The sequence below is a fragment of the Zea mays genome, chromosome 7 (genome assembly GCF_902167145.1).
Source record: "Zea mays cultivar B73 chromosome 7, Zm-B73-REFERENCE-NAM-5.0, whole genome shotgun sequence".
NCBI classification, from domain to species: domain Eukaryota; kingdom Viridiplantae; phylum Streptophyta; class Magnoliopsida; order Poales; family Poaceae; genus Zea; species Zea mays.
The window spans coordinates 11,948,229-12,020,317 of record NC_050102.1 but is presented as its reverse complement, the minus strand read 5'-3'; the positions used below and the strand labels follow the sequence as shown (position 1 = coordinate 12,020,317).

The 72,089-nt window shown below is 47.7% G+C and overlaps 1 pseudogene; it reads left to right on the top strand.

The window, feature by feature from the left end:
• The first annotated feature begins 41,021 nt into the window (after positions 1 to 41,021).
• Positions 41,022 to 57,804, top strand: LOC103633722 (lipase A-like; annotated as a pseudogene).
• The last annotated feature ends 14,285 nt before the right edge of the window (positions 57,805 to 72,089 follow it).

Here is a 72,089-nt window from a genome sequence, read left to right as displayed (position 1 = left end):
TGGGACCCTCTCGTCCATTCTCCGGAGTGGGCGCTCAACCGGTGTATCCCCTTGGGAGCATCACGCTCTCGGTTACATTCGGGACAGAGGAAAACTTCCGCACCGAGAACGTCCAGTTCAACGTTGCGGAGGTTAACCTTCCTTTCAATGCCATCATTGGCAGGCCGGCCCTCTACCGGTTCATGGCCATTGCCCATTATGGGTATTTGGTCCTCAAGATGCCATCTCCTGCTAGGGTCCTCACCGTGCAGGGCGACCGTGTCGCCGTGCTGGCAGCCGTCGAGAAGCTACACGCTTTGGCGGCAGAGACCGCTCGCCTAGAAGACGGGGGGAGGGACCCCTCGACCTCCTGTACCAAGGTGCCTACCAAGGTACCCAAGGTGCAACTGTCAGGAGCAGACGACGGACTCGTTAAGACCATCCAGGTCGGCGCGGATTCTTCCCAGACCACCCGCATAGCGGGCAATCTGGGGGAGAAATAGGAACTCGTGCTTGTCGCCTTCCTCTGAGCAAATGTCGACATTTTCGCATGAGAACCATCGCAAATGCATGGGATCCCCAAGGAGGTGATTAAGCACCATCTGAAGATCTACCCTGACGCCAAACCGGTGAGTCAGAAGCCTCGGAGACAGTCCGTTGAGCGGCAGGACTTCATCCGTGAGGAGGTCCGAAAGCTGCTACACGCGGGCTTCATCAAAGAGGTTCATCACCCAGTGTGGCTGGCCAACCCAGTCATCGTTCCAAAGGCAAACGGGAAGCTTCGGATGTGCATCGACTACACCAGCCTTAATAAGGCTTGTCCCAAGGACCCGTATCCACTTTCGCGTATAGATCAAATCGTGGATTCTACCTCCGGGTGCGACCTCTTGTCCTTCTTAGATGCTTACTCTGGTTTCCATCAGATCCAGATGTCTAGGGAAGATAGGGAGCATACCGCTTTTGTAACAGTGGATGGGCTTTACTGCTATGTTGTTATGTCTTACGGTCTGAAAAACGCCTTGCCGACATTTGTGCGGGCGATGAGTAAGACTTTCAGGGACCTGATTAGGGATAAGGTGGAGGTGTACATTGATGACATCATAGTCAAGACTAAGAGAGGGTCGACCCTAGTGGAAGACTTAACCCTGGTCTTTGACAAGCTGCGGGCAACACGCACGAAGCTGAACCCGGACAAGTGCGTCTTTGGTGTCTCTGCAGGAAAGTTGCTGGGGTTCCTGGTTTCACATCGGGGCATTGAAGCAAACCCGGAGAAGATCAAAGCGATTGAAGCGATGAGGCCTCCGGCCCGTATTAAGGACGTCTAGAAGCTTACGGGGTCATTAGCCGCCCTTAGCCGCTTCATTTCATGGCTGGCTGAGAGGGCGCTACCCTTCTTCAAGCTGTTGCGAAAGTCCGGCCCATTCTCTTAGACCGAAGAGGCGTTACAAGCCTTTCAAGAGTTGAAGCAGCACCTGGTGTCCCTACCAATACTGGTAGCTCTAGAACCTGGGGAGCCATTGTATTTATACATCACGGCGGCTATAGAAGTGGTGAGCATGGTGCTGGTCGTCGAAAGGACGGCACAAGAAGGCCAAGAGCCTGAGGGCTCAGGACCAGCTACAGGGGTCCGGACCGTTCAGAGGCTGGTCTACTACGTCAGCGAGGTCCTCCATGAGGCAAAGGCCAGGTACCTTGAGACGCACAAGCTTATGTATGTTGTACTTGTTGCGTCCAGGAAGCTGCGCCACTATTTCCAGGCACACGAGGTCGTGGTGGTGACCTCCTTTCCGTTAAGGGCCATCCTCCACAACTCTAACACCACAGGCAACATCGCCAAGTGGGCGGTGGAGCTCGCTGAGTTCCAACTAGACTTCTAGCCTCGTCACACCATCAAGAGCCAGATCCTGGCTGACTTCATCATGGAGTGGACACCCCCCCAAGTGCTGCTGGGGGTCTGGATCCCAATCCGGACCCCACACCTGCGGAGCCCAGGGGTCCGGTCTTCACCGAGCCCCACTAGACGCTCTTCTTCGATGGATCCGCTCGTCAGCAAGTTGGCGGGGCTGGGGTGGTCCTCATCGACCCAAGCGGAGATCAAGTGAAGTACATGGTGCACCTTGAGTTCAAGGCCACCAACAATATGGCAGAGTACGAAGCATTGATCTTCGGCTTATCAGCCGCCCTATCTCTAGGGATGCGCCAGCTCCTCGTGAAGGGGGACTCCTAGCTGATCATCAAGCAAGTCCGCGGGGAATGTAGCTGCAACGAGCCCAGGCTCGCAGCTTACCTCCTCCATGTAAGGAAGCTGGAAAAGGACTTCACTGCTAAAAGTCGCCTAGAGGGGGGTGAATAGGGCGAAACTGAAATTTACAAAATTAATCACAACTACAAGCCGGGTTAGCGTTAGAAATAATAATGAGTCCGAGAGAGGGCGCAAAACAAATCACAAACGAATGAAGAGTGACACGCGGATTTGTTTTACCGAGGTTCGGTTCTTGCAAACCTACTCCCCGTTGAGGAGGCCACAAAGGCCGGGTCTCTTTCAACCCTTACCCTCTCTCAAACGATCCCGCGGACCGAGTGAGCTTCTCTTCTCAAATCAAAACCGGGAACAAAACTTCCCCGCAAGGACCACCACACAATTGGTGTCTCTTGCCTCGGTTACAATGGAGTTTTGATCACAAGAACAAGTGAGAAAGAAAGAAGCAATCCAAGCGCAAGAGCTCAAAAGAACACGACAAATATCTCTCGCTAATCACTAAAGCGTTGTGTGGAATTAGAGAGGATTTGATCACTTGAGTGTGTCTAGAATTGAATGCCTAGCTCTTGTAAATGGTTGAGAAGTGGAAAACTTGGATGACTTGAATGTGGGGTGGTTGGGGGTATTTATAGCCCCAACCACAAAACTAGCCGTTTGGTGGAAGCTGTCTGTCGTATGGCGCACCGGACAGTCCGGTGCACACCGGACATGTCCGGTGCGACAGCCACGTCACCAGGCCGTTAGGGTTCCGACCGTTGGAGCTCTGACGCTGGGGCCACCTGGATGTCCTGTGGCGCACCGGACATGAACTGTAGGGTGTCCGGTGCGCCAGCATGGGCGTGCCTGACCTGTTGGCGCTGCAGGTAGCTGTTGGCGCCTGAAGTAGCCGTTGCCCCGCTGTTACACCGGACAGTCCGGTGTACACCGGACATGTCCGGTGAAATATAGTGGAGTAGCCGTTGCGAATTCCCGAGACTGGCGAGTTCAGAGCCGCGTCCTCTTGGAGCACCGGACACTGTCCGGTGTACACCGGACAGTCCGGTGAATTATAGCGCGCTGGCTCTGAGAATTCCCGAAGGTGAAGAGTTTAAAGTCGATCTTCCCTGGTGCACCGGACACTGTCCGGTGGCACACCGGACAGTCCGGTGCGCCCGACCAGGGTGCCTTCGGTTGTCCCTTTACTCCTTTGTTTGAACCCTTTTTCTTGGTCTTTTTGTTGGCTTATGGTGAACCTTTTGTACCAGTAGAACTTATAAACTTAGGCAAACTTGTTAGTCCAATTATTTGTGTTGGGCAATTCAACCACCAAAATTAGTATAGGAAATAGATGTAAGCCTAATTCCCTTTCAATCTCCCCCTTTTTGGTGATTGATGCCAACACAAACCAAAGCAAACATAGAAGTGCAGAAATTTGAACTAGTTTGCATATGCAAGTACAAAGGTTACTTAGAATTGAGCCAATAAATATCACTTACTAGATATGCATGGATTGTTTCATTATTTTTAACATTTTGGACCACGCTTGCACCACAAGTTTTGTTTTTGCAAATTCTTTTGTAAATTCTTTTCAAAGTCCTTTTACAAGATAGTCAAAGATAAATGAGTAAGATTTTGCGAAGCATTTTCAAGTTTTGAAATTTTCTCCCCTTGTTTGAAATGTTTTTCCTTTGACTAAACAAAACTCCACCTCAATAAATTCACCTCTTAGCGTTCAAGAGGGTTTTAAGATATCAATACTACTTTCTCCCCCTTTAGAACACAAAGAGATACCAAATTGAAATTTACCAATTGAAAATCATTAATTTTAAAATTAGGGTGGTGGTGCGGTCCTTTTGCTTTGGGCTCATATTTTCTCCCCCTTTGGCATGAATCGCCAAAAAGGATATTTGGAATGAAATATAGGCCCTTTGCTAACTACTTTCTCCCCTTTGGCAAATAAGACATATAAGTGAAGATTATACCAAAGATGGAGAGCGATGCGGAGCGACGGCGAAGGATGAGTAATAGAGTGGAGTGGAAGCCTTGTCTTCGCCGAAGACTCCAATTCCCTTTCAATATACCTATGACTTGGTTTGAAATACACTTGAAAACACATTAGTCATAGCATAGATAAAAGAGACATGATCAAAGGTATACTTAAGAGCTATGTGTGCAAGTTAGCAAAAGAAATTTCTAGAATCAAGAATATTGAGCTCATGCCTAAGTTTGGTAAAAGTTTGTTCATCTAGTGGCTTGGTAAAGATATCGGCTAATTGATCTTTAGTATTAATGTATGCAATCTCGATATCCCCCTTTTGTTGGTGATCCCTAAGAAAATGATACCGAATGACCATGTGTTTAGTGCGGCTATGCTCAACGGGATTATCTGTCATGCGGATTGCACTCTCATTATCACATAGAAGAGGAACTTTGGTTAATTTGTAACCATAGTCCCGCAGGGTTTGCCTCATCCAAAGCAATTGCGCGCAACAATGGCCTGCGGCAATATACTCGGCTTTGGCGGTAGAAAGAGCGACTGAATTTTGCTTCTTTGAAGCCCAAGACACCAAGGATCTTCCCAAGAACTGACAAGTCCCCGATGTGCTCTTTCTATTGATTTTGCACCCCGCCCAATCGGCATCCGAATAACCAATCAAATCAAATGTGGATCCCCGAGGGTACCAAAGCCCAAACTTAGGAGTATAAGCCAAATATCTCAAGATTCGTTTTACGGCCGTAAGGTGAGATTCCTTAGGGTCGGCTTGGAATCTTGCACACATGCAAACGGAAAAGCATAATGTCCGGTCGAGATGCACATAAATAAAGTAATGAACCTATCATCGACCGGTATACCTTTTGATCGACGGACTTACCTCCCGTGTCGAGGTCGAGATGCCCATTTGTTCCCATGGGAGTCTTGATGGGCTTGGCATCCTTCATTCCAAACTTGGTTAGAATGTCTTGAGTATACTTCGTTTGGCTAATGAAGGTGCCCTCTTGGAGTTGCTTCACTTGAAATCCTAAGAAATACTTCAACTCCCCCATCATAGACATCTCGAATTTTTGTGTCATGATCCTACTAAATTCTTCACATGTAGATTCGTTAGTAGACCCAAATATAATATCATCAACATAAATTTGGCATACAAACAAATCATTGTCAAGAGTTTTAGTGAATAAAGTAGGATCGGCCTTGCCGACTTTGAAGCCATTAGCAATAAGGAAATCTCTTAGGCATTCATACCATGCTCTTGGAGCTTGCTTGAGCCCACAAAGCGCCTTAGAGAGCCTATAGACATGGTTAGGGTACTCACTATCTTCAAAGCCGGGAGGTTGCTCAACATAGACCTCTTCCTTGATTGGTCCGTTGAGGAAGGCACTCTTCACGTCCATTTGATAAAGCTTGAAGCCATGGTAAGTAGCATAGGCCAATAGTATGCGAATGGACTCAAGCCTAGCTACGGGTGCATAGGTTTCACCAAAATCCAAACCTTCGACTTGTGAATACCCCTTGGCCACGAGTCGAGCTTTGTTCCTTGTCACCACACCATGCTCGTCTTGCTTGTTGCGGAAGACCCACTTGGTTCCTACAACATTTTGATTAGGACGTGGAACTAAATGCCATACCTCATTCCTGGTGAAGTTGTTGAGTTCCTCTTGCATCGCCATCACCCAATCTGAATCTTGAAGTGCTTCCTCTACCCTGTGTGGCTCAATAGAGGAAACAAAAGAGTAATGCTCACAAAAATGTGCAACACGAGATCGAGTGGTTACCCCCTTATGAATGTCACTGAGGATGGTGTCGACGGGGTGATCTCGTTGGATTGCTTGGTGGACTCTTGGGTGTGGCGGCCTTGGTTCTTCATCCTCCTTGTCTTCATCATTTGCATCTGCCCCTTGATCATTGCCGTCATCTTGAGGTGACTCATCATTTTGTTCTTTATCAACTTGAGCCTCGTCCTCAATTTGGGTTGGTGGAGATGCTTGTGTGGAGGAGGATAGTTGATCTTGTGCATGTGGAGGCTCTTCGGATTCCTTAGGACACACATCCCCAATGGACATGTTCCTTAGCGCGATGCACGGAGCCTGTTCTTCACCTATCTCATCAAGATCAACTTGCTCTATTTGAGAGCCGTTAGTCTCATCAAACACAACGTCACAAGAAACTTCAACTAGTCCTGAGGACTTGTTAAAGACTCTATATGCCCTTGTGTTTGAATCATATCCTAGTAAAAAGCCTTCTACAGTCTTAGGAGCAAATTTTGATTTTCTACCTCTTTTAACAAGAATAAAGCATTTGCTACCAAAGACTCTAAAATATGAAATATTGGGCTTTTTACCGGTTAGGAGTTCATAGGATGTCTTCTTGAGGATTCGGTGTAGATATAACCGGTTGATGGCATAGCAGGCGGTGTTGACCGCCTCGGCCCAAAACCGATCCGGTGTCTTGTACTCATCAAGCATGGTTCTTGCCATATCCAATAGAGTTCGATTCTTCCTCTCCACTACACCATTTTGTTGTGGAGTGTAGGGAGAAGAGAACTCATGCTTGATGCCCTCCTCCTCAAGGAAGCCTTCAATTTGTGAGTTCTTGAACTCCGTCCCGTTGTCGCTTCTGATTTTCTTGATCCTTAAGCCGAACTCATTTTGAGCCCGTCTCAAGAATCCCTTTAAGGTTTCTTGGGTATGGGATTTTTCCTGCAAAAAGAACACCCAAGTGAAGCGAGAATAATCATCCACAATAACTAGACAGTACTTACTCCCGCCGATGCTTATGTAAGCGATCGGGCCGAATAAATCCATGTGTAGGAGCTCCAGTGGCCTGTCACTTGTCATGATGTTCTTGTGTGGATGATGAGTGCCAACTTGCTTCCCGGCTTGGCATGCGCTACAAATCCTGTCCTTCTCAAAATGAACATTTGTTAGTCCTAAAATGTGCTCTCCCTTTAGAAGCTTATGAAGATTCTTCATTCCAACATGAGCTAGTCGGCGGTGCCAGAGCCAACCCATGTTAGTCTTAGCAATTAAGCAAGTGTCGAGTTCAGCTCTATCAAAATCTACCAAGTATAGCTGACCCTCTAACACTCCCTTAAATGCTATTGAATCATCACTTCTTCTAAAGACAGTGACACCTATATTAGTAAATAGACAGTTGTAGCCCATTTGACATAATTGAGATACGGAAAGCAAATTGTAATCTAATGAGTCAACAAGAAAAACATTGGAAATGGAATGGTCAGGAGATATAGCTATTTTACCCAAACCTTTGACCAAACCTTGGTTTCCATCCCCAAATGTGATAGCTCGTTGGGGATCTTGGTTTTTCTCGTAGGAGGAGAACATCTTCTTCTCCCCTGTCATGTGGTTTGTGCACCCGCTATCGATGATCCAACTTGAGCCCCCGGATGCATAAACCTACAAAACAAGTTTAGTTCTTGACTTTAGGTACCCAAACGGTTTTGGGTCCTTTGGCATTAGAAACAAGAACCTTGGGTACCCAAACACAAGTCTTGGAGCCCTTGTGTTTGCCCCCAACAAACTTGGCAACTACCTTGCCGGATTTGTTAGTCAAAACATAAGATGCATCAAAAGTTTTAAATGAGATGCTATGATCATTTGATGCACTAGGAGTTTTCTTTCTAGGCAACTTAGCACGGGTTGGTTGCCTAGAGCTAGATGTCTCACCCTTATACATAAAAGCATGGTTAGGGCCAGAGTGAGACTTCCTAGAATGAATTCTCCTAATTTTGCTCTCGGGATAACCGGCAGGGTACAAAATGTAACCCTCGTTATCCTGAGGCATGGGAGCCTTGCCCTTAACAAAGTTAGACAATTTTTTAGGAGGGGCACTAAGTTTGACATTGTCTCCCTTTTGAAAGCCAATGCCATCCTTGATGCCAGGGCGTCTCCCATTATAGAGCATACTTCTAGCAAATTTAAACTTTTCATTCTCTAAGTTATGCTCGGCAATTTTAGCATCTAATATTGCTATATGATCATTTTGTTGTTTAATTAAAGCCATATGATCATGAATAGCATCAATATCAATATCTCTACATCTAGTGCAAATAGAAACATGCTCAACAGTAGATGTAGAGGATTTGCAAGTTTTTAATTCTACAACCTTAGCATGTAATATATCATTTTCACTTCTAAGGTTAGAAATAGTAACATTGCAAACATCAAAATCTTTAGTCTTAGCAATTAGTTTTTCATTTTCAATCCTAAGACTAGCAAGAGAATCATTCAATTCATCAATCCTAGCAAGTAAATCAACATTATCATCTCTAGGATTGGAAGTTGAAACATTGCAAACATGAGAATTAACCTTAGCAATTAATTTGGCATTTTCATTTCTAAGGTTGTCAATAGTCTCATGGCAAGTGCTTAGCTCACTAGACAATTTTTCACATTTTTCAACTTGTAGAGCATAAGCATTTTTAACCTTAACATGCTTTTTGTTTTCCTTAATAAGGAAGTCCTCTTGAGAGTCTAAGAGATCATCCTTCTCATGAATAGCACTAATCAATTCATTTAATTTTTTCCTTTTGTTGCATGTTTAGGTCGGCAAAAAGAGTACGCAAATTATCTTCCTCATCACTAGCATTATCATCACTAGAGGACTCATATTTAGTGGAGGATTTGGATTTAACCTTCTTCCTTTTGCCGTCCTTGGCCATGAGGCACTTGAGGCCGACGTTGGGGAAGAGAAGACCCTTGGTGACGGCGATGTTGGCGGCGTCCTCGTCGGAGGAGGAGTCGGTGGAGCTCTCGTCGGAGTCCCACTCGCGGCACACGTGGGCATCGCCGCCCTTCTTCTTGTAGTGTCTCTTCTTCTCCTTTCTTCTCCCCTTCTTGTCGTCGCCCCTGTCACTATCACTAGATAATGGACATTTAGCAATAAAATGACCGGGCTTACCACACTTGTAGCATACTTTCTTGGAGCGGGGTTTGTAGTCTTTCCCCCTCCTTTGCTTGAGGATTTGGCGAAAGCTCTTGATGATGAGCGCCAACTCCTCGTTGTCGAGCTTGGAGGCGTCGATGGGTGTTCGACTTGGAGTAACCTCCTCCTTTTCTTCCGTCGCCTTGAATGCGACGGGTTATGCCTCGGGCGTGGAGGAGGTGCCTTGCTCGATGATTTTCTTTGATCCTTTAATCATTAGCTCAAAGCTCACAAATTTTCCTATAACCTCCTCGGGAGACATTAGCTTATATCTAGGATCACCTCGAATTAATTGAACTTGTGTAGGGTTAAGAAATACGAGGGATCTAAGAATAACCTTGACCATCTCATGGTCATCCCATTTTTCGCTCCCGAGGTTGTGCACTTGGTTCACCAAGGTCTTCAAGCGGTTGTACATAGCTTGTGGATCCTCCCCTTGGTGAAGCATGAAGCGACCGAGCTCCCCCTCGATCATCTCCCGCTTGGTGATTTTTGTCACCTCATCTCCTTCGTGCGCGGTCTTTAGTACGTCCCAAATTTCCTTCGCACTTTTTAACCCTTGCACCTTGTTATACTCCTCTCGACTTAGAGAAGCGAGGAGTATAGTGGTTGCTTGGGAGTTAAAGTGGTGGATTTGGGCCACCTCGTCCGAGTCGTAGTCTTCATCCCCTACGGATGGTACCTGTACACCAAACTCAACAACATTCCATATGCTTGTGTGGAGTGAGGTTAGATGGTGCCTCATTTTATCACTCCACATGTTATACTCTTCACCGTCAAAAACCGGTGGTTTACCTAATGGAACGAAGAGTAAAGGAGTACGCTTTGAGGGGTAGCGTAGGGGGATCTTACTATACTTCTTGCGCTCTTGGCGCTTAGAAGTGATGGACGGTGCATCAGAGTCGGAGGTCGATGTTGATGAAGTGTCGGTCTCGTAGTAGACCACTTTCCTCATCCTCTTGTGCGTGTCACCTCTCCGATGCGACTTGTGGGAAGAGGATTTCTTCTCCTTCCCTTTCCCTTTGTTGTAGGAGCTCTTCTTCTTCTCCCTCCTTTTGGTGCGGGACTCTTCCGATGAAGTGCTCCCGTGACTCGTAGTGGGCTTGTCGCCGGTCTCCATCTCCCTCTTGGTGTGATCTCCCGACATCACTTCGAGCGGTTAGGCTCTAATGAAGCACCGGGTTCTGATACCAATTGAAAGTCGCCTAGAGGGGGGGGGGGGTGAATAGGGCGAAACTGAAATTTACAAAATTAATCACAACCACAAGCCGGGTTAGCGTTATAAATAATAATGAGTCCGAGAGAGAGGGCGCAAAACAAATCGCAAACGAATGAAGAGTGACACGCGGATTTGTTTTACCGAGGTTCGGTTCTTGCAAACCTACTCCCTGTTGATGAGGCCACAAAGGCTGGGTCTCTTTCAACCCTTAACCTCTCTCAAACGATCCCGTGGACCGAGTGAGCTTCTCTTCTCAAATCAAAACCGGGAACAAAACTTCCCCGCAAGGACCACCACACAATTGGTGTCTCTTGTCTCGGTTACAATGGAGTTTTGATCACAAGAACAAGTGAGAAAGAAAGAAGCAATCCAAGCGCAAGAGCTCAAAAGAACACGGCAAATCTCTCTCGCTAATCACTAAAGCCTTGTGTGGAATTGGAGAGGATTTGATCACTTGAGTGTGTCTAGAATTGAATGCCTAGCTCTTGTAAGTGGTTGAGAAGTGGAAAACTTGGATGACTTAAATGTGGGGTGGTTGGGGGTATTTATAGCCCCAACCACCAAACTAGCCGTTTGGTGGAAGCTGTCTGTCGTATGGCGCACCGGACAGTCCGGTGCACACGGGACATGTCCGGTGCGACAGCCACGTCACCAGGCCGTTAGGGTTCCGACCGTTGGAGCTCTGACGCTAGGCCCACCTGGATGTCCTGTGGCGCACCGGACATGAACTGTAGGGTGTCCGGTGCGCCAGCATGGGCGTGCCTGACCTCTGCGCGCACTGGCGCGCATTTAATGCGCTGCAGGTAGCTGTTGGCGCCTGAAGTAGCCGTTGCCCCGCTGTTACACCAGACAGTCCGGTGTACACCGGACATGTCCGGTGAAATATAGCGGAGCAGCCGTTGCGAATTCCCGAGACTGGCGAGTTCAGAGCCGCGTCCTCTTGGAGCACCGGACACTGTCCGGTGTACACCGGACAGTCCGGTGAATTATAGCGCGCTGGCTCTGAGAATTCCCGAAGGTGAAGAGTTTAAAGTCGATCTTCCTTGGTGCACCGGACACTGTCCGGTGGCACACCAGACAGTCCGATGCGCCCGACCAGGGTGCCTTCGGTTGTCCCTTTGCTCCTTTGTTTGAACCCTTTTTCTTGGTCTTTTTGTTGGCTTATGGTGAACCTTTTGTACCTGTAGAACTTATAAACTTGGGCAAACTAGTTAGTCCAATTATTTGTGTTGGGCAATTCAACCACCAAAATTAGTATAGGAAATAGGTGTAAGCCTAATTCCCTTTCAACTGCCCTAGAACTGCAACATGTTCCTCGGGCTGACAACTCGACGGCAGATGAACTCTCCACGAGGGCATGAACTGGGGCACCCGTGCTCGAGGGCATCTTCGAAAGACGGCTGCTGAGACCCACCACCCAGTCTGCTGAACTGGGCGAAGGGGACGAGACTAGCACCTCGAAGCTAGCAGTCTCGGTGGCGTCCCATCTACAGAACCTACCGAAGACTGTATGTGTTATAGGGGGTTCTGCCAACCTCTTAGCGCCACAGCCAATAGCTTAGAGTGGTCCCGATGCATGGATCTTTGAGATCCGGGACTATCTGAAGGAAAATATCCTTCCTGAAGATCATGTGTCCATAGAGCGCATAGTGCGGTTGGCTAAGCGATACGCAGTGGTGGAAGGGGATTGTAACACCCCTGGTGTTACTATCACTAAAACTTGAGCAAAACATCATGTGCATTAGTATATCATGTGCTTGTTACACTTAGAATGCATTCACTAGGCCAAAAATTTCAAACAAGTTGTGTTGATGTGACATTTCATGGGTGGAACCCTAGGGAACAGTACTTAACCCTAAACTGGGGCTTAAAAGGGTAAACAAAGGCTAATAAGAGAAAATTTCAAAACTTATTAGTAATGATCATATGATGTCACTATTAATGGACTTAAGTAGCATCCAAACCCGAGAAGTACCAAAAACCCTAAATAGACCCCTAGAAAACCCTGGACTGAAACCCTAGGGGGTTATCTGTAAAAATGTGCACATTTTGGACCTAAGTGCAAAAATCATGGAAATAGGGTACCTCATGTCAAATGGTTCACATGTTTGAAGATTTACATGCCAAAAGGTGTGAATTGGGCTTATTTGCAAAAAGCCATTCAATTCCTTTTATAAGGCTAAGTCTGAATTTCAGTGAATGGGATCAACTTTGAAGCCCTGTAATTTCAAAACTATAAGGATTTTGCCCTAGGTCAGCACATCAAATTTGTAGAGCTATATAAGGAGAATAACTTTGCTATAGGGATTAAGCCTTGGTCACATGAAAAATTTGGAGTAAAATGAGCCCAAAGTTGGGCTGTCAAACTGCCCTAAGTCTGAATTCAGACTGACAGTGAGATTGGATGAACTTAGGGCTCAATTTTAAGTAAGATTCTATGACTTTTTGTGGGTGCGCCATGTAGCAAAGTTAGAGCTGGTCTGTTAGGCTACAACTTTGCTGCAGAGCATTGATCTAGTTACCAAACAAAATCGGGAGGAAATTCGCCCCAAACATGATCTGTCAGACTGACTGAAGAAGATCCTTATGGTACAGTGACCCGAAAAATCTGTTGGTTCAGTGAACCGGTCGCCAGCAACCCCGCGCGTGGATTCCCGCCGGTGAGGTGATTCGTGCTCACTGGTGCCCGGATAACCTCTCGCGGTGAAAAGATCTCCCCCGCGGATGAGCTTAAGGCACTATTCCGTCCGGCCACCGTGTCCGCTCTACCTCGATCGCCTTGAATCAACCCTCACCGGAGTTAGACACCTCGCAGTCTTGTGCCACGTGCCTCAGCACTTTAACCACGCCGTTGTGACCCGTACTAACTTATCCAGTGATCACCAGTGAGGTTGCCACGGGTATGGCCACCAATCGTGTGCGCCAGTACCCCTCTTCATCTTCGACCGCCAGTGTGCCAATCCAAAATTGGAGGCCACCGCTCAAGCACACTATAAATTGAGCACACCGACGGGTCCATAGGGTAGTCAAGCACCAAGCCACCAAGTCGTGCCTCCAATTGCTCACCAGAGCTCACCAATTCTAGATTTCCCCAAATCTACTTTCCGCCACCGTGAAAGCAGCCTTGCCGTGGCTAGCTCGTCTCAGGTCTGCTCATGCCCTCTGCCCTTTCGTTTTAGTGTTCTTGTGTGTCCCTGATGCTCCGCAACCCTGCCAATTAGGCTAGGACCCCTTAGATCATCAGGAACACGTCGTGCTGTCCGTGGTGCCCGCTGTCACCGTGGACAGAGCGAGTTAGAGCTCAGTTAATGAAATTAATTGAGGGGAAACACCTGTTAGGACTTGAATTAGGTCTCAGCCGAAGTAGAGCACCAGTCATCGAGTAATCCGACCGGTATGAGCTCGCCGGAGCTCGGTTCTCTGCCGTTCGCCATCATGGACTGCGGGATGTGAAGAGATGAAATCGTGGGGCTGTTTTTGCAAGTGTCAGCGAGACAGAGGAACAGTGGGAAGGATTCTTTATAGAAATTTCAAACCGCCAGGGTTCCCTGCGCAAAAATGACTGCGCGGGCGCGCGCGTGTGGGCACATCCCCGTATTCTATTTGAGTTGGGCCGGTTGGGTTAGTTTTGGCCCACCACTGTTAGAAGTTTTTCTTTTTCTTTTTCCAAGAAGCTTTAGAAATCCATAAGAAATTATAGAAAAATGCTAAAAATACCAGACCAATTTTACCAGAATCCTAATTTTCTATAGTATTTAATAAAAATAGATTCATGATTTTTAGTTCCAATAGGGAATTTTGGGATATTTAAAATAGCCCAAACCCATACTTCTGGAATTTTAGAGAGTAATTAATAGTCCCAAAATTCACCAAACTTTTTAGATAAGCTTTAAATATTATTTAGAAGCCTTGGGTAAAATTTGGTATGATTTGAACCATGTTTGGTACCTAGAGCCCAAAACCCTAACCCCCTGCCCTATGAACTTCACTATAGACTCCAAAAACCCTAGTTTTCCGGAGATCCGTGAAGGAAAGTTATATTCAAGACATTAGATAATATACTTTCATTATCTTTGCATTTTCATGAGCACTACATGAGCATTCATGGTTATATATGGCTATATATAGAAAACGAGGAAGAAATAGAAGTTGAAGAAGCAAGGACTACACCACCACCACCACCTGAAGAACCTCAGGCAGGAAACTGCTTTTACTTTGATATCTGTGGAGCAGAGCCTGATTCACCTATCACACAAGGCAAGCCCCGATGCATTTGCCACCTCCTTGCTATTTTAAAAAATTTTCACTTACTTGATGAATTAGGTGATAGGAGTTGTGTGCTAAACCAGTTGCTGCATTTCCTTCCTTGGATTTGATTACTTCTCCTTAATCCTCTGTTTTACAAAAAGGTTTTTCTTATGCTTAGCTTTGCTCTAGAAAAACAAAATGTTTTGTTTTGACAAAAGATGATGCTTCAAAGTGGGTGGGATGTTTTCAAAAATAAAACTTGATGGTGGATCCATCATGGCCATGATGGGTTCAACATCGGAAAAGATGTACCTCTGCCAGGTACCAAACTTTGGGTTTGAAATGATAAAGCTAAGACCGGGTGGGTGACTTGCACGAGAAGAGAGTCTCGGTGTAGTGTCTCCGTCTGGGTCGATTAAGGACCTTGTCAATGTAGGCTTGATGATCGAGGACCCTTTAACTGGTCACAAGCCTCGTCATGGGTAAGCTTTGCCTCGGGCAGACTAATACCAGAATAAGATAACACGCAATGGGAGTGGAGAGATGGCGAGAGTAGCGTGTACCCTCCGTGGCAAGAGGGTGGACGGTGGTGTATCTGTGCTCTCGGTTGGCGTGAACCTGATCTGGTCTTAAGAACCTCGGTGGCGAGTTGACATATGCAAGGGTTAATTACATATGTCATGTGATTGGAGATCCTTAGCTGAGTATTAATCGATTTGGATCACCGTAACTTCGCGGACATGAAGACTTGGTCACTGACCTACATGTAGCATTCCAGTGAACAAGAAGGGTTGATAAGAAATTGGCTAGTATAGGTCAAGTGCTTGAACTAGGGTAGAAAGAACTCTAGAACTCAGGTAATGACTTAACTTGCTAATAAAACTGGACTTTTAAGGATCCACTATTAGTAAGCATTTATGCAAACAGAGTCCTTGATTATTGATAAGCTATACCTTAATTCCCAAAGGCCAGCATATCCTTGAGAGTCTTTTATTTTGACGGGTAAGACTTGCAAAAGTATATTTCGTACTCAAGGCTTTGTCCCATGTTGTTTTAGGTGAAGAAGCAGCAAATTTTTGTTGCTTCTGTTCCAGGGTGGTGCCTAAAGAAGAAAATCAAGACTGAAGCTGCGGGAGGAAGTGTCCTCCGTTAAGAAAACTTTTTACTGCTTTATCAGGAGGGGGTTTTGCCTCCCAGGTTATGTAATAATATTACTTCAGCACTCCTATATTCGCTCTGGTCTGTAATAATACTACTCTTTCTTGCTTTAAAATAAAGTAAGTTATTGTAACTGCTTCCACATTCTCGTACCTCCGATGTGTTGTAATGTCTGCGTGATGGGTGAAACGCTCTTTGGCAAGGTAAAGAATACAGATACCGAACTTGTCAAGTGATCAGGGACACCTACAGGGTTGTCTAAAGTCTATTGGACAAGGCCAACTGTAGGTGGGCCTAATGACTTGGGAGGTTCCGTCACAGCTGGTATCAGAGCGAAGCCATCTCTGCAGATGCTATGAGGCATTTTCAAAAAGAATTTTCAAAGACTTATCTAGAAAATTTCTTTCCTTCTTATCTAACTACCTTCTGAAGTACTTATTTTAAAGACCAGATAGTAGAGTGTAATGTATAGAAGGTTGTGAATCAACTAAGGTTGATTCTGTAATTATGCATGCATCATACTAAAAACTATACTAATAAGATTTTCCCCCTTATGGAGATATGCCGCCGCGCATAAGGAAAACCGCGTGCAAGTCTACCGGACCAATTAGTGTGCCTCGCCATCAACTAGCTCCAAGGCATGAGGATAGTAGTAGTGATAGCAATGATCCCATCGGAGATCTAGAAGCTCAGGTAGAGAAGCTTCAAACAGAGCTCTGTCACAGGAATAATGTGTGGGTCGAGGGTGGTCAGTGAATAAACGAGTTAAGAACTGACATCCGACATCTGCAAGACCAACTTGCTGAACGAGATTTAGCGCTCGATTGGGTTGTTAACTCACGTTCACTTGCTTGGGCCAAGGAAGCCAAAGCTCGAGCCCGTGTGGAAGAGCTTAGCACAACCGTGGACAACTTGCAGGTGTACTGTAATACACTACATGAGGAAGTTCATGTATTGTATTCACGACTGCACCCTGACGTACCTACAGATCCTGTCGGAATAGGAGCCGAACCTTCTGGAGCAACGGGTGAAGCCCTTGGTGGGGAACTGGACCTTTTCAGGCCCCCTCCTTCAATGAATCTGGTTGATGAATGGACTCCTACACCCGACAGTGAAGCTACCAAAAGTGATAAGAAACTAGAATAGTGTAGTTTAGATATGATGATGTATAATAGGTAATGTGGTCCTGTTGTAAATTTGAGTCTTTATCATTACCTTTTAAGTAATGTAAATGGATGGTGTGCTTTAGCATTTTATATTTTTTTTCCAAATGTTCTTTGCCTCAGATGCCGTCCAGGACTCGTGGACAAGATGGTGCGGGAACCTCCCGTGGGAGGGAAACTACTCCTAATCCACCACCAGTACCCCCAACTTTGGCTGAGGCTATCGCTGCCTTAGTCAATGCAACATCCGATAACACCCGCTTCCTTCGAGAAATGGCGGGGCAGCAATATCAGCAGCAAGGCGGGTGAGCTTATCCGCAAGGACCCTGCGAAACTTCATATTTGGATTTCTCGGAAATCCCTCGCTATTTGTTAAGGCTGAAGATCCCCTTGAAGCAGATGAATGGATTCGGGTTATTGAGTAAAAGTTTGGGCTCCTCTGATGCACGGAGACTCAGAAGCCCTTATTTGTGGCACAGCAGTTGCGAGGCCTTGCCAGCATCTAGTGGGGAAATTATGTGGCTATCCAGCCTGCTAGTCATCAAGTTACCTGGGATGAATTTAAACTGGCATTTTGGGAGCACTACATTCCAGAAGGGGTGCTCCATATGAAACAAGAAGAATTTATGAAGCTCAAACAAGGTGGAGATACTGTCACACAGTATCTCAACAAGTTCAACCATTTGTCCCAGTATGCTATTGACCAGGTCAACACTGACCTGAAGAAGAAAATTTTTTTTATGAGGGGCCTTAATGACCGGCTACAGCGGAAAATGGCCACCTGCCTCGACCTCTCTTACAGCAGGGCTGTCAGTACGACACTAGCAGTCGAAGCCAAATATGCAGGCCCAGGAAAGTCAAAGGGCTATGGAGGTGACAGGTCCAACCAGGGGCCTGAGAAGAGACAAAGGTTGGTGATCCAACCTTTTAATCCAAATCGTTCTTCACCACATCCACCCTCCTACCCCTTTAAACAACCTGTATTTATCCGTCCTGCCACTGCCCCCTCCCCAACAAATTAGCCGAGTGCCCCTGGTACTCGTTTCCCTACACTCTCGAGTTCATCTTCTGGTTGCTTTAATTGTGGGAAGTCCGGACATTTTATCAAGGACTGCCCATATCCAAAGCAGAACAGATCAAATAATCAACAGAGTTCAGGGAGTTCCACCCAAGGCAAGGGAAACTCGGTGAATAATACAACGGGCAAAAATATGAAGAAAACTAGGCGAATTTATTATACGCAAGTGGCCATGACACCAGAAGGAGAACCGGTCATGATGGATACGTTTCTCGTGGCCAATCACCCTGCAGTCATTCTTTTTGATTCTGGTGCTTCACATACATTCATAAGCAAGAAGTTTGTGGAGCGACATTGCATTCCATACAATGAATCAAGGGAAGGGTTTATAATTCATTCGCTTGGGGGACAAATATTCACTAAAAAAGTGGCTTTCCATGTGCCCGTAACATTGGCTGGACGGGGCTTTCCCTCAAATATGATTGTTCTAAAAGGCCAAGATATAGATGTAATCCTGGGCATGAATTGGTTAGCCCAACATAAAGCTATCCTCAACATTGATATGAGAACCATCAGGTTGAGCTATGGCCAAGAAGAGGTTCTCTTGTCCATTCCCGTAGCTACTACAGCTCAACCATTTGGCAGAGTATATGAAGCCATCATACCGGAGATCCAAGATATTCCGGTAGTATGTGAATTCCCAGACGTCTTTCCGGAAGATCTGCCTAGATTGCCTCCAGAGAGAGATGTAGAATTTGTGATTGAGTTGAAGCCCAGTACGGCTCCTATTTCTAGAAGGTCGTACCGAATGCCTCCGAATGAGTTGGCAGAACTCAAGACCCAATTACAAGATTTGCTAGAAAAGGGATTCATCCGACCAAGCTCATCACCTTGGGGTTGTCCAGCCGTCTTTGTCAAGAAGAAGGACCAAACACTTCGGATGTGCGTGGATTATAGACCCCTTAATGAGGTCACAAACAAGAATAAGTACCCTCTTCCCCAGATTGATATCTTATTTGATCAGCTTACCAGAGCTCGGGTATTTTCCAAAACTGACCTCAGGTCGAGTTACCATCAGATCCGTATCCGACCCGAAGATATACCCAAGACCACATTCACTATGTGGTATGGATTGTTTGAATATCTGGTTATGTCTTTCGGATTAACAAATGCTCCTGCCCACTTCACATATCTTATGAACTCGATATTCATGCCTGAGTTGGATAAATTCGTGGTGGTGTTCATTGATGATATCTTGATATATTCCAAGAATGAAGAGGAGCATGCTCTGCATTTGCGGATCGTGTTAACGCACCTAAGGGAGCATCAACTATATGCTAAATTCAGTAAATGTGCGTTCTAGCTGGAGGAGATTCAATTTTTGGGACACGTATTGTCTGCCAACGGGATTGCGGTGGATCCCAGCAAAGTAAAGGATATTTTGGAGTGGAAACCGCCAACCACTGTACATCAAGTCCGAAGTTTCCTTGGACTGGCTAGTTATTACCGCCGATTTATTCCAGATTTTTCCAAGCTTGTGAAGCCAATCACAAGTTTATTGAAGAATGATACCAAATTTAATTAGTCTTCAAAATTTAATGAAGCCTTTGAGCAGCTGAAAGTATTATTGACCATTGCTCCGGTATTAGCTCAACCAGACATTGAAAAGCCCTTTGATGTGTATTGTGACGGATCAGGCAGTGGTCTAGGCTGTGTTCTAATGCAAGAAGGCCGAGTGATAACTTATGCTTCAAGGCAGTTGCGTCGGCATGAGGAGCATTATCCAACTCATGACCTGGAATTAGTCGCTGTGGTTCATGCCCTGAAAATATGGTGTCATTATCTGCTGGGAAATATCTGTCATATTTATACAGATCATAAAAGCTTGAAGTACATCTTTACCCTGTCAGAGCTGAAGGTAGAAGAGATGGCTTGAGTTGATTAAAGATTATGAATTGGAAATTCATTATCACCCAGGCAAGGCTAATGTAGTGGCAGATGCGTTAAGTCGCAAGGCTTTCTGTCATTGTCTTGCAATGAAGACTTCTGACATTATGTTATGCTAAGAAATGGAGAAGTTGAACCTGGGGATGATTCAACATGGAACTTCAAATCACTTAAAGCTTGAGTCAGTCCTTCTGCAAAGGATAATTGATTCACAAAGAAATGATGTGGGTATGAAACACATTCATGAGAAAATGGAGGCCGGTAAAGCCAACTGCTTTAGAAAAGATGATCAAGGCGTTGTATGGTTTAACAACCGCATAGTTGTGCCTAAGAATGATGAAATCCGCCAGCAAATTCTAGATGAAGCACATCTTAGTCGCTATTCTATTCATCCTGGAAGCACTAAGATGTATCATGATCTAAAACAGCATTATTGGTGGACAAAGATGAAGATTGAAATTGCACTCTATGTGGTGAAATGCGACACTTGTAGACATGTCAAGGCCATACATATGAAAACTGCTGGTCCATTGCAATCATTACCTATCCCAACTTGAAAATGGGAGGATATAAGCATGGACTTTATTGTGGGATTGCCTAGGACAGCAAAAGGGTATGATTCTATATGGGTTATAATTGATCGGCTTACAAAAATCGCTCATTTTCTGCCAGTCAAGACGTATTACCCGGTCATCGATTACGCCCAAATGTATATTGCTCGCATTCTCAGTCTGCATGGTGTTCCGAAGACTATAGTGTCGAATCATGGACCTCAATTCGTATCCAAGTTCTAGGAAGAACTTCACAAATTCTTGGGTACTAAATTGCTCCACAGTTCGGCCTATCATCCCCAAACTAGTGGGCATACTGAGAGAGTAAATCAAATACTTGAAGATATGTTGCGAGCATGTGTTCTGGAATTCCCACAGAAATGGGATGATTGCTTACCATTAGCGGAGTTTTCGTACAATAATAGCTATCAAGAGAGCATCAAAATGGCACCCTTTGAAGCTTTGTATGGACGGCGATGCCGTACTCCGTTAAACTAGTCTGAACCAGGTGAAAGATGTTTCTTCAGGCCTAATATGGTAAAGGAAACCGAAGAGAAAGTTCGACGAATAATACGTAATTTGAAAGAAGCCCAAGCTCGGCAGAAGAGTTATGCAGACAAACGACGTAAGTCCTTGTACTTTCAAGTTGAAGATTATGTCTACCTGAAAGTCTCTTGTTGGAACTTGCTCACTGACGCAAGTTGATCCAACGGGGGGGGGGGTGTAATAACGCAAACAGGGTTTCAGCACGTGATGGCAAAAGCTCTGTTCATCTAGCCTCTCAAGGGCACTATGCGGGGGTATTTATAGGTATCTGAGTGCCCAGCGTCCTGTGTTAAGGACGCATGTGCTCTTAGACACCTAGGTTATCCCCGGAATATTCCCATAAAGCGGGGTTACAGACCGTAATTACAGGGATGCCTTTACAAATTAGGCCCGTAATGCGTAGCGGCCACGCAGGGCCTGTTACAATGGGCCGTGTGGCCGTGGGCCTGCGTGCTGGACGAGGTCGCAAGACAGGACGACCTCGTCACAGGTCTTCGTCCGGTGACGAATGGGACAAAGGGTGAGCTTGCCCGTTGTCTTGTCTCCGTTTGTCCAACGATTACGGCGAAGGCATCGAGCGAAGGGTGGCGTCTTCGCCTTCGCCCCAACATTTGCCCTCCGAGGGACCAGTTCGACTAAGTCATCTGGTGCCGAAGACGTCGCTAGATGGCGGAGACGCTGCTCTCGCTCGAAGTGGTTCCGCGGGGGTTTTTGACATGACCGTTGATTGACACCGTACTATTGGACTGCGGGTTTCCCGAAGCGCCGCGCCCTGTGTATAAAAGGGGGCGGGGGGCGGTGCGTTTTGAATTTTATCCTTCCGCGCTCCGTGAAAACCCTAGCCGCTTTTTCCACCTTCTTGCTGCTCGTCCGCCTTCCTTGCTCTTGTTCGCCGGAGATCTGGCCCGAGTGAAGCAGACTGCCCGCCGCCGCCGATAGTACGTAGCGATGCCGACCTCTTCTTCTTCTGCTGCCGCTACGCCGCCGGCCGACGCGTCGTCTGAGGAGACGTTGAGCACTGTGGCGGCGGAGGAGTTGCACGCCGGTGATACGGTGGATTTCGGTGTGTCGCGGATGTCCTCGGTCCGCGTGCAAGATATGCAGCGGCTTGGTTACTTTGGCGGTGGAGTCGCTCGTGTCCCGGGGACGGAGGAGGTCCCCGAGCCGGAAGGCGAGTTGGTTGTGTTCGAGGCATTCTTTGCCGCTGCTCTTCGCCTGCCTGCGCATAGATTTGTGGGAGAAGTCCTGCGCAAGTTTAACGTCCAGATTCATCAGCTGACTCCGAATGCCGTGGTGGCTCTGTCGAAGTATGTCTGGGCGACGACTTCGTACGGCGGACATCCATCGGTCGAAGTCTTCGCGAAGTACTATTGCCTGCATTGGCAGAAAAGGATGATCGGGAATGAGGTTGCCCAGTTTGGGTCCTGTACATTTACGCTGAAGACCGGCAAGACCACGATGGAGGTAGTTGAGTTGGTTCCTTGCGCCCACAACAAGTGGGGCAACTGGCATGAGTTTTGGTTCTATGTTGCTGAGGGCACAGTCAAAGACCATCTGGGGCTCCCCGTGGTCGAGATGTGCTCGCATTATTACTCAGCATACCCGCCGTTTGAAGTGGCGGAGGGGGATGCGGACGAAGGGGCCCTTCGGTGCACCACCGGCCTGAGCAGCGGGCGCGATTTGGTTGAGGAGTTTGTGGCGTACGGAGTGTGGCCTTTGGCGCATGGCTGGGCGCTGGGCGAAGTGTGCCCTCGCTAGATGCCTTCCCATGGTGGGAAGCTAGTGCGAAGTCCCGCCTTCGCGCTGGATCTGCGTAGCCGCGATCCAGCCGCCTTTGTGCGTGAGGCGGAGGATGGGGCGGTGCGGATCGTCGGTCGGTACGTGCCGAGGACAGAGGGCCAGCATAGCTGGGATATTCATGGGTCCAATGACCGCTTGAACAGGGTTTTCGAGTTGAACCATCTGCCGTATGGCGGTTATCCCGGCCAAGACGATGTGGATCATCGCGGGAAGAAACCGGTGGTAGAGACTGGAGACGACCCCGCGCCGGCGGCCGCCCCATCCTCTAAGAAGAGGAAACTAGGTATTGCTGTGGGAGGACTGGGTGTGTCTGATGGTTTTGCTAGGGAATTGATGAGGACATGCACGGCCCCAGGGGGAAGGATGTCTTCGCCCGAGCTCCGGGAGTCTTCGGCGCGGATGCTGAGGGTTACCGGGGGTTGGTGGCCTAAGAATGTTCATGTCCCCCGCGCGGCCGGCGAAGACTTTTTTACATCCCGCATGGTTCGTGACTGGAAAGTGTTTCCTTACGGGCGGAATATTGATGCTGTTATGTCGGCAGTGATGGACAAGGATCGTCAGGGAGCTGCACAGAAGCGCCAGGCGGTCGTCAGGCTTCATGAGGCCAGGCCGAAGAAGCCGCGGGGGACGGCGAAGGCTGCTGCCCCTAGCGGAAGCCAGCCGCCGCTGGCGGCGAAGTCGGCCATCCCTGCATCCAGCAGGGCGCCTGCCGCCGGTGGTTCCAAGTCTGCGAAGGCCGCCCCTGCGCCCAGCGGGGTGCCGGAGGCTGCGAAGGCGGCCCGAGAGTTGTCGCCGCCAGGCAAGCGCGTCGCCGACTTTGCCACCGACATTAGTGTGGAGGATTATCTTGTTGGTGAGTCGCTGGCTCGAGTTTTTTTATATTGATATGTCACAGGGTCAGACGAAGGCCAACTTGTTGTTGTTCCGCCTGCCGTGGCGACCGCGGCGGCTGCCGTGGTGCCCAGGAAGGGCAGTGCTCTTAGTGCCGGTGGAGAGATTCTGGCACTCGCTGCCGTCAGGGACGAGGCGGGTGCTGTGTCCCGCCGGCTGAAGGAGCTGAAGGAGGCGCTGAGTCAGGTACGTTGAGCTAGACTTCGGTTTTTTACCGGCTTTGCTGGGGCTGTGGTCTTATGTGTGTCTTGTAGGCGGCTGACTTCGCTGACCGCACGGCGTCGGGGCCCTGACGGCAGTTGTGTCTACCGAAGTCGAGAGACTTCGGACGCAACATGCTGACGCCGTCCGTGAAAAGTCGGCCGCCGACAGCAAATGCCGCAAGCTGGCGGATAAGGTGGCCGCGCTGGAGGGTGAGAGGACTGACCTCCGGCGCCAATTGGCGGAGGAAAGGAAGGAAGCTAATGAGGCCCTCGCCAAGGTGCAGGCTGCGCAGGCGGAAGCCAATTTAGCGCGGGCGGAGGGCAGTCTTGCTAGGCAGCGCGCCGAGGAGTTGGAGGGGCGGCTCAACGCTCTATAGGCCCATGTGGAGAGGGCCGAGGCTTCGACGCGCTCGAAGGCTGAGCGGACACGCAAACGGCTTGTGGATTCATACCATGAGCTGGGCGCGCGGACCGCTGACTTCGAGGTGCTGGACCGAGAGCCCGGACTTCGCTGCTTCGAGTGGATACAGGAGGAGTTGCTGGCGTTCCCCACCATCGTGGAGGGGTTTATGTCTTATGCCTCCCTGGTCACCTGCGAGGGGGCGATGAACGCGCTATCTCGCGAGGGGTGCCGGCACTATGAGGTCTTCGACCAAGCTGATGAGGATTTCGAGCACGATATTTACAAGGTTGAGGACCCTGTGGTGAAGGAATCCGCGGGAGCCCTCTACGACCGGATGTGGGGCCCCCACGGTCGGGAGGTGGTCAGGGAGCGGGCTGAGACGGCGAGGGGTCAGGTAATGTTTGGCTTTTGTTTGGTGTTTGTTGAACGTGGGTTAAATGTGGGTTTGCTGAATCTGTATGCTGTGTCTTAGGCGGCGCGTGGCGAGAGGGTGGATGACTTCGGGGCTTTGAACAGCGCGCAGCCTGACTCGGAGGCGAACCCGATGGTGGCTGCGTCCGAGACCGCCCCGGAGCTGCCCCCGGAAACCGTCGAAGGCGTTCCTGATGTTCCCGCAACCACTGCGGCCGGCGGAGGCCTGTCGCCAACTGCCACGCCGAGGGCTGAGGATCCTGTGGAGATGGCGGCAGAGCCGGCAGTGGAGGATCCCGCGACGGCTGGGTCTTCGCAGGTGGCTTAGTGGGTGTGGGTAGTTAGGGAATTTTGGATATGTTGCTGAACCTTGGTTGCTGCTCAGGTTCAAGATTTTGGGCCTGCGCACGCAACCGCTACTACTAATTTTTTGGCGGCTTCGACCGTGGATGATGGGAATAAATCGGATGAGTCTGCATCTAAGTTTTCTGATTTTGGTGACTCTGGGGGCTCGGTTGAGTGGACCGAAGAGTCGTCGAATGAGGACTTGGACTATTTTGCGGCCTTGGATGTGGCAGCGGCGGAGGCTTCGCCGCATGCTGTGGATGCTGAAGTTGTGCCTGGTTCGAGTGCTGGGCGTAGGCGGCGAAGGGCGGTCGCGAAGCGTAGAGTGAGTGAGGTGGACGGTGGTCGGCTTCGTGTGAGTAGGGCTGGCAGGCAGGAACTGTTGTCCTTGCCGGCCGCTGTGAGTGCAGGTGAGGGGGAGCTGTGAAGTCTTTTTGTGGGTGAGGAGCTGAGGATAATGTTGTTTAACTATAGGGAGATGGGAATTATTCCGAAGGTTGAGCCGATGTAAAGTGTGATGCCCTCGCTTGTACGTATGTAATAGCTTGTATGATGAAGTTATGTGCCTTCGGCTATGCTCACGAAGGCATTACGTACTTGGTCTGGTGTGTTTGTTATGTTGCGCTGGTGCGCATGTAGTCGGTCTTTGCGTGGACGGTTTGGTGTAGTTGTTTTCGCGCTTGTTAGGCTTCGTCTGGCTGCACCCTTAGGCGACCATTGCACGGATAGTCTTCGCGGAAGACTTCGATTTTTCGCACTTGCTGTGCTAGCCCGGCTGCACCCTTAGGCGACTTCTGCACGGATAGTCTTCGTGGAAGAATTCGATTTTTCACACTTGTTGTGCTAGCCCGGCTGCACCCTTAGGCGACTTCTGCACGGATAGTCTTCGCGGAAGACTTCGATTTTTCGCACTTGTTGTGCTAGTCCGGCTGCACCCTTAGGCGACTTCTGCACAGATAGTCTTCGCGGAAGACTTCGATTTTTCGCACTTGTTGTGCTAGTCCGGCTGCACCCTTAGGCGACTTCTGCACGGAGTTGTCGCACGCGAGGGTGGCTGATGCTGGGCCTCGCGGTGACTATGTGTTGGTCGAATGTCGAAGACCGTCGGCGCGGTCTTTTTCGACGTAGATTTTGCAGGGGATTTTGCACTTGTGTATTACATGACTCCGCCTCGTTAAAAACCTCACCCCGGGAGGAAAAGAGTGCGGGCCAGAATAAAAATTGTCTTTGCGAATTACAAGGGCGAGCTGGCCCTGATGAGTCAAACAAAGAATTTGCGGAGATTATCGATGTTCCAGGAATGCTCCAGGTCTTCACCGTTTGGCGTTGCGAGCCTGTATGCGCTGGGGGAGGCCTTCGTCTTGACAATGAAAGGGCCCTCCCACCTGGGCTCTAGCTTGCCCCTGGACTCTGTTCGAGCTGTACGGACGAGTACGAGGTCCCCTTCGCTGAATTCCCTTGGGATGACTGCCTGATCGCGCCATGCCTTTGTCTGGGCTTGGTATTTGTCCAGGGCTTGTAGGGCGAAGACGCGGTCTCCGTCGATGAGGTCCTTAGAAGTCGGCTCGTCTACGGCTGGGACGGCCGATGCGGCTGTCCGAGGCGACCCATGCTTTATTTCTTGCGGAGTCATGACCTCCAATCCGTATAATAGGCGGAAGGGGGTGAACCCAGTCGCCCTGCACTCGGTTGTATTCAGTGCCCAGACCACTTCGGGTAACAGGTCGGGCCACTTGCCTTTTTTGTCGTCGAGGAGCATTTTCTTGACGGCTGTGAAAATTTTGCCGTTGGCGCGCTCCACGACTCTGTTGGACTGGGGGTGGTACACGGAGGCAAAGGCAAGCTTGGTGCCGATGGAGAAACAGAAGTCTTTGAAATCTTGGTTGTCGAATTGCTTGTCGTTGTCGACCGTGAGTTCGGACGGTACTCCGAAGCGGCAAACAATATTTTGCCAGAAGAATTTCTGGGCTGTCTTCGATGTGATGGTGGATACTGCCCTCGCTTCAATCCATTTGGTGAAGTATTCAACGACGACGAAGGTGAACTTGAGGTTCCCCTGAGCCGTGGGCAGGGGCCCGACAATGTCTAGGCCCCAGCGCTGAAGGGGCCACGTGTGGGCGATCAGCTTCGTGAACTGCGAGGGGCGCCCCGAGCGTGGGGAAAATTTCTGACAGGCTTCGCAGGATCTGACAACCCGATTTGCGACGCAGATAATGGCGGGCCAGTAGAAACCTTGGCGAATCACCTTTGCCGCTAGGGCCCTAGGCCCCGCGTGGGAGCCGCAGGTCCCCTTGTGGACTTCGCGCAGGATTTGGACGCCTTCGGTCTCGGTGACGCACTTGAGCATCGGTTGACTGACCCCCTTCTTGTAAAGTTGGCCCTCAATCAGTGCGAAGTCCCGGCTTCGGTGGTGGAGGCGCTTGGCCTCATTGCTATCGATTGGGTGATAGTACCCCTGCAGGTACAGGGTTATTGGCGCCCGCCAGTCTTCGGTCATGATGAGGTTGATTATGCGGTGGCCCTCGCTGTCGTTTGTTATTTGGAGCCCTTCGGGGCTGCGGACGGCTGGCGTGCCGATGACGTGGTAGAACACGTCGGAGGGTAGGGCTTCACCCCTGGCGGCTGCCTTGGCCAATGCGTCGGCTTCTTCATTCTTGGCCCGGTCCACATGCTGCAATGTGAATCCCTTGAATTGTCTCTCGAGACTTCGGATGGCCGCGAGGTATTGCATAAGAGCGGGGTCTTTTGCTGCATAATCTTTCTCGACCTGGCCGACGACCACTTTGGAGTTTGTTCGGACTATGCAGGTGGTGACACCGAGGGCTCTTAGTTTGCGGAGGCCGAGGATGACAGCCTCATATTCTGCTATGTTGTTTGTGCATCTGTCAGATTCCAGAGCGAAGCTTAAGCGTGCCGCATATTTGTGCTTGACACCGGCGGGTGAGGTGATGACTGCAGCAGCGCCTGCCCCCGCATGGCACCAAGCGCCGTTGCAGTGGATTGTCCAAACTTTCTCTGCGGACGGGTCCGGCTGTGTTATTGGCCCGGTCCAGTCGACGATGAAGTCTGCTAGCACTTGTGACTTGATCGCCGTCCTGGGCTCAAAAGTGATGTGGTAGCCGGAGAGTTCGGCCGCCCATTTGGCGATCCGTACCGATGCCTCCGGGTTTCTGAATAATTCGCCGAGTCCCCTATCTGAGGTGACGCGGACCTTGAATGCTTCAAAGTAGTGGCGCAATTTGAGCGAAGACATAACAACTGCATATGCAATCTTTTCGAGTTCCATCATGTTACACTTTGACGGTGTGAGCACTTCGGAGACGTAATAAACTGGGCACTGTCTGATCACGCCCTCTACTGTCTGCTCCTGAACTAGCGCCGCGCTGACCGCGTGCGGCGAGGCCGCCACATAAAGCAACAGGGGTAGCGAAGAGTCAGGGCTTGTAAGAACCGCCAACTCCAACAGGTACTGTTTTAGTGATGCGAAGGCCGCCGCCTGCTCTGGTCCCCAAGCGAAGTCTTTTGCGCCGCGGAGTGTTTTGAGGAAGGGAAGACTTCGCTCAGCGGATTTGGAGATGAATCTGTTGAGGGCGGCCAATCTGCCCGTCAGACGCTGGACCTCTCTTGCCGACTGCGGGGGCATCATGTTGACGATGGCTTGAATTTTAGTTGGGTTGGCCTCGATGCCGCTGTGTGATACTAGGTAGCCCAATATTTTCCCTTGGCGAACGCCGAAGATGCACTTCTCCGGGTTGAGGCGAAGTCGTGCGTCTCGCATGTTCACGAATGTCTCGGCGAGGTCAGCGAGATGGTCCTCCTTGCTCCTGCTGGCGACGACTATGTCGTCCACATATGTGAATATGTTTCTGCCAACTTGCCCCTCGAGCACAGTTTTGGTAAGCCGGGAGAAGGTGGACCCGGCGTTCTTGAGTCCCTCCGGCATTCTGATGAAGCAATATGTGCCGAAGGGTGTTATAAAACTGGTGCTAGCCTTGTCTTCCTCCTTCATGTATATTTGGTGGTAACCGGAGAAGCAGTCGAGGAGTGACATGACTTCGCATCCGGCCGCGCTATCGACTATTTTGTCGATCCGCGGTAAAGGGAAGTTGTCCTTTGGGCAGGCCTTGTTGAGACTGGTGAAGTCGATGCACATTCGCCACTTGCCGCTCTTTTTCTGCACCATCACAACGTTGGAGAGCCACGTGGGGTAAGCCACTGGCTTGATAAATTTGGCTTCCAGGAGGCGGTGTACCTCTGCCTTGGCGGCCTCTGTCTTCTCGTCGGACATTTTGCGAAGCCGCTGTTTTTTCGGTCTCACCGAGGGGTCGATTCCCAAGCTGTGCTCAATTATGGATCGGCTGACCCCGACCAGGTCGAGGGCTGACCAAGCGAAGACATCTTTGTTCTTAGACAAGCAGCAGAGGAGTTTCTCCTCTTCCTGCGAAGTGAGGTCTTCGCTGATGGTGACTGTCTGCTTGGGCGTGGCCTGGTCGAGGGGAACAGTCTTGGTCCCGTCGTTGCTCTGCAGTTGTGCCTTGTGCTCTTTGTCGGTTGGGCTGACGGACGCAGGGACTTCGCGCTAGGCCGTGAGGCAGTGCACATTTCTTTGTCTGGGGACAAAGTCCCGCTCTATGTTGCGCGCAGTCTGCTGATTGCCGTAGACCGCGATGGCGCCTAACGGACCTGGTATCTTCATGCACAGGTACAGCCCGTGAATGGCTGCCTCAAACTTGTTGATAGAGCCCCGGCCCATGATGGCATTGTACGGATACACCATATCGACGATATCGAAGGTTATTTGCTCACTTCGGGCATTGGGTGCTACACCAAAGGAGAGAGGCAGTTCTATTTTGCCGACAGGAAAAGTGCCCTTGCCGCCGAAACCATACAATGGGTTGTCCGAAGGCCTGAGCAGGCTGTGGCTTATGCCCATGCGGTCGAAGGCATGGAGGAAAATGATGTCTGCTTGACTGCCATTATCGACTAGGACTTTGTGCAGGTCCCAGCCTGCCACGCTGCAGTTGATAACCATGGCGTCGATGTGGGGGGGCGCTGCGCAGGTCGACGTCTCGTGCGTCGAAGGTTAGCGGTACGTGGGACCACTTTGTCTGCACGACTGGGCCGGTGATGGCGACGTGGTTGATGCTGCAGTAGTGGTCCCGCTTCTGCCGCTTTGTGTCGAAGTCGGTGCTGGACCCCCAGTGATCATATGAATGACTCCGCGATACGGTTGATCGGCGAAGTCTTCTTGTTTTGGGGCGTGGGGGTGGGGGATGTTCTGATGTTGCTGGTGTGGAGGTGGGGTGGGGGAGGTACGATTTGTACTTCCTGGTGGTGTTGGTATGCGTGGTGCGGTGGATGTGGGGCGGGGGCGTGGATGTATGGTGGAGGGGGTTGCTGATAAGTGTGCGCGACAACTCTGGGGTTGTCGGCTGCCTGCGCCCGTGCCATCCTGTCTTTGGTGGCCTTCGTCTCTGGGCAGTCTTTGGTTTGGTGGGCGCAGTCTTCGCCATGAAAGAGACAGTAGAATCGGCGCGGCGGCTGCGCACGCCCCCGACCCCTACCGCGAGTTCCGTTTCCGCGGCCCTGGGGGGGATACTCCTGGCGGCGAGGGGCGTCAGCTGCGGGGTGCTGGTTGGCGATGTTGTGCACTTGCTGCTGATTGCCGTTGTCTCGACCGGAGTCTGGCTGCGGAGTCCTCGTCCACGTGCGGCTGGACTGTGGAGCATCTTTGGGTTTCCTCTGAGACTCGACCTTGCGCTGGTGGAGCTCTTCGGATTTGGCGTATTTTTCAAATAACTGATATAATTCCTGGAGGTTCTTGGGCGGGTCCCTGATGCAGTGGCTGTAAAGGACGCCGGCGCGAAGGCCACTGATGGCGTAGTGGATGGCGATCTGGTCATCAACTGAGGGCAGCTGTGACTTGAGTGTTAGAAACTTGCGGTAATACTCCCGCAGAGTCTCTTTTTCCAGCTGCTTGCAGAGTGAGAGTTCGGCCAAGGCGTCAGTGTCTGGGCGGTACCCTTGGAAGTTGAGCAGGAATTTGTCCCGGAGGCTTCTCCAGGAGTCAATGGACAGCGGGGGCAACCTGGTGAACCAGGTGAGAGCTGGGCCTTCGAGGGCGATGATGAAAGACTTGGCCATTGTGGCGTCATCTCCTCCGGAAGATGCAACGGCGACCTGATAACTCATGATGTACTGTGCTGGGTCCGTGCTGCCATTGTACTTGGGATAGGTCCCTGCCCGGAAGTTGGCAGGCCAGGGTGTCACTTGCAGATGTGGCGCCAGGGGACTTCGCTCGTCGAGGTAGTTGACCCCTTGAAATGGCGCGACGTGCGGGAAGGCGAAGCGCGGGTCTTCCATTTGCGCACGCTGTTGCAGGGGTGGCCCGTGCTGCAGGCCGAGGTGGCCTTCGCGTATGTCTTCCAGTTGTGCGCGCTGTTGCAGGGGTGGCCCGTGCTGCAGGCCGAGGTGGCCTTCGCGCTGCATCAGCGCGATCTCCCGCTCGAGGTCCTGGGCCTTCTGCTCTTCGTCGCGTATCATTTGCCGCACCTTGGCTAGTGCGGACAAGCGCTGGCGCTTGGCCTCCAATATCTCTTATTGCCTCTGGAGGTTGCGGTTCTTGAGGCGCAGGGCGCGCAGCTGTAGCTGTTCTTCCGCTGAAACACCGAGGACTTCACCGTCCTCGGTGAGGTCCGCGCCCTCCGGTGGGGCGAAGCCTGGGGGAGGTTGCGGTTGTCCTTCAAGGCCGCAGGTGCGGAGAGCGTCGTCTTCGCAGGTGCGGGGAACGTCGTCTTCGGCAGCCTCTCGGTGGGTGGAGTGGGTGAGTGCGAGGGCCTTGCCCTTTTTTGCGGCCAGCAGTGCTGCCTTCGCAGCCTCGTCAGCCTTGGAGCTAGCTTTCTTGGGTGCCATCGCGGGTGGTTTTTCGTAGCACGAACGGTGGGCGCCAAATGTTGGAACTTGCTCACTGGCGCAAGTTGATCCAACGGGGGGGGGGGGGGTGTAATAACGCAAACAGGGTTTCAACACGTGATGGCAAAAGCTCTGTTCATCTAGCCTCTCAAGGGCACTGTGAGGGGGTATTTATAGGTATCTGAGTGCCTAGCGTCCTGTGTTAAGGACGCATGTGCCCTCAGACACCTAGGTTATCCCCAGAATATTCCCATAAAGCGGGGTTACAGACCGTAATTACAGGGATGCCTTTACAAATTAGACCCGTAATGCGCAGCGGTCACGCAGGGCCTGTTACAATGGGCCATGTGGTCGTGGGCCTGCGTGCTGGACGAGGTCGCAAGACAGGACGACCTCATCATAGGTCTTCATCCGGTGACGAATGGGATGAAGGGTGAGCTTGCCCGTTGTCTTGTCTCCGTTGGTCCAACGATTACGGCGAAGGCATCGAGCGAAGGGTGGCGTCTTCGCCTTCGCCCCAACATCTCTCCAATGAAGGGTGTATCATGTTTCGGGGTAAAAGGGAAGCTTGCACCCCGGTATATTGGTCCTTTTCCTGTTCTTGAACAATGTGGACCAGTGGCCTATCGACTCCAACTACCTGAAACATTGTCTGCAGTACACAATGTGTTCCATGTGTCTCAATTGAAGAAGTGTCTTCGGGTTCTAGATCGAACTGTTGAAGTGACAGATGCTGCCTTAGAACCCGACTTGACATATTCCGAACATCCTATTCGAGTCTTGGAGCAAAAAGGACAGGATTACCCGAAGGAGAACTCTCAAGTTTTACAAGATACAATGGAACCAACACACAGAAGACGAAGCTACTTGGGAAACTCAAGACTTTTTAGAAAAGAATTTCCCAGGCTTTTTAGCTTCATGTAAATTGTGAGATGTGTACACTTGTTGTATTAGAGGGATGAGCCCCATACCACCCCTGCCTTGTACCAAAAATAAGGAAATAAAAATATGACACATTTCCTTTTCCATTACTTACCCTAGACTTTTAATCTCGGGACGAGATTCTTTTATGGGGGGAAGGATGTAATACCCCTGGTGTTACTATCACTAAAACTTGAGCATAACATCATGTGCATTAGCATATCATGTGCTTGTTACACTTAGAATGCATTCACTAGGCCAAAAATTTCAAACAAGTTGTGTTGATGTGACATTTCATGGGTGAAACCCTAGGGTACAGTACTTAACCCTAAACTGGGGCTTAAAAGAGTAAACAAAGGCTAATAAGAGAAAACTTCAAAACTTATTAGTAATGATCATATGATGTCACTATTAATGGACTTAAGTAGCATCCAAACCCTAGAAGTACCAAAAACCCTAAACAGAACCCTAGAAAACCCTAGACTGAAACCCTAGGGGGTTATCTGTAAAAATATGCACATTTTGGACCTAAGTGCAAAAATCATGGAAATAGGGTACCTCAAGTCAAATGGTTCACATGTTTGAAGATTTACAAGCCAACAGGTGTAAATTGGGCTTATTTGCAAAAAGCCATTCAATTCCTTTTATAAGGCTAAGTCTGAATTTCAGTGAATGTGATCAACTTTGAAGCCCTGTAATTTCAAAACTATAAGGATTTTGCCCTAGGTCAGCACATCAAATTTGTAGAGCTGTGCAAGGAGAATAACTTTGCTATAGGGATTAAGCCTTGGTCACATGAAAAATTTGGAGTAAAATGAGCCCAAAGTTGGGCTGTCAAACTGCCCTAAGTCTGAATTTAGACTAACAGTGAGATTGGATGAACTTAGGGCTCAATTTTAAGTAAGATTCTGTGACTTTTTGTGGGTGCGCAATGTAGCAAAGTTAGAGCTAGTCTGTTAGGCTACAACTTTGCTACAGAGCATTGATCTAGTTACCATACAAAATTGGGAGGAAATTCGCCCCAAACATGATCTGTCAGACTGACTGAAGAAGATCCTGATGGTACAGTGACCCGAAAAATCTGTTGGTTCAGTGAACCAAACTTTGGGTTTGAAATGATAAAGCTGAGACCGGGCGGGTGACTTGCACGAGAAGAGAGTCTCGGTGTAGTGTCTCCGTCTGGGTCGATTAAGGACCTTATCGATGTAGGCTTGATGATCGAGGACCCTTTAACTAGTCACATGCCTCGTCATGGGTAAGCTTTGCCTCGGGTAGACTAATACCAGAATAAGATAACACGCAATGGGAGTGGAGAGATGGTGAGAGTAGCGTGTACCCTCCGTGGCAAGAGGCTGGACAGTGGTGTATCTGTGCTCTCGGTTGGCGTGAACCTGATCTTGTCTTAAGAACCCCGGTGGCGAGTTTACATATGCAATTGTTAAGTGCTACATATGTCATGTGATTGGAGATCCTCAGCTGAGTATTAATCGATTCGGATCGCCGTAACTTCGCGGACATGAAGACTTGGTCACTGACCTACACGTAGCATTCCAGTGAACAAGAAGGGTTGATAAGAAATTGGCTAGTATAGGTCAAGTGCTTGAACTAGGGTAGAAAGAACTCTAGAACTCAGGTAATGACTTAACTTGCTAATAAAACTGGACTTTTAAGGATCCACTATTAGTAAGCATTTCTGCAAACAGAGTCCTTAATTATTGATAAGCTATAACTTGATTCCTAAAGGCCAGCATATCCTTGAGAGTCTTTTATTTTGACGGGTAAGACTTGCGAAAGTACATTTCGTACTCAGGGCTTTGTCCCATGTTGTTTTAGGTGAAGAAGCAGCAAATTTTTGTTGCTTCTATTCCAGGGTGGTGCCTAAAGAAGAAAATCAAGACTGAAGCTGAGTGAGGAAGTGTCCTCCGTTAAGAAAAACTTTTTACTGCTTATCAGGAGGGGTTTTTGCCTCCCAGGTTATGTAATAATATTACTTCAGCACTCCTATATTCGCTCTGGTCTGTAATAATACTACTCTTTCATGCTTTAAAATAAAGTAAGTTATTGTAACTGCTTCCGCATTCTCGTACCTCCGATGTGTTGTAATGTCTGTGTGACGGGTGAAACGCTCTTTGGCAAGGTAAAGAATACAGATACCGAACTTGTCAAGTGATCAGGGACACCTACAGGGTTGTCTGAAGTCTGTTGGACAAGGACAACTGTAGGTGGGCCTAATGACTTGGGAGGTTTCGTCACATGAATCTCTACCACCGTGGCGCCAATGTCATTCTCATGCGGTGCATTACCCAGGAGGAGGGCCGTGAGTTGCTCGCAGAGATCCATGGAGGAGAGTGCAGAAGTCATTCCTCATCTTGCACACTGGTCGGAAAGGCCTTCTGGCATGGCTTCTACTGGCCAACTGCCCTCTTGGATGCAGCTGAGATGGTAAAGTCCTGCAAGGCGTGTCAATTCCACGCAAAGCAGATACACACACCTGCTCAGGCTCTGTAGATGATTTTGCCCTCCTGGCCATTCGTCGTATGGGGGTGGATATCCTAGGACCGTTCCCCAGGGCGTCAGCGGGTACCGCTTCCTCTTCGTCGCCATCGACAAGTTCACAAAGTGGTCAGAGGCTACCCCTGTGAGCAGTATCACCCAAGGTGTTGCTGTTGCTTTCCTCAAGTCGATTGTCTGCAGATTTGGGGTCCCAAGCCGTATCATTACGGACAACGGGACCCAGTTTACAAGTCGGCTCTTCCAAGAGTATTGCGAGGGCATCGGCACCCAGCTCTGCTTTGCGTCTATGGCTCACCCCAAGAGCAACGCCCAGGCGGAGTGGGCAAACACAAAGATCCTTAGGGACTCAAGACACGCACCTACGACTACTTGAAAAAGCATGATGCAAATTGGGTCAACGAGCTTCCATCCGTACTTTGGGGAACCGGACCACACCCAGCCGAGCTACCGAGGAGACCTCGTTCTTCTTGGTCTATGGGGCCAAAGCCTGCCTTCCCCCAGAAATTATTATGGGCTCCCCATGGGTCCAATCTTTCGATGAGTCTATGCAGGAACAGCTACGGCGAGAGGACGTGGACTTCGTCGACGAGCGCAGATGGCAAGCGACGATCCGAAATGCATGGTACAACCTGGCGCTCAGGCGCTACCACCAACGGTTCGTGCATAGTAGGGAGCTCAGGGTCGGGGACCTAGTCCTAAGGCGAGTACTGAACCAAGAAGGGCTCCACAAGCTCTCCCCCAGCTGGGAGGGACCCTTCAAGGTGACGGAAACATGCCAACCCGGGTGCATCCGCCTTGCCACAACTGAAGGAGAGCCTCTTCCCAATCCCTGGAACATTGAGCATCTCCATAAGTTTTATCCATAAAAACAAACCTGGGGATTCAATTTTCTTCCTTTGTAACTAGGTTGCGCATATATGTACGTCAACCCGGTGAGGTCCACCCTCATAAACTCGGTCTGTTGGCCTACACTCATGTATATCAAGTTATAAAGAAAAGATTCACCCCAGATTTTTTTTGTTATGGTTTTATTCTGCTTCAATTTTCGAGCATTATTTTTTATCTAACCCACTCATGCAGTTCCCACCCATGCTGGTATAATGTCGTCCGAATTGAGTAAGCCAGGCTTGCAGTTTAGGACCCCTCTACAAAGGCAGGGGGGTCCGGCAGCCTGGGGGCCAGTTCTAGAGAATGGGTGCTCGTTCCCTGGGGTGGTCCGGAGCTGTGTAGCCACTTAGCTTGGTTCCATACCCTAGGCCTGCACGCTCCACCACTCTGTGACGGGTATCCTAGTATTTGGAACTATAGTCCCGTGGGTCCGGTAACCTGGGGTCCGGTTCTAGAGAATGGGCACTCGTCTCCTGGGGTGGTCCGGAGCTGTGTAGCCGCTTAGCCTAATTCCGTACCCTAAGCCTGCACGCTCCACCACTCTATGATGGGTGTCCTAGTATTTGGAGTTGTGATCCAGGGGGGTTCGGGCATACGGATTGGCTTCCCAGGCTAAATCCTGCAGGTCCTATTGCATGAATCAAAGGATAGAAGATACCAGTTGGTGGGCCCTATGGGTGCGCTACTAAAACCTCCTAGACAAGCTGTGTACAGGTCCAGGTCCCAGTCGAGACTATCTCCTAGGGGTCGGGCCACCAATTCTTTCTTAGGTATACTGGTATCCAGCCTCGACACGTCGAGCCTACATCCCAGGGGGCCAAGTACCAGGGAGAAGTTGGTAGCGATGCACACAACAAGGACAAATAACATACAAATAAGTGTTGTTTGATTGATAGTGCTCAAAAGTATCTTACAAAACCAAAAATTATTACAAGCCGCTCTCCAACAGAACCCTTGCTTTGTCTCTGCAGATTAGATTACTCGTCATCAGCAGGATCCCGCTGGAAGCGCTCGACCACCAGCTCCACGGTGTCTTGAACGCCCTCCCGGGCGGCGTCTTCAGTGTCGGCCACCGGACTAGCGATCACTGGCTCCAAGGATATGGCCAGGTCGTGGCTCCGGAAGCACGTCAAGATATACTCAATCACCGCTCGGCAGAGCCTGCCGCCCTTGGCCTCCAGGCGGGCGCCAAGAATCTGGTCCAGGCGTCGAAGGCGATCAGCGGCGGAGTCTAGCACCGAGAGCGCGTCGGAGATGGACGTCGACAGCTCTGACACCGGGATGGGACTCATCCCTAGCGGCACCAGTGCTGTGCTCGCCTCGCCGGCCCATGCGGCGATGCGCTGAACCCCGGCGTGATGCTCTACCTGAAGGTCTTCAAGAGCCTTCCTGGTGGCCTCCACAGTCTGGGGGCCCGGTGCTGCCTGTGCCACCTAGAACTGCTGGATCCGCTCCTCCAGCTTCCGCTCCTTCTCCTCCACCTCGAGCTCGTGCTCGGCCAGCAACATGCCCCGCCTTTCAAGCATTTCCTCCTAGAAGGCGAGGTCTGTCTCTCGCCTGGTGAGATCCGCCGCCCGCCTGTCTAGGGACATATCCTTCTCCTTGAGGTTCTCCTCGATGAGCACAATGTCGCTGACCTTGTCCTCCAGCTCTTGTTGCCATTTTTTCATTCTTTCTATGGCCTCCACTTGCTAGACTCGCTAGGCCTCCAAGGTCTGGTCCGGGGCCTTCAGCTTGGCCCGGAGCTCTGTTGTGAGGGCCTCCCTCTCGCTCAGGGCTTCGTCCCTCTTGGCCAGCCTCTTCTCCCGTCGCGACGCCTCCAGCTCCCGGGCGTACACCTTCTAGTCCCTTTTGTAATCCTTGTGGTCCCGCTCGAGCTCGGATCACTCGGAGGCAAACTGGCGGGACGCCACCTTGGTGCGCTCCTCCAGCTGGGTGCGCCAGTCGCTGAGGCGCTGGTGCTCGGTCTCAAGTGCCTCCCACTCCCGTAGGATCGCCGCCTCCATCTCATGAAGAGCCTGATCGGCACGAGACAGCACCCGGGGGAGGGGAACTGGCGCTGCTTCTGGCTCGGCGCCGGACCGAAGCCGCTACCCAAAAACCACCTCTGTCTCCTCCGGAGTGGGCGGCGGGATGGAGCTAGACGCGCCCCCCGCGTCACCATCGATGGTGGGGGTGGGCGCAGTTGGGACCTCCTCCACCGCTGCCGATGGTGTACTCAACGGCATCGCCGTCGTTGAGGCTGCGGTAGCCGTCGGCGCAGTTGGGACCTCCTCCGCCGCTGTGACGTCGCTTGATGTTGGCGTCGCTGCTGCCGAACCCCCAACCAGAGCATGGGAGCCCGGTGGCGCTGTCTCGGCGGTAGCAGCTAGGGGTGGATCGCCGACACCACTCCTAGCAGATGCCTGCTGCTGAGAGCCAGACCCGCTGGCGGGCATGGTATCTGGCGGAGGAGGCGCGACCTTGGGAGCAGAGGGGGAGGAAGCCCTGGCAAAAAAAGGATGGATTAAGACCCGTCGGCATGATAACTACACTCATGGAAAAAAGGGGTTACACTTACTTGGGGCCCTGGACCTTCCAACGACCCTAGAAGCAAGACGTCCACTGCTGTTGCTGCTGCTGTTGTTGCTGTGGTGGTGGCGGTGGCGGTGGCACCGGGGGACTGGCGCGCCTCTGCGCGTCGTGGGCCTGGGAGCTGGCCTCCTCGGCCCCGCAAGCAGTTCTCTGACGCTTCTGGAGGGTCCGAGACAAGCGACCCGTCGGCACGACACAACCAGCGTCGCCTCTCCTCCTCTGACCCCTAGAACCAACTGGGGCAGAGGTGCTGCTTGCAGCCCCTTTACCCTTGTCCAAGGGGTTGGGGGCCGTGGCGGGGGCGCTGGGGGCCACACCAGCGAGCTAGGGACCCCCACCCGGTACACCAGGGATCTAGATCTCGCGGAGGGGGTCCCGACCGCCAGTCTGGCAAACTGCCATGCCGCTCTCGTCGAGGGTCGGTAGCGTGTCCAAAACCGCCGTTCGCAGCCCTGGATCATCACAAAGCGCCGGGATGTCTTGGGGGAGAATTAAGGATTCAGGGACAAAGGACTCACTAGTAATCCCCTTCACCAGGACTTCTAGCTCCTCCCAGGACAGATTGGTACCCGGCCCGCGCTGGATCCTGCCAATGTCATTCGGGCCGGTGAACCAGTAGCATAGGCGCGACCTCCTCTGCAGCGGTATGACCCGGCGCTTCAGGAAGTCCCCGGCCACATGCATGGAGGTCACACCACCGGTTGCCAAGGTCTTGATCCTGTCCAGTATGGGCAAGAGCTCTGGCGACAGCGATGGCTTGGTCCTCCAATGCTTGCGATCGAGGGATGGCCCGTCGCTCGGCAGGGCGAGGTGGTCGTTGGCCTCGGTGCTGACGATCACCCAGTCGCCCCGCCAGTTTTCCCACCTCGCGCCGCCGAAGGTGGAGATGTAGGCTACGGCCGAATCCGGCCTCGTCTGGAAGTAGTAAGCACCAAGATGGTCTTTGGCCTTCCCAGATTTGACCAGCACGAAGAAGTGGCGAAAGAGGGAGGTACAGGGGGGCACCCCCACGAACATCTCGCAGAGGTGGACGAAGATGGCCACCTGGAGGATGGAGTGGAGCATAAGGTGCTGAAGATGGAGCCCGAACTCCTCCAACAACAGCAAGAAGAAAGGTAAGATCGACAGAGCCAACCCACAGGAGATGTAGGAAACGAACAGAACAAACTCCCCGGCGGCGAGATCGCCGAGGGGAGCGACGCCGGCGCGGATCCTTGCGGCGTACGCTAGCGAGCTCCACCCAAGCAGGCTGCGCACCAGGTTGAGCGCCGCCTCAGACTGGAAGCGGTTGGGATGAGCTAGCGAAGCCATGGCAGCTACGGCAGCGCGAGCGTAAAACTGAGGAGCGCGAAGGCCAAGGGGCATAGCCGGCGGCGCAAGCGAAGAAGCACGAAGGCAAAGGGGGCACAAGCGATTAGGAGAGAATGCGAAAGGGTAACTACTGCACGCGGAGGTGAACCCTTTTTCAAGGAAACCAGAGTCCTCTCTCAAGGAAACCCTTCCACGCGCCCCTCAATCGCCGTAGGAGATCTTGCCCGACGGGCACCAAGGACCAAGACAACCCAGTCTATGACACGGGGGCCCGGGCCCACAAGTCATGCAGCTGGTGTGCCGGTCTTCGAGTGCGGAAAGAGCGAACCGCCGCACACGATCGCACGCCGCCTCGGGGCTGCTACGGAAAGATATTTTTAACCAAGGCGGTGGCAACGAGGCGCCCCGCGCATGGCCCGACGAAATCACCAGACATGGGGGCCGTGGGTCAGTCGGTCGTGGGGACTGATATGGCAGTTAACGTGACCGAACGCAGATTTACAGCGCGTGCGTCGATAGATGCACTGAATTAATGCGGCGCATCAGCAGGCGCCCCAATCACCGGTCATGCCATGTTGAGGCGAAGTACATGCTTTGGCCCCACCTGCAGGCTCACATCCTCCCCTAAGGTGGGCCCGGGGGCCACTATCGGTACCCTGAAACTAGGGTACCCCTTACTACTGTATAAAGACACAGTGCCCACGCAGCTATCTCTTAGTCGCATGGTAATGGTGCTATATGTGGGACCAGGCCATGACTCACCCCAGTCTCGGGCGACTACTCTAGGTCCACAGCAGTGCCCGACTCCACTACATGGCGCGGGTCTAGAGCCCCCACATGTCCAGAGAAGGTGATATACTCCAAGGCATCAACGGTGAGTCAGGACCCCCATGGGAGAGCGTCGGATCCTTGGATATGCAGTCTGAACCTCCAAGTTTGGTACAGGACCGCCACGTGTGCAAGCCGGACCCCTGGAATGGGATCCGGACCCTCCCGTATGGGGTCCGAGCCACCCACAATAGGGTCCCAAGGTCCCAGGACAGAACATACACGAGCATTGAACAGGACCTAGGTGGGGGTCCTGTTCCGACACGTGTCCAGACCTAGTCTGGTGCGGACCTGTCCGCATACACTTCTGCTCCCCGCCAGGGCGGAGACCCGATGCTGCCACGTGGCCTACTGCACGTGACGTAAGCCAACGGGTGGAGCCTGACGTAAGGCCTCTGGGCTACACGACCTCTACATTTATTGAGGGTAAGGCGCGCCGCCTGTCCATTCCACTGGTGTAACACCCAAAATCATATGTTGGTAATTCAGAGAGATCTCCCAAAATACTTAAGATAGAATGACTTCTAAATAATGAATTCCTTCTTTATAAATTATGTTTCCCTAAAGCAAATAACTAGTAACATCAAAAGTTTTGGTAATTCAAAACTTAGATCCAAATTTGAACTTAAAGTTTAAATTAAAACTGGGAACAACAAATAGAAGAAGGGACTTTCAGTCTATCTAATTATTCCCTTAAACACCCTTTACAAATAAATATATGCATTTGAATTAAAATAATTCGTGGTACATGTAATATATATATATATATATATATATATATATTTCTAAAAATAAGTAATGGAATTTAGAGTATACGTTCCAAACGAGTATCTTATAAAAAATATATATATGTATGTGGTTTATATTTTGAGGCATATAGATAACCAAATATTATAAATAAAATACAATTTTGCATTTCATGCTGGAGTCTATTTTTTTGTGCATTTGAACTTGAGTGTAGAATTCAAAAACACAAATCAAGTTTGAATAAACTAAAAATATAAAAAAATAAAAACAGGAAAGAAAAAAAACAAAGCTGGCGGGTCTTGCCTTGCGCCAGCCCAACTCGTTTTCCATGGATCCCCACGTGCATCCTAGTACCATTGATTCGTGGGGCCCGCACCTATGCTTCCCATCCACCGTGCTCAAGGGAATTAATTCTCTACCGGGTGGGACCCTTCCTGCTAGCTACTTTCTCCATGACGAGCCTATTACGATTAGGTAGTTGTAACTACCTGCGAATCACACGGCTAACCAACCTTCCTCATTTTGATCCCTTCGGAGTATATAATCCCGTGACTTGATTTCTTCGTTCCATCCAACCCTGCTCTAGCCATTGAGAACCTAGGATCAGAGAGTCGTGCGCTGGGCGGCAATACGGGGCGAGGAGGAGCAACCTGGAGCAACCAGCAGATCCGCAACCAGATGACATTTATGTTTACGGAAGCGAGGTTTGCTCCACCTCATGTTTCTTTATTTTCGCAGATCATATGCGTGATCTTCTTCCCCATAGCCCCTGTCCAAGATAGAAGATGAATGGAGATAGAAGAAGACCACACCTAGATCTCATATATTATGTCTATTTACCTCTTAATTCTTTATGTTACTCTGATCTAACCAATTAGATCGCGTCATATCACATATTTTTTGTGTAGCCCTACTAATTTATTAAAAATGTGATATCTTCTAGGTCAAATAATATGTCTTCATCTGTCCAAGTTGTGCTAGGTTCATATTAGTTTTTGCGTATGTAGTAATAATATTGTTTTATTTATGCCACATGATTTAATTAATTAATTAATTAATTATTAATTATTAATTACTTATTTAATTAATGTTAATTAGCTAGATAATCTGGTTAATCTAATTTATAGTTCTAACCTACTCATTTTATAAATAATCATTAATGATTAGTACCAACTCAAATATTTTAATTTAATATCTGCTTAGTTTAAATGCAATATATGTTAGATCGTATCTATTAGATTTGTTGCGCCTAAAATATCATTTTATCCATAGATTCTTTGTTTTAACTCTGATTTTAATGGTTCTCGAACCTACGCTCTCGTAGCATCGCTTAGAATATTCTTACGCAGTTTGTTCTTATGCTTTGGTGTAATGTTACTATATCCATTATTTGCTTGATTGTATGTATTGCTACAAGTAGAGGCGAGGTCACGAGAAAACCCAAAGACCAATTTGGTAAAGTACCTGGATTTCGCGAGTCTAAGGCAAGTTGTGCCCTTGATCACTTCTTTTACCCATTCATGTTCTTATTAATCATAATAATCTACATAGGTTAATTTTGATGGGACCCAATAGGATACCCTAGATTTTGACTATCTTTATACCTTGTTTCACCACTGGTTTTACTACTAAATTTTTGGGTAGTACATGTTGTTGCTTTATGTGGCTTTGGGTATAGAGATATTCATCACTCATTGTTATACTTTTTATTATCTATTTATTATTTACTGTTCATGATAAGATCATTAGGTTAATGAGAACATGGAGAACCACCCGGGAAAACAGTGCTACCACAAGGGTTTAATGGGACGCCCTTGGCTGATTAACTAGGAAAGCTAGTGGATGACTACCTTACCCAAAAGGGGCAAGGGCAGTAGAGGAGTGGTCAGTGTAGGGAGGTCCTTGGGTTGATTTTGCTGCGATGGCATTTAGGCGAGGGATTCCTGCACTGGAGCTTCCTATAAACTGTAGCGGGTTTTCTGAAGCTAGTGGAACTTTGTAAAGGCCTCGTAGTGGTACCCTGCCTCGCTTCCTTGGTAGAGGTGTATGGGGAATGATAAACTCCGTGGCAAATGGGTAACACGACTTGTGGGTAAAGATGCGCAACCTCTGCAGAGTGTAAAACTGGTATACTAGTCGTGCTCACGGTCATGAGCGGCTCGGACACTCACATGATTAATTTATGGAACTTAAACTTAATTTGTCATCTGGGATTATCTTATTATCACTTTTATTTATTATTACTATGGTTTGGTATTTACTTACACATAGTAACTGCTAATAAAATTTTAACCAACTTATAAAAGCAATGTTCAACTTCAACCTTTATTTCATTGATCAGCCTTACACTTCATGAACTCCCACCTTTGGTGAGTTCATGCACATTATTCCCCATAACTTGTTGAGCGATGAACATGTGTGAGCTCACTCTTGCTGTCTCACACCCCCCACAGGAGAAGAGCAGCTGGTCGAAGAGGAGCCGCCTAACACTGAGGCTTTTGACTTGATCTAGGTGGCGTCTTCCAGTCAGCTTTCTGGCACCAAGGATAGATTTTAGTTCCTGCTTTATTCATCTTTTATTTTGTAAGACTTCCACTATGTAATAAATACTCTGATTTTACTGTGACATTTATCTCTATACACTCTGTTATTATATATGTTGTCTTCTTTGGCGCATGTATGAGATGCACCCGGCTTTGTTCCTTAAAGCCCGGGTGTGACAACTTGCAGGCGGTGTGCCGCCTCTGCATTTATTGAGACCTGTCCATTCCGCTGGCAGGCGGCGACCTGTCCATTCCGCTGGTAGGCGGTGACCTGTCCATTCCGCAGGCGGCGTGCCTGTCCATTCTACAGGTGGCGTGCCTGTCCATTCCACTAGCAGGCGGCACGCCCATACAGCCGCGTGCACTACGCTCATCACTACTCGCACGTTACCAAGGGAGCAGCCGTCGTATATCAATACTGCATGGACTGCAGACATCATGGCGCCCGGTGATTGCTCAGGCATGACTAGTATTAGTTACTCCCATACTGTATTCCTTCCATTATGCTCCTGGGCCCGCATGTCGGGGCTCAGCATCCTTGTATGTGCCTCCCTTGAGCTATAAAAGGGAAGGCACACAATGTTACTAGGACAAGGACACAGACCCAACTCAAGCTCTCGAGCAGACCCTCAGGCAGACTCACAAGTTCTCTAGGCTCAAGCTTAAGTGCTCAGACACTCAATACAATACACAGTGGAGGTAGGGTATTATGCTCCGGCGGCCTGAACCACTCTAAACCCTTGTGTGCTCTTGTGTTTATCCCGAATCCACCTAGCAGGCAAAACGCTTAGGCCCCTCCTCATCTTAGGATTTAGGGTGGGTGCGTTCCGCCACCCAGCCGGAGAATTTTCTCTCCGACAATGACATTGGCCAACTAGCATCATAAATAATAAGTGTTTCTTACTTGAATTGATATGGAAAAATTGAAACTCGTGTATTTTTTCGTTTGTATTTTTTTGATTGTAGATGGCCTCTAAAATGAAATATTTGTCCATGGTACCTTGTTCCTCCTAGGTTTTTTCCTTGTATTTTGTTTTTAAAACACTATTTTCAGTATTTTCTTAGAAGTTTGTGAGTCATCTTCCATTTTCTAACAATATAATGGTCTGATGCTATTTGGATGGTTCTTCTGCACCTAACATGACTGGTTGAGAAATAGGTTAATTCTGTGGAACCTTAATTTTCTCGTAATCCAGTTGTGTCAACATTAGATGGCATCTTTTTCATAGGTGCAACTTGCCATGATAGCAATTTGATCTCGTAGTACCAGGAGTTCATCTGACTTCAATTGTTTAATTCAATGTATGCTTTCAGGAGCTCATGGAAGGTGTAAGTCTTACCGTAAGAAGAGAAGGTGTGCATGTTAAGACCCAAATATAGCATGTTGATTACATAGCACAGGGGTGAAAACTTGAGATACAGTTGATATCCTGGTTCAGAGTATGAGTTCAAGATTTGCATCGCATTAGTTGAGCAATGGCATGTATGTTTCTGGTCGACCTGAGCAACCTAAGGATAGGGGTAACAAGAGTGTTTGATCTATTCTTATTTTCTTCCTTCAAACTGTTCAGGTGTGGTGTCTTAAGTCATCCTATATGTTAATTTTATTTCACTTTCATAGGTTAAACTACCCTTAAAAGGATTATTCGAGTTTCCATTTTCACTTGACATCCCATTTCCATTGCATTGACGCATAGCCAAAAGGATCGCATTCTTAAAGACGAGGAGTCAAATAATCCACCTGTGATCAACAAGCAGCTAAATGACAGAAAACAGTTCATGCTTGGTAATTCCAGTAGCCTAATTGTATTTCACCCTACACATTTTGTAATGTTTCTTGTGCACTGTACAAATCAAAGAGTTGAATTCCTACGTCACCTTGAAGAAAACGCAAGTTGAAGTCCTTCCTTAAAACAAAAAGTTCTCTTCCTTTTTAATCTTAATTACAAAGATGCATACTACTAAAATTAAGAAACTTCTAATTTAAATTGTTATACCTCCACATTTGTTCCACTTGGTACCTATTGTAAATTTTAAGGCTAATTCAAAAGTTTTTTTGCAGATACCAAAGTAGCCTTGGTAACAACAATAAGAGGGTTGAGCTTTTTGATATGGGTGATGGAAGTAGTGAGCCTGCTGCTGAGGACAACATTCAAATGCATCAGGTGAAATTAGTTTCTAACTTCATCACAAGCTCACTATTGATAATCTTATATTGGTCTATAAAACTTCAATCATGTCAAAGCTCATATCCTTGACATTAACTTATGATATTTTAAAACATTAGAGCTACTACTGCTAGGCTACACTGATTTCCTTCTGCCTTGCTCCTTGCCTTGAGTTGATAAGCCATGATATATCACACAAAAGTAGTTGTAGAAGATCAACACAAAGTAATATAAAAGCAAAAGAAGACAATACATTGGGCCAGGTATGCTATTATCGTTGCTCCTTCTGCCTTGTGAGTTCTTTGTGTAATATTACTATCATTTTATCTTATGAAGAGAAATATATTTTTTTGCCTTGAAAGCTAAAGTTATATGGGAAGTTTTGGTATCGAGAGGCCCTCCTTGTTCTAGAGAGGATTGGAAGGCAGTACATGATTGTGGTTAGGAAACCCCGGACATTGAAAGGCTCAATTCTATCGTAGTATCATTCAAAATGGTCCAGATAATAGAGCAATAGACACCCTCCTCGAGGCTTCACTGCTTCAGAGTTTGAGTCTGCCATCCGTAGTTCTTCTAAACCAAGACAAATACTCCCTCGTCCCAAAATATTAGTCGTTGTAGCTCTTGATTTTTATGTCTATATTCTAAAGAATGATGATGAATCTAGACACATATATGAAACACATACATTAATTATTGTATTAATCCATTTAAAGGTAAAACAAATTTTAATTTGAGATGGAGGGAGTATAACCATTTTGCCCAGTAGAGGTGAATGGGGATCATATTTCTGTCTATGTGCATGAGTGGCTACTAACCTTGATTGGACTCATAACAAAATTTAACATATTTAGGCCTAACAATTTGTCAAGCATTTCACTCTTTAGTCCTGATGCCAACTCCTGGTAATATACGATGTGATGTGCAGATTTCACGATGGTGATATGTGCTAAGCATGGAAATAGAATCGTTCTCACATGTATAGTTGCTCTAAGTGATGGCGAAAGATTAACACTTGTGGATTTTTTTCTGTGCCAGACATGGAGTCCCTTGGAAACACCGAACGGTTTGGGATAGCATATATGCATCTTTGAATATTTATTACAATGGTGCAGCAACTATGAGAATGAGTTTAAGTAAATTTAGATCTGATAGCGAGATATTGTTTAAGAAATAGCAAGTAGAGCTGATTTTGATGGACCTGGAGCAATTGCAGTTGTCTTAAACAAGTCTTACACCATAGTATAGCATAATAGCTAACTAATAGATGTAGATGAACCTACATTAAAACATTTGAGACATTAATATTAGTAAAGAAAATTGGAGTTTTTTTATGTTTAGAGTTCTCATTGAATTAGCAAATAGCAATAACTTGTGTTTGCCTGTTGCTTGTTGAAAGGGAAATGTGCCCTTGGGCCATTTCTAGTATATTTTTGGTGATTAAGTGCCCAACACATATTGAGTGAGTAATTATGTGCCAAATGATGGATGAAGTGCAAATCAACAAGAAGGTATGATTCTAGACTTAGTACATTGGTTTTTGTGTACTAATATATTTGTCTAAGTGCTAGAATCAGAAGAAAAGAGAAAAAGGAAAAGACTTGGCTGGAGCAGCCAAGACTCAGCGCAGTCTGGCACACCAGACTGTCCGGTGGTGCACCGGACAGTGTCCGGTGCGCCAGGCTGGCTTCTAGCGAACTGGCCACTCTCGGGAATTTGTCGGCGGTGTACGGCTATAATTCACCGGACTGTCTGGTGGTGCACCGGACTGTCCGGTGAGCCAACGGCCGCCAGCGCAACGGTCGGCCACCAAATCCGCGGGCGACGCGTGGCCCGCTCCAACGATCGGCAGGAGGCACCGGACTGTCTGGTGTGCCAATGGCTACATTTCTGCAATGGACGACTGTGCCATTTCAGGAAGGCGATCTGCACCGGACCATAAACAGTGTCTGTCCGGTGGTGCACCGGACTGTCCGGTGCGCCACCCGACAGAAGGCAAGAATTGCCTTCCCAGATTGCCTCCAACAGCTCCTAGCTGCCTTGGGGCTATAAAAGGGACCCCTAGGCACATGGAGGAGTCACCCAAGCATTCTTTAATCATCTCTAAGCACCAAGACTCCATTCTCGCGTATTTGATTCTTTGTGATAGTGACTTGAGCTCTATTTGAGTAGAGAACTCCTCGCATTGTGTTGTGAGCTCAAGTTGTGGCTTGTGTGCGTGATTGTGCTCGTGCTTTGAGTCTTGTGTGTGTTGCTCTCCCCTCCCTTACTTCTGTGCTTCTTTGTGATCATCAATTGTAAGAGTGAGAGGCTCCAAGTTGTGGAGATTCCTCGCGAACGGGAGATAGTAAAAGAAAGGAAAACACCGTGATATTCAAGTTGATCATTGGATCACTTGAAAGGGGTTGAGTGCGACCCTCGTCTAGTGGGACGCCACAACATGGAGTAGGTAAGTGTTATACTTGGCCGAACCACAGGATAAATCACCGTGTCTCTTGTGCTTGTTTTCTTCTTGACCATTGCGTTTCACAAGAGCTTGGTCCTTAGCCACTTGATTCTATTGAGCTAACACTTAACCAAGTTTTGTGGCTACAAGTATTTGATTTTTACAGGATCACCTATTCACCCCCCCTCTAGGTGCTCTCAATTGGTATCGGAGCCGTTCTCTTCACGCAAGGGACTAATCGCCAGAAGAGATGGATCCTAAGGGATGGTGGTCAACGACAAGACAAGGGAGTCCATCGTCAACGAGCCAAGAGATGATAAGCCCTCAGACTCTGGCTCGAGTCATAAGAAAAGAGACGGGAAGAAGAAGAGGTGCATCAAGAAGATCGTCTACTACGACAGCGATGAGTCTTCTTCTTCCCCAAGAGACGACGACGACGAGAAAAAGAAACCGGTTAACTCAAATTTGTCATTTGATTATTCTCGTATTCCGTTTAACTCCAATGCTCATTTACTTTCAATTCCACTTGGGAAACCTCCACACTTTGATGGAGAAGACTACTCATTTTGGAGTCACAAAATGCGTAGTCACCTATTCTCTCTCCATCCAAGTATTTGGGAGATTGTTGAAAACGGAATGCTTTTTGATAGTACTGACAATCCCGTTTTCATTAATGAGCAAATCCATAAAAATGCACAAGCTACCACTGTTTTGCTAGCATCCTTATGCAGGGACGAGTACAACAAGGTGAGCGGCTTGGATAACGCCAAGAAAATTTGGGACACCCTCAAGATTTCTCATGAGGGGAATGACGCCACCATGATCACCAAGATGGAGTTGGTGGAAGGCGAACTGGGAAGGTTCGCAATGATCAGGGGAGAGGAGCCAACGCAAACATACAACAGGCTCAAGACCCTGGTCAACAAGATCAGGAGCTATGGAAGCACGAGATGGACGGACCACGACATCTTCCGACTTATGCTTAGGTCCTTCACTGTTCTTGATCCTCATCTTGTGAATTCAATGCGTGAGAATCCTAGGTACACAAAGATGACGCCCGAGGAAATACTCGGAAAGTTTGTAAGTGGGCGTATGATGATCAAGGAAGCAAGATATGTTGATGAGGCATTGAATGGCCCAATGCCCATCTACAAGCCTCAAACCGTTGCTCTCAAAGCAACAAGCAGCAGGGAGGCGCTACCTAGCAAGGTGGCGCAAGTTGAGGCAGCCGGGCTAAACGAGGATGAAATGGCCCTCATTATCAAGCGCTTCAAGACGGCGCTAAAAGGACGCAAAGAGCATCCCAACAAGAGCAAGACAAAGGGAAAGCGCTCCTGCTTCAAGTGTGGTAAGACTGGTCACTATATTGCTAACTGTCCTGATAATGATAGTGACCAGGGACAAGAAAATAGCGGGAAGAGGGAGAAAAAGAAGTCCTACAAGAAGGCGAAGGGCGAGGCACACCTTGGCAAAGAGTGGGATTCGGATTGCTCTTCGTCCAACTCCGACGACGAAGGACTCGCCGCCTCAGCTTTCAACAAGTCGTCTCTCTTCCCCAACGAGTGCCACACCTGCCTCATGGCAAAGGATAAAAAGGTAAGCGCTCGAGATAACCCTACGTATGCTTCTTCAAGTGATGATGAATCTAGTGATGATGAAGTAGACTACACAAGTTTATTCAAAGGTTTAGATAGAACTAAAGTTGATAAGATCAATGAATTGATTGATGCTTTAAATGAAAAGAATAGATTGTTAGAGAAGCAAGAATATATTTTATATGAAGAGCATGACAAGTTTATTAGTGTACAAAAATCTCTTGCTTTAGAAACTAAAAGGAATGAGATTTTATCTTCTGAAATTTCTGCTTGCCATGAGTCTATTTCTAGTTTGAAGAGTGTTAATGATGAGTTAAATGCTAAGTTAGAAGTAGCTAATAAGTCTAGTTCATGTGTGGAACATGTCGTAATTTGTAATAGGTGCAAGGATTTTGATGTTAATGCTTGTAATGAACATCTGGCATCCATTACTAAATTAAATGATGAAGTTACAAGTCTTAATGCTCAACTTAAGACTTGCAAGGTGGATTTTGATAAACTAAAATTTGCAAGGGATGCCTACACTGTTGGTAGACACCCCTCTATTAAGTATGGGCTTGGCTTTTGGAAGGAAGCCAAGAACTTAACAAGTCAAAGGGCTCCCATTTCCGCCAAGGAGAAAGGGAAGGCCCCTATGGCTAATAGTGCTCAAAGGAATCATGCTTTCATCTATAGTGATAGAAAATTTTCTAGAAATGCTCATAGGAGTTATGCTTATGATTCACATGCTATGATTGCTTGAAGTTCTTCTTTTGTGCATGGTAGAAATATGCCTAGGAAAAATGTTGCTCATGTGCCTAGGAAAGTATGTAATGAACCTTCTACAATTTACCATGCTTGCAATACTTCTTTTGCAATTTGTTGTAAGAATAAGAAAGTGATTGCTAGGAAGTTGGGGGCCAAGTGCAAGGGAGACAAGACTTGCATTTGGGTCCCAAAGACTATTATAACTAACCTTGTAGGACCCAACAAGAGTTGGGTACCTAAAACCCAAGCCTAATTTGCCTTGCAGGTTTATGCATCCGGGGGCTCAAGCTGGATTATCGACAGCGGATGCACAAACCACATGACGGGGGAGAAGAAGATGTTCACCTCCTACGTCAAGAACAAGGATTCCCAAGATACAATCATATTTGGAGATGGGAATCAAGGCAAGGTCAAAGGCTTAGGCAAGATAGCCATCACAAATGAGCACTCTATCTCTAATGTATTTCTAGTAGAGTCGCTAGGCTATAATCTGTTGTCTGTTAGTCAATTGTGCCACATGGGCTACAATTGTTTATTTACAAATGTTGATGTGTCTGTCTTTAGAAGGAGTGATGGTTCATTAGCATTTAAGGGTGTACTAGATGGCGAACTCTACATAGTTGATTTTTCGAAAGAGGAGGCCGATCTGGATACATGCTTAATAGCTAAGACTAGCATGGGCTGGCTGTGGCATCGCCGTCTAGCACATGTTGGGATGGAGAACCTCCATAAACTTCTAAAGGGAGAACATGTGTTAGGACTGACAAATGTGGTTTTCGAAAAAGATAGACCTTGTGCAGCTTGTCAAGCAGGTAAACAGGTGGGAAGCGCTCATCACAGCAAGAATGTGATGACCACATCAAGACCTCTGGAGCTACTTCATATGGACCTCTTTGGACCCGTCGCCTACCTCAGCATCAGGGGAAGTAAGTATGGTCTTGTTATTGTTGATGATTTTTCCCGTTTCACTTGGGTATTCTTTTTGTAGGATAAATCAGAAACCCAAGGGACCCTCAAGCGCTTTCTAAGGCGAGCTCAAAATGAATTTGAGCTCAAGGCGAAAAAGATTAGAAGCGACAACGGGTCCGAGTTCAAGAATTTACAAGTGGAGGAGTACCTTGAGGAGGAAGGAATCAAGCACGAGTTCTCCGCTCCCTACACACCACAACAAAACGGTGTGGTAGAGAGGAAGAATAGGACGCTCATAGACATGGCGAGGACGATGCTTCGAGAATTCAAGACACCCGAGCGGTTTTGGTCGGAAGCTGTGAACACAGCTTGCCACGCCATAAACCGGGTCTACCTTCATCGCCTCCTCAAGAAGACGTCGTACGAACTTCTAACCGGTAACAAACCCAACGTTTCATATTTTCGTGTATTTGGGAGTAAATGTTACATTCTAGTGAAGAAAGGTAGGAATTCCAATTTTGCTCCCAAAGCTATAGAAGGGTTTTTGTTAGGTTATGACTCAAATACAAAGGCATATAGAGTCTTCAACAAATCATCGGGTTTGGTTGAAGTCTCTAGCGACGTTGTATTTGATGAAACTAATGACTCTCCAAGAGAGCGAGTTGATCTTGATGATGTAGATGAAAGTGATGTTCCAACGGACGCAATTCGCACCGTGGCAATTGGAGATGTGCGACCACAGGAACACCAAAAGCAAGATCAACCCTCTTCCTCAACGATGGTGCATCCACCAAATCAAGATGATGAACGGGTTCCTCAAGAGGAGGCATGTGATCAAGGGGGAGCACAAGAAGACCAAGTTGTGGAGGAAGAAGCACCACGGGCCCCTCCAACTCAAGTTCGAGCGACGATTCAAAGGAATCATCCCATCGACCAGATTTTGGGTGATATAAGCAAGGGAGTAACTACTCGCTCATGTCTAGCTAATTTTTGTGAGCATTACTCGTTTGTCTCTTCTATTGAGCCTTTTAGGGTAGAATAGGCATTGCTAGATCCGGACTAGGTGTTGGCCATGCAGGAAGAGCTCAACAACTTCAAGCGAAATGAAGTTTGGACCCTGGTGCCACATCCCAAGCAAAATGTTGTGGGAACCAAGTGGGTGTTCTGCAACAAACAGGACGAGCATGGGGTGGTGACAAGGAACAAGGCTCGACTTGTGGCAAAAGGTTATGCCCAAGTCGCAGGTTTGGACTTTGAGGAGACCTTTGCTCCTGTGGCTAGGCTAGAGTCTATTTCACATTTTGTTAGCCTATGCCACTCACCATTCTTTCAGGTTGTTCCAAATGGATGTGATGAGCGCTTTCCTCAACGGGCCAATCAAGGAGGAGGTGTACGTGGAGCAACCCCCTGGCTTTGAGGATGAACGGTACCCCGACCATATGTGTAAGCTCTCTAAGGCGCTCTATGGACTTAAGCAAGCCCCAAGAGCATGGTATGAATGCCTTAGAGATTTTCTAATTGCTAATGCTTTCAAGGTTGGGAAAGCCGATCCAACTCTTTTCACTAAGACTTGTGATGGTGACTTATTTGTGTGCCAAATTTATGTCGATGACATAATATTTGGTTCTACTAACCAAAAGTCTTGTGAGGAGTTTAGCAAGGTGATGACACAGAAATTTGAGATGTCGATGATGGGCGAGTTGAACTACTTCCTTGGGTTCCAAGTGAAGCAACTCAAGGACGACACCTTCATCTCTCAAATGAAGTACACGCAAGACTTGCTCAAGCGGTTTGGGATGAAGGACGCCAAGCTCGCAAAGACTCCAATGGGAACCGACGGACATGTCGACCTCAACAAAGGAGGTAAGTCCGTTGATCAAAAGGCATACCGGTCTATGATAGGTTCCTTGCTTTACTTATGTGCTAGTTGACCGAATATTATGCTTAGCATTTGCATGTGTGCTAGATATCAATCCGACCCAAGGGAATGTCACCTTGTGGCCGTTAAGCAGATTCTTAGATATTTAGTTGCTACGCCTTGCTTCGGGATCTGGTATCCAAAGGGGTCTACCTTTGACTTGATTAGATATTCAGACTTCGATTATGCCGGGTGCAAGGTTGATAGGAAGAGTACATCAGGGATGTGCCAATTCCTAGGAAGGTCCCTGGTGTCTTGGAGTTCAAAGAAACAAACTTCTGTTGCCCTATCCACCGCTGAGGCCGAGTATGTTGCTACAGGACAGTGTTGCGCACAACTACTTTGGATGAGGCAAACCCTCCGGGACTTTGGCTACAATCTGAGCAAAGTCCCACTCCTATGTGATAATGAGAGTGCAATCCGCATGGCGGACAATCCTGTTGAACACAGCCGCACAAAGCACATAGACATCCGGCATCACTTTTTGAGAGACCACCAGCAAAAGGGAGATATCGAAGTGTTTTATGTTAGCACCGAGAACCAGCTAGCCGATATCTTTACCAAGCCTTTAGATGGGAAGACCTTTTGTAGGCTGCGTAGTGAGCTAAATGTCCTAGATTCGCGTAACTTGGATTGATCTATAGCATACATGTGTTTTATGTCTTTGATCATGTTCCTTTATGCATATTATTGCTTATTTATGGTGCTCAAGTTGTGCAAGGGATCCCCGGACCTCACAAGTCCATGTGTGAATGATGCACACATTTAGGGGGAGAAATGCTACAACTTGACCCTTTGAGACTAATCGTGTGCTTGAGTTTACTTAATTTAGTCTCAAAGGTGGATTGAAAGGGAAAGGTGAACTTGGACCATGCAAGACTTCCACTGCACTCCGATGAGAGGGTAATTTGCTCCTATTTCATCTCCATACTCTTATTGCCTTTTTACTCTTAATTGACGATTTTGGTGAGGCAATGGGGTTTAAGGGCCAATAATGATCCCATTTTGGTGCTTAATGCCAAAGGGGGAGAAATTAAGGCAAAAGCAAATGGATCAACTACCACTTGAGAACTTTGAAAATAGTAGAGTTAGAACTTTTGATTTGTCAAAATACTCTTATTGTCAAAATTTGGTCTCTAATGGGGAGAATTTATGATTATGGGAAAAGGGGGAGTTTTTGGATCTTGATCATTTTCTCTCTTGGATTATCTCTCTTTAGACCCAAACAAGTGAGTTTGACTTAGAGATAGGAAAATGAATTTGATTTGCAAAAACAAACCAAGTGGTGGCAAAGAACGATCCAAATATGTCAAATCTTGTAAAAGATAATTTTTTGTTCTCAATTGCATTGATGTTGCACTTCTATTTGTTTCTTTTTGATGTGTTGGAATAAATCACCAAAAAGGGGGAGATTGAAAGGGAAATGTGCCCTTGGGCCATATCTAGTATATTTTTGGTGATTAAGTGCCCAACACATATTGAGTGAGTAATTATGTGTCAAATGATGGATGAAGTGCAAATCAACAAGAAGGTATGATTCTAGACTTAGTACATTGGTTTTTGTGTACTAATATATTTGTCTAAGTGCTAGAATCAGAGAAAAGAGAAAAAGGAAAAGACTTGGCTGGAGCAGCCAAGACTCAGCGCAGTCTGGCACACCGGACTGTCCGATGGTGTACCGGACAGTGTCCCGTGCGCCAGGCTAGCTTCTGGCGAACTGGCCACTCTCGGGAATTCATCAGCGGCGTACGGCTATAATTCACCGGACTGTCCAGTGGTGCACCAGACTGTCCGGTGAGCCAACGGCCGCCAGCGCAACGGTCGGCCGCCAAATCCGCGGGCGACGCGTGGCCCGCTCCAACGGTCGGCAGGAGGCACCGGACTGTCCGGTGTGCCAACGGCTACATTTCTACAACGGTCGACTGTGCCATTTTAGGAAGGCGATCTACACCGGACCATGAACAGTGCTTGTCCGGTGATGCACCGGACTGTCCGGTGCGCCACCCGACAGAAGGCAAGAATTGCCTTCCCAGATTGCCTCCAACGGCTCCTAGCTGTCTTAGGACTATAAAAGGGACCCCTAGGCGCATGGAGGAGTCACCCAAGCATTCTTTAATCATCTCTAAGCACCAAGACTCCATTCTCGCGTATTTGATTCTTTGTGATAGTGACTTGAGCTCTATTTGAGTAGAGAACTCCTCGCATTGTGTTGTGAGCTCAAGTTGTGGCTTGTGTGCGTGATTGTGCTCGTGCTTTGAGTCTTGTGTGTGTTGCTCTCCTCTCCCTTACTTCCGTGCTTCTTTGTGATCATCAATTGTAAGGGCGAGAGGCTCCAAGTTGTGGAGATTCCTCACGAACGGGAGATAGTAAAAGAAAGGAAAACACCGTGATATTCAAGTTGATCATTGGATCACTTGAAAGGGGTTGAGTGCGACCCTCGTCTAGTGGGACGCCACAACATGGACTAGGCAAGTGTTATACTTGGCTGAACCACGGGATAAATCAACGTGTCTCTTGTGCTTGTTTTCTTCGTGACCATTGTGTTTCACAAGAGCTTGGTCCTTAGCCACTTGATTCTATTGAGCTAACACTTAACCAATTTTTGTGGCTACAAGTATTTGATTTTTACATGATCACCTATTCACCCCCCCCACTCTAGGTGCTCTCACTTGTCTGTCTAATGTTGCAGGTCAATCAGGAGTTTTGTTCTGCAGATGATAATACAACTCTGATATATGAGATCCTGAAGTCTATTAAATGGGCAAGAAAAACATATGGAAATCTACCTGTAAATGTTGTGGGACACTCCATTGGAGGGGATCTAGCTTCATTTTGTGCCCTTGATCTATTTGTAAGTATTTTTAATCTATTTGATTTATTACACCAAATTTCAATATATGCTCTACAAATAACCTGTACTTGTTTTCTGATACCATCGCATGTATTGTTAATATATCAGATGGTTGGCTTCATTGATATGTCTACATTTTTTACATATATCAGATGGTTGGCTTCATTGATATCTCTACATTTTTTACATGTTAAATTTGGATCCCAGGACGTTGAGCTCATGACTTTTGGACAGCCTCGGATAAGCAATCCTGCTTTTGTTGTATGCTTTGGCGAACAAGTCCCAAGAACAATCCATGTGACCCATAGAACGATATTGTGCCACAATTATCACCGTATTATTAATACCTAAGTGAATGGACATACCACCACTTCGCTAGAGAGGTATGCATTTGATTATAGTCGAAAAGAATTTATAGAGATGCATACTTTTCCTAGATTACCGTCCATCCATTTCTTCTGCATTTATTTATCTTCAGGTTTGACTTCATGAGAGCATAGATGGAAATGTAGTTGCCAGAAATGAGATTATATGTGATGATTCTGGTGAGGACCCGACCTATAGCAGGTACATATCAGTCTATCTATTTTGGACATTTATTTCTTGTGTGTGTTTCATATTATTTGTGTTTTCTTGAAAAAGTGGGTCTATGGGATGAGCGTAGCAGATCATCTTGAGTACTACAGTGTCACACTACATGCTGATTCAAGGGGAACCTGTAAGTTCGTGATTGGTACAGCCAACCAAGTATACAACTACATTCATGAAGTTGATGGATCCATCATCTTGTTAAGATATATATGCAAGAACCATGAGCTCTAGAATCAATGTGACTTTGTATGCCACGAAATGCACCCTTGTACAATATTTTTATATTCATTTTGTGTACAGCTCATGAAATACTGTTGTGTATAGCTCATGAAATACTGGACACTCCTTGAGCTCTCCAGAGGGTAAGGACTAAGGAGATGCTCACCTTTTTAAATGTGCCCCTTTGACCAAGTGACACTCGATACATGTAAGCTCTGTAAGATTGCCGCACAATTCAATTTGTGTATATCAATAACATTATGTATTACCAAGTTATGCAAGTATTAGGTGGTACTCCTTGTTTGGCCATTCCCTCATTTTGTTGCTACATGAGGTATTTCAAGATTTCTTTGCAGAATTTCACCTTAGCTTTACCTTCATTTGATGTATGTGTTTGCTATTTCATATCAAAGAATGCAGCCCCTTGCAAACCTTCATTCAAGCTATTCTGAACCTGAAGATCATGATTCAGTAGAGCCTGATCCCTCCAATACAGAGTGCCTGCTCTTAGCTAGAGGAATCAGATCCTGCTGTCATAGTGTCATGTGACGAAGCGATGCTGTGTTGTTGTCAACACTTTTGTTTTCTGTATGGACTCATGTATTTACAATTGGAGTCAAAGGTCTCAACTCTTAATTTACATACATGGACAACATTCAACTCTACTCATTTAAATTTAAATTTTGCGTCGTGTGTATATCTGATCCCTCCGTCGCCGTAAGGTGAGCGCCTCAGTGACCGTGCGCTGCCACTCCACCACTGGCCCTTAGATATTGCTCCCTCCTTAAGACTGTCCCCTCCACCTCACGTGGCACCTAGATGAGTGACCTCACGCCATAGGGCCAACACACTCGACCGTGACTCGAGTTTCGCTTCGATGCTATCCCGGACGGCTCGCGGATGTCCTCCTCCATCTCATAGCAGTATAACACTCATTTGTATATAAGTTATTGTGATATTATATGTTCCTATTGCAACGCACGGGCCTCATCTATTGACACATTGATTATTAAATTAAATTTGTTACCTCTCATATTATGCTCGGATTACTTACATATCTTTTAGCAATTTCAAATGGGATGCTATACAGAATATTGGAAATCCTTCATTGAAACGAGCTTCCTACTCATATATCTTCATATACTTTTCTAGCATGCTCTTATCATATTAATACGAGGTAGTGGTGTTCGTTTTAAACTCTTGCATCATGCAACATTACTCCTACATAAATGATGTCACTGACTCATTGTATAACTTCTCTGATGGATATATGATTAAAGAAAATTCATGGAGCTGCTCTGGATATCACTAAGACTGCACCTGTTTTTCTCCACTACTTATTAAGGCTGCAAGGGTAGCCTGCCTCTTTGGTTCTGTTGTTATGCCTTCAATCAATCTAGACCATCCGATCACATGGGCCCGCACCTGACCGCCGCACAGTAACTTTTGTGCTCTGAATCAATCACGCACAATCCTCGCTATGTCAGCCGCAACCACCTCTGCCCGTGACCAACCCGCATTGCTAGGGATGCTCAGAGTCTTCTCCCAACCGATGATGTCGATCTCTGGTAGCGGTTTCGTGTGTCACCTTCTCCACGTTCATGCGTCCGCCATTCCCATTCCATTCCCCTCGTGATTTAACATTCCTAGAAATATACAAGAGTACGACAACCTATTATGGAAAAAATAGATTAAATAGGTAGTTATGCTTATGTTTATTTTATATTTATTGATTTGAATATCTAAACTATGACGTTCTATGAAAGACCATTCTTGATTTTTTGCCTTTAAATTTTATTGTTAAATCTTGTGTTCTACACTACTAGGTGAGTGTTTGTCACACCCGGTTTTGGAAGGCAAACCGAATGCGAACCATGTACGTGCCAGGATCAGAACTCATGTACACAGAGATTACATAATTGGACATCATCACACAATGCTCAGATTAAATAGCGGAAAGGTACTTTAATTACATCAAGATGTCCGAGACATCCACGGAGTCTAATACATATCCATAATGTTCAACATTAATATCAAAGTGCGGAGAAACGAAACGTAGAAGATAAGCCTACACAGGCAGCTGACTGGGGGTTTGCCACTAAGGTAAACTAGAACTCATCGTAGTCCTGAAACTCCTCAAAGTCCTCCATGTTGCCAGTATCTCCTCCTGTGCACTGAGTACAGTGGGGACAACCTGGGGGGTTGGTTTGTAAACCAAGGGTGAGTACACATCAACATACTCAGCAAATATCCTATTTGGCTAAAGTGGACTAGCTGTATGTGGAGTTAAGGCTAAGCAGTTGCTTTTAGTTGGTCAAGTTTTCATTACTATAAGTAGAGCCAAATTTTAGTAATAAACCCAGTTATTACCCAAAAGCACTTCCTCCGAGGAGAAATACTAGAGATCAAAATTATAACCATCATTGTTAACCATCATCATAAAAGTAACCAAAGTTCTTCTAATCAAAGAGGGACTCTTAAGCAAAACATACACGCGAAGGGGTATCGGACGATCTCAACCATCGAATCTCAGATCGACGGACGGGATTAGATCCCGCTGACGCGCGGGGGCACGGGCGCGCGGACGCGACTGACAGGCGGGAACGAGGTGTCAGCGAACCAGGGCGGGCTGACAAGCCGGGCCTAGCTGCAAGGGCGTGGGTGAGGGGGAGAGAGAAGAGCGGTCAGATCTGGATCATAGGGCTGAGATTAGATCCGCTCTGATTAAACCTAAACTGTCAGATCTCGGACGTACGCCCGAGATCCAATAGCCGGGGACCGGACATGAGCATGGTGGCGCCGCTCGGTCCCGCAGCGAGGGCTCGCCAGAGATGAGGGGGTGGCCACGACGAGGCTCTAGGGGCTTAGGGAAAGGGTCAGGCACGTTCAGGGCGACACGGCAAACACGACCATGGGCGCAGAACCGGCACGGGGGCACCAGAGGACACAGACCACGGTGGGAAAGGTCCCGCGGCGGCGCAACTAACTCTGGTGAGCAATCGCGTGGGCACTGGGGCGATACTTGGCGAAATAAAAGCATGGAAAGGTTGCTCACCTCGAGTGCGAACTCTGGGATGCTTAGAGAACAGCGGGTGTGCGGTGGAGCCTCGGGTCGACGGCGGCGGGCTTCGGTTGCGCAAGAAACACTCCGGTGAGCGTGGACCGGGCAAACCAGAGAGGGGAAGGGCAAACCAGAGGGTGTCCCGAGTAGCTGACGGCGAGGCGGAACTCACCGAGGCAACAGACGAGGCGCGGGCTCGACGATGGTCGCAGAACGGACAACGGTCGACGGTGAGCGGCGGCGGAGCTATCTGATCGCGTGCGCACGAGAGAGGGGGCGAGAGGATTCGGCTGAGGGCGCAAGTGGGCGAGGGAAAGTGGGCGAGCGGGGCGCGGGGCACAAAAGGGGGCGAGGACGTGCGGAGGTGGCCGGAGATCGCGCGGTCGTGGGCACATCCACGGCGGGGGAACGTGGGCGAGAGGTTGGAGACGAGCTGACAGGTGGGGTCGGCGGGGCAGAGAGGGAAGCGGGCGCATGTGCGAAAGGAACGGCGCCGACAAACCTGGCCCACTGGGCAGCAGGAGGGAGAGAGGGAGAGAGGGGGCACGAGGGCTGGCGCCGATAGGCGGGACCCACCTGTCAGGCACCGAGGGCGCGCGCGCAGGCTGGGCTTAATGGGCCGACTTGGGCTTAATTGACTTTTCTATTTTCCATGGAATTTCTAATTGCTTTTCTATTTATTTTCTCTAGGGTTTTCAATTCAAATTCAAATCAAGTTTCAAATTCAAACCAAATCAAACATGTGCAACAATTCAAAGAATATTTGGAGCTCAACATGATGCAACATTTCATGACTCATATGGTTTGGACAAAATAAAATAATTAATCCTTCCCTAATTAAACTAATTCTACAAAAAAGAAAAGGAGGGTGAAACTAGAGAGAGAAGAGTAACACCTGCATTTGGTTGGTAATTTAGAAAGAAATTTTATACCCCCAAATTCAGGGTGTTACAGTGCTCGTGCGTCACAGGCCCGAATTTCTCTTCAACGTCATCCCTGACGGCTCGTGGATGTCGTCCTCCATCTCATAACTGTATAGCACACATTTGTATATATAAGTTATCGAGGTATTATATGATCTCGTTGCAACGCACAGGCACTGACCTATTATAATAGAAGCTCAATAGATCAATAGAACTTTAGGCCTCGTCCAATATGACCTTCCCAAATTTTAAGTATATAAGCCATCAATCCCTTCAAATTAATCCATCCTCAACCTCTACACATTTTTGCTACACCAACATCAACATAGTCTTTTAGTCCCAAGCAAGTTGGGGTATACTAGAGTTGAAACCCAACAAGAATTCCCCAAAATGAGAAAGAGATAGAAAGGGGAAGTTTTTGAGAGAACTAAAAGGGAAAAGGCATAATCACAGTTCAGGCACGTGGATAGCTTCTTTTCAAGCACTTCTATCCAAACACAACTCCTTTGGGATATTCCATTCCTTCAAGTCCATTTTTATTGTCTCCTCCCATGTCAGATTTGGTCCCCTCTACCTCTCTTCACATTATTGTTTCTTCTTATGATGCCTCTATGCACCGGTGCCTCTGGGGGTCTCCGTTGGACACGCCCAAACCATCTCAACAGATGTTGAATTGTAACACCCCGGGCTTTAAGGGACAAAGTCGGGTGCATCTCATACATGCGCCAAAGAAGACAACATATATAATAACAGAGTGTATAGAGATAAATATCACAAAAATATCAGAGTACGTATTACATAGCGGAAGTCTTACAAAATAAAAGATAAATATAACAGGATCTAAAATCCATCCTTGGCGCCAGAAAAGTCAACTAAGAGACGACGACCTAGACGTCTCACGAACACAACGCAGCATCCTCCATGCGCCTCATCCTGTGGTACCTGTCCTTGACCTGTGGGGGTGTGAGACAGCAAGGGTGAGCTCACACATGTTCATCGCTCAACAAGTTGTGGGAATAATGTGGCATGAACACACCAAAGGTGGGAGTTCATGTGAAGGGTAAGGCTGATCAACAAAATAAAGGTTGAAGCTGAGCATTGCTTTTATAAGTTGGTCAAAGTTTTATTAGCAGTTACTAAGTGTAAGTAAATACCAAACCATAATAAATAATTAATAGTAATAGCAAAATAATCCCAATGCAATGAAATGACAAATTGAGTTTAGGTTCCATAAATTAATCATGTGAGTGTCCGAGCCGCTCATGACCGTGAGCACGGCTAGTATACCAGTTTTACACTCTGTAGAGGTTACGCATCTTTACCCACAAGCCATGTTACCCATCTGCCAAGGGGTCATGAATCCCATACACCTCTACCAAGGAAGCGAGGCAGGGTAACACTACGAGGCCTTTACAAAGTTCCACTAGCTTCAGAAAACTCGCTACAATTTATAGGAAGCTCCAGTGCAGGAATCCCTCGCCTGACTGCCATCGTAGCAAAATAAACCCAAGGACCTCCCTACACTAACCACTGTCCTTGCCCCTTTCGGGTAAGGTAGTCATCCACTAGCTTTCCTAATTAATCAGCCAAGGGCGTCTCATTAAACCCTTGTGGTAGCACTGTTTTCCTGGGTGGTTCTCCATGTTCCCATTAACATAATGATCTTATCATGAATATAAATAACATAACAAAATAATAGGAACATGGATATAATGAAATATTATCCCAAAACCATATAAAGCAATAGCATAACTACCCAATGATTCAGGGATAAACAAGGTAAAAGGATAATCAGTCTAGGGTGACCTATTGGGTCCTATCAAAATTAAACATATGCATGAATAAGTGATATTAAAGAATATTATTGGGTAATAAAAGTGGATCAAGGGCACAACTTGCCTGGCACTTGAGATTCCAGTTACCAGGGTGAGTCTTCATATCTTCGTAACCTCACGCTAGTCGTAGCAATACAAACAAACATGGTATGGGAAAAATTAACATCTCACCAAACATAAGAATAAACTGAATAATAATGATCTACGCGAAGCTACGAGATCGCGGGATCAAGAACTACTAAGATCGGAGTTACGATTAAGGAGTTATGATTTTATAGAACATCTGCGTGATTAAACTATATTATAAATTGGTTAGTATAAATCATATGAGAGGTTATTCTATAAATAATTATCTCAACTTTAATCTAAGTCACAAATTGACCATAGATCATATTTTAGTAGATTATAATGCTAAGCAAATTAACAAGTCTAACCAACATGAATTAAATAAAGATCTAATTACAAAAGAATGCGACATGGTATTATAAATGTTGTTATTGCATAGAAAATATTTATACGAGACTAACGCAACTTGAATGGATCAAATCGGAATCATAGATTTTAAGTTATGAATTTCTAATGATTTTATGTGTTTTGTACGGAAATAATTAAGTGGTCAAGTTTAATATAGTTTTCATGCTAAAACAGAGTCATTAAGTGATAGACAATATTAATACAAAATTATAGAAATTGGAACGGGTCAATTCGGAGCTCATATGAATTTTCTATGATTTATACAAGTTCTAGTATTTATTTCTACATTAAAAATAGATTTCCAATTCAATTTTCCTGATTTAAAATTCCTTGGACTGCGCCTCAATTTAAACAGAAACACAAGGGCTAACATGCAAAATGTCCTAGACTCAGTGCTATCCGCGCTGGACTGCGGGCTGTTATCTTAAAAACATAAGGGCTTTTCTGTGAAGTGGGTAACTGAAGCGGTACTGGCATGCCCTGGCTGTCGGATCCGATTTGGACGACACAGATTAGATCTAACGTCCGTCAATCCCGCCAGCAACTCCGAACGTCCGATCACTGCTCATCGGACCAGATTAGGTTCGCGCGCGTTTACTCTCCAAGTCGTACCGGCCGTTAGATCCGATATCAACGGTCGAAAAACGATCACACCCCGCTCAGATCTAAACCCTCGACCATCAAATCAATGATCCCGATCTACCTTTGCGAATCGGTACTCCCTGGTCTAATCCCGATCGCCCATGCATGATCCAACGGTCCAGAGACCGCCCCCTCATCTCAACTCCAGTCACGGCGGCGCCGCTGTCGCCTCACTGCGAAAGTTCGCCGGCAACAAGACATTGGCCCAATCCCCGCACTGAATCCTAAGAGTTTTGCAGCTACACATGGACAACTATACGGCAGAAATGATGAAGGTTTTGCATATCGCGTTCCGACCCGGTGGAGGTCCCGCCACGGCGCAGAGTGGGCGGACAGCAATGAAGTTGCTCCGACGAGCAATTCAGGTGGCCCTGGTGGTAGTTCTCGGGCGGCACGACCATGACCTCCCTTCCCCAGGCTCGAGGAAGACGCAGGCGCAAGCACCAAAGGGTTGGATGATGACGGCGCCGAGCACCCACGTGGCGGCTCAACTCTTCCCTCCCTCAGATTTGCCAGGACAACGCAGCGGCGCTAGGGTGATTCCCAGGTGTCGCAAAGCGAAAGAGAAGAGGGATCTGCAGCAGGGTCTTATGCCCCCGAATGGCTGGTTCGGAGAAGCACGAGCTGGCGCATGTAGTGGCGCAAGAATTGGCCGTCGTTGGTTGCGGAGAGGAAGAACTACAGGGCACATAGGGCCCACCTGGCGATGATGGCAGTCGCGGTTGAGGAGCGGGTCTCGGTTAGGCCGTGAGTCAGCAAGAGTTGTGAAAGGTGGTTAAGGCGGCCGCGGTAATCGCGTGCCCGCCGGTGTGGTCCGCGTCTGGCGCCCGCGGGGAAGACGGAACAGGTCGCGCGCACGCGGTTGTGTGGCTGCAAGCAGGGCCCACAAGTCAGTGCCTGGATGAACCGCGGCAGAGAAATAGCCAGGAGGAGGGTGGGAGACTAGAGAGCGGGTCCCACTCGTCGGTGGCACAAGTGTGAGCACAATTGGGCTGGCATAGGCGGGACAGGAGGAGAGTGGGCCGCGAGAAGGCTGATTCGGCCCAGACGCAGGTTTATTCTTTTTTTTCTTTTCTGTTTTCAATTCTAATTTTTCCAATTTCAAATTCAATTAAATTTCGTTTTTTTATTTGTATTCAAGTTTTTAATGAACAAACGGAAGGACCCCTCATGAATGCAACTCCAAAATTTTATTTATTATTTATTTATTTTTCCATATTTTTAAAATGATTTTGAATTCACCAATTATGCTCACCTAAGGTGTATTAAGACTCTAAGTTCTAATCTTTATCATTTATTAAAATATACCTTGGCTTAAATACTTTAGGAGATATTTATAGATGTTTTATTAATAAATTAACTCATATAATGATCTTCTATATAATCTCCTATTTGAAAACATATTTATTCAAGTCACATAATAGGCTTTCTTAAATTACCCAAAATCCATAATAGATGCAAAGTTTATTTTACTTTTTTATTTATTACTTACTTTAATAAATGTTTTTAATGTTTCATTTTTAATAAAATGAATAATCATTTAGTTGGATAGAAAACCTTTCTCCATTCATTCTTTGTTTTCGAAAGCTCAGTCCTCAAAATCCAAAGCTCAAGTATAGGTTGAAGATATCTCACTATACTATTTTATTTCTTTCTTTATTTATTTATTTTATTATTATTTTTCTTATACACCTTTTGGGTGTTACATGAATAAGCTTTTGTTGAATTGGCGCTACTCCTAGCTGATCGTGTATGTCATCGTTTCTCACTCGGACCAATCTTGTGTCCCAACATATCCAATGCAATATACGCATCTCTACAACACTTAGTTATTGGTAGGGGTGGATAACGAGCCAGCTCGGCTCGGCTCGTTAAGCTAACGAGCCACAGAGTCAGCTCGGCTCGGCTCGTTTACGAGCTTGAGCTGGCTTGTTTAGCTCGCGAGCCAGAGCAGAAAAAAATTATATGTACATAATAATTATTTTTTAGTTAATTTCAAACTAATTTAACAATAGAAAATAGTAATTATACTCATAGTTTCACAAACCACGTCAATGTAACACCAAATTAGCATAATTCATCACTCCTTAATTCACAATTCACGTACATCTTCATCAGTTTAACCCATAATTATATTTGCATAGACCAAATTAACACATAGATATAGTTCATTAATCATTAGTTTAATTCATAGGCCATAGACACCTCACATATATATAACATGTTCATCAATTATTCTGTAAATGATATGCATATAGTTTCGTTTTGCTGGAATATGGTAGCTCGTTTAGCTCGCGAGCTGGCTCACTAACGAACCGAGCTGGCTCGTTAACGAACCGAGCTAGGATGTCAGCTCAGCTCGTGAAAAAATTCAAACGAGCCGATCCGAGCCGAGTCGAGCTGACCATAAACCGAGCGAGCCAGCGAGCCATGAGCATTTCGTCCAGCCCTAGTTATTGGATATGTCGCCTCTTAGTACGCCAACACTCAGCCCCATATAACATAGCAGGCTAATCGCCGTCCTGTAGAACTTGTCTTTCAACTTCTATGGCACTCTCTTGTCACATAGGACTCCCGATGCTTCACGTCATTTCATCCACAACGCTTTTATCCTATGGCTAACATCTTCATCAATATCACCATCTCTCTGTAGCATCGATCCCAAATAACAGAAGGGGTCCTTCTTGGGTACTACCTAGCCTCCCAAGTTTACATCTCCATCCTCACTAATTGTAGTACCAAAGTCACATCTCATATACTCGGTTTGGTCTTAATTCTAAAACCTTTTGACTCTAGGGTTTAACACCATAACTCTAGCATTCTATTTACTCCTTCCTGGCTACATCATCAACGAAAAGCATACACCAAGGGATATCTCCTTGTATATCCCTCGTGGACCTCGTCTATCACTAAGGCAAATAGATAAGGGATCAAAGTTGAACCTTGATGTAGTCTTATGTTAATCGGGAAAACATTTGTATCACCATCAGTTGTTCAGACGCTGGTCACAACCTTGCCATACATGTCCTTGATGAGTGTAACATACTTTGTTGAGACTTTATGCTTATCCAATGCCCACCACATGAGATTCCTAGATATTTTATCATATGCCTTTTCTAAGTCGATAAAAACCATGTGCAAGTCCTTCTTCTACTCCTTATACCGCTCCATGACTTGTCTTATTAAGAAAAATGCTTCCATGGTTGACCTTTCGGGCATGAATCCAAATTGGTTCATGGTGATATGCATCATTCCTCTCCAGCGATGCTCAATAACTCTCTCCCATAGCTTCATATTGTGGCTCGTGAGCTTAATCCCTAGTGAAAGGATCACGATGCCCAAGAGGGGGGTGAATTGGGCTTTTCTAAAAATCAACACTAATTAAAACCTAAGCAAGAGCCCAACTTCACCCCAACAACTAGCAAAAAGAGAATAATACTAGAAATACAACAATGCTAAGACAATACTTCAAATACTTGCTAAACAAATACACAATATAAAAAGCTTGAATTAAGTGCGTAATGTAAAGCAAGGTTTAGAAGACTCCTCCAATTTTTCCCGAGGTATCAAAGAGTCAGCACTCTCCCCTAGTCCTCGTTGGAGCACCCGCGCAAGGGTATCGCTCCCCCTTGGTCCTCACAAGAACCAAGTGCTCACTATGAGATGATCCTTTGCCACTCCGGCACGGTGGATCCCTCACGACCGCTTACAAACTTGAGTCGGGTCACCAACAAGATCTCCACGGTGATCACCGAGCTCCCAACGCCACCAAGCCGTCTAGGTGATGCCGGTCACCAAGAGTAACAAGCCGTAGACTTTCGCTTGACCAAGAGAAGCCTAATGCATGCGGTGTGTGCTCTAGGTGGCTCTCGCTAGTGCTAATGAGGTCCAAATGCGGGATTAAGATTCTCAAATCACCTCACTAGGCTTTGTGGTGCTTGCAATGCTCTACCAAAGTTCTGACAGCTAGTCATTGGGCAGATGACACACCGGACAGTGAACAGTCACTGTCCGGTGCGCACCGGACAGTCCGGTGCGCTGTCCGGTGTGCCACTAAAATTCAACTTTCAAACCATGCACTCTCGGGTTTCTGCGAGGGGGAAAGACCTTCCCCGGGCCAACTTGGCCCCACTGGCAGAGGGCGCACCGGACAGTCCGGTGCACACTGGACAGTCCGGTGCACACTGGACAGTCCGGTGCCCCACTGACAGAAACCCTAAATTCTATTTTCTGTTGTTTTTCGAATCGGTTTTCGTTCTAACTCATGAGTATGTTCTAGAGTGACACCTAGCACTAAATGTGAGTGTGAATATGCACCAACACTACACTAGAACTCTCTTGGTCAAACTACTCATCGACAACCCCTCTTTATAGTACGGCTAAAACAAAATAAAAGACCTAACTATATCATGAGTGTTCGCAACTCCTTGACACTCGGAATACGAAGACCTTCACTTTTTGTTTTGTCGCTTTAGCCGTCGCTTCAAGTTCTTATCTTCGGGATTGTTTTCACCGTTGTAGTACATCTACCTGTAATGTGACCTAACTTACCATTTGCCTCTACAAAACACACGTTAGTCACATATAAAATTGTGTTGTCATTAATCACTAAAACCAACGAGGGGCCTAGATGCTTTCAATCTCCCCCTTTTTGGTGATTGATGACAACCCTACAAGATTGTGAGAGTAGTTTGTTTTGAAATTTCTGTCAATAGAGAAGATGGTTAGTTATATTCAATACTTTTTGACAGAAAGAGTGTGTAACATAATAATAAGAGTGAGCGCATACACATTGTAAGTTTCTTGTTCATATAAAAGTGAAATCAAATCAATGAACAAGAACTAGAAGGCTGGTGATAACATATAAGGTGAAAACACAATACACACACAGTCAACATAAGCATCGAGAGTATATAATAGAGTTTGTGAGCCAAAATCATCATACAAAAGTGGAGCTAGTAAAGAGAGTATCAAGCACATATATTACATCAAAATGACTCTCTACTAACTCCCATATATTACATCAAATGACTCTCTACTAACTCCCTAACTACCCCTAGCTCTCACAACTCTCATATCTCTCCCCCTTTGGTGTCAAACACCAAAAGGGAACCCAAACCTACAGATCAGAAGAGGAAGGAGGAGGCGGGGGCGCATCCGGTCGCGGTCATGGCAGAAGAGCAAACACCAGCTGAGGGTTAGAGTTAGTCTTAGATCCAGGATCTACCGTAGAAGCTGGAGCTGGTGTGACTCAGACTGAGGCTACGCTGCAGGAGCTGCCGAAGCTGAAGAGGTCATAGACACCGCCACAGCAGCAGTGGTAACAGTAACAGCTGGTGGCACTGGCGGCTGAGCACTAACAGAGCTAATGACTGGCGATGAGAAGTCCAGGGTGACCGGCCAGATCGGAGAGGTAGAACGACCAACTGAAGGAAGAGGGGGTCCTACCTGAATGGCTGACACAACAGCCGCCTGAAGAGCTGGAGGGGGTGCAGAATGAACCGGAGGGATCTGAACACCGGTGTGCTGAAGAATGTGAGTCATGAAGGCCCGGTGCTCAGCCCTATCTGCCAAAAACTGTTGCTGCAGAGTGTCCTGCCTATCCTGAATAGTCTAAAATAGAGAAAGCATCCTCTCGGACATCTGCTGCTAGACTGCTGCTTGACGAGCTTGCTCAGCTGCCAGTCAAACCTGCTCGGACGCCATAAGAGCCTGCTGCTGCGTAAGAGTCTCAAGGATGGCAGCCAAAGCAGGGTCAACCGCAGGAGGGGCAGCAGGAACATCACTGGAACTCCCAGCCTCATGATCATGTGAGCGGGGAGGCGGAGGCGGAGGCGAAATCCCAAAATCATCATCATCATCATCATCGTCGTCGTCGTCAAGAACTGATGTGCCCTGAGCCTCGAACTGATGAAAAGTTGTATCCTCTACCTGAGTGTCAATCACTGGATCAGGTGCTGACACAGGGTCCTCAGGGGCTGGACGGTAGGAGCCAAAGAGGAGGCGAGAGGCCTCAAGAGTGCCCTAGAACTACGATGGCCGAATCAGCTGTGCGAAGATGTGGCAGAGATAGTGAGCATATGGTAGTTGTCGCCGGGCACGAAGTCCATCCAAGACTGTGTCCTCGATCTCACAAATAAGGAAGTCAATAACATCAAACTCTAAATGAGAGATCAGGGCACCGAGGAGCCAGAGCTGGATATGAGTAGCAGCCTCCCTATAACCCATCCGCGGCAGAAGCGTCCGTCTCATGAGCTGATATAAGAACTTGGCCGCTGTAGTGAAATCTGCGGGAGAACGTCGCGACACATCTGAGAAGGGCAGTCAGAACAAAGCCACGACATGAGCTGTAGCTGGAGCAACTCCGCCGTGAGGGCGACGAGGAGGATCAGAGGTGCCGTAGCACAAGCTATGAAGACGAGTTGATGACTCGTTGAATCCAAATAGCTAGCGAATCTGGCTAGCATGAAGTGTAACATCCTCTTGCTCAAAGCGGAACCTCATCCACTGGTGATCAGGATCGATCCATACAAAAGCATAGAAAACTCGGACCCACTCCTCAACATATCTACTGCTGGTAGTCAGTAGAGTGAGTAGACCAGGCAGATAAGAAAGGTGCACCTTAGAATCCGCACCGGCGGCTAGCAAAAACGCAGGGAGATCCAATAGTCGGTGCGCTCGCAGAGCAATCTGGGCTGACATCTGTGCTCTAAAGAAAGACTCATGTATCCTGATGCTGAAAAATCTGCTGCTGCAGGGTCTCTCTAAGCCGGTAGCCAAGTCTCCATGGGTACATGTCTGAACTGACGTACCCGAGCCGTTGTAGCATGCTGAAGATCAAACAACCGAGGATCGGTAGCCAGTGGTCGCACCTCGGTCTCATCTCGCTCCCGGAAGCGAGCAGGTGGGATAGGTGGAGCAGAAAAGGGAGCGAGAGGAGGAGCAGTGGAAGCTGGAGTGGTGGAGGTGGTAGGTATGGCTGAGGTGGTGGATGGCGCAGGAGTGACTGGAGCGGGCAAAGTGGGAGGTGGAGTGGTAGCAGTGGCGGGAGTGGTAGGTGCGGAGGAGCAAGACTGAGAGTTGAGTCGACGAACTCTGTAAGCAATCTGATCTGAAGATATCTGCAGCAGGCCACCTCTCTCTGCCTGCTCAGCTGCTGTTGCTGCTAGAGCTGCTCGGGCTGCTCTATCCAAACACCGCTTCTTGCGGCCTTCCTATTGCTCCAAATAGACAGTCTTGCCCTTGACCTGCCTAAAGGGGCGAGGAGGGTCCTCATCGTCTCCTCCCTCTGGTGCCGACACATTCTTCGTGTGCACCATCCTGACATGAAGACTGCATATGAGAGAGAGAAACTAAGCACAAGACGATAGCAGCCGATAGGATTACCAAAGAGTGGATAGCTACCTGG